The sequence below is a fragment of the Curcuma longa genome, chromosome 16, assembly GCF_044706935.1.
Source record: "Curcuma longa cultivar G26 ecotype Majalengka, Jawa Barat chromosome 16, ITB_CL_G26_1.1, whole genome shotgun sequence".
NCBI lineage: Eukaryota > Viridiplantae > Streptophyta > Magnoliopsida > Zingiberales > Zingiberaceae > Curcuma > Curcuma longa.
Window position 1 is genome coordinate 1787034 of NC_133876.1, and position 70402 is coordinate 1857435.

A 70402-nucleotide genomic window follows, 5' to 3' on the forward strand; every position below is an offset into this window, starting at 1 on the left:
ATAAATATCTCTTTCTCCTTTTTTGTATCTAATTTTCAATATAACCATTCAAAAGTTTTATTTTTAGCTTGATTCACTACTTTCTTAGTCTCTTTCTTGGTTCTTATATATTTTTTTAAGTTTTTCTCGTTCTTACAAATATATAATTCTTTATAGGCGATTCATTTTTTCTTAACTTTTTCTTATACTTTCTCATTCCACTATCAAGATTTCTTATTTGATAGTGCTGCCCATTTGACTCACCGAGTACACTCTTGACTATTATTTTCAACTTTGATACCATCTTATTCCATGTCGTATTAGAATCACCATATATTTCACCTAAATACTCGTGCTCCTACCTTCTCCTTAAATATGTTTTGTTTCACATCCTTGAACTTCCACCATTTAATTCTAGGAGTCGTGTATATTTTTTTCTATTAATATTATACTTGAGGTGCATATTCAACACTACTAACCTATGTTGTGTAGTTAAGCTTTCTCCAAGAATGACCTTGTAATTTTTACAAATCTTTCTATCCCTCTTCCTAGTCATAAGAAAATCAATTTGTAATTTATTATTCTCACTTTTGAATGTGACTAATTAATGTTCTTCTCTTTTCTTAAAAAAATATATTAGCCAATCTAAAGTTATATGTTATCACAAAATCCAATATAGTTTTCTCTTCTTCATTTCTTACTTTAAACTCATTGTTGATTCGCCTTTTGCTGGAGAGAGCTGAGTGGTTGAGTGGCCGAGTGGCCAAGTCGCCGAGTGGCCGAGACGCCAAGTGGTCGAGTCACCGAGTGGCCGAGTCGGGTGGCCGAGACACTAAGTGGTCGAGACGTTGAGTGGCCAAGCCAAATGGCCGACTGCCGAGCTGAGTGGCCGAGACACCGAGCCGAGTTGCTGGGCTGAGTGGGCGACTGCCGAGCCGAGTTGCTGGGCTGAGTGGGCGACTGCCGAGCCGAGCTGAGTGGCCGAGCCAAGTGGCCGAGTGTCGAGGCAAGTTGCTGGGCCGAGTGGGGCCGAGCCGAGTTGCCGAGCTAGGTGGCTGAGTGTCGAGCCGAGACGAGTGGCCGAGCCTAGAGGTCGACTGCCGAACCGAGTGGGCAAGATGCCGAGAGGTCGACTGCCGAGCCGAGTGGGCAAGATGCTGAGCCGAGTGGCGAGACGGATGATGCCGAGGCCTGCGTTCAACGCAGTTTCCTTAAAACAGATTCGTCCTCTCCGACGGTGCTTAGTGGTAAAGATGGACGTCTGTTTCCCAGGATACAACGACAGAATCGGAGAAATGATCAAGCACAGATTGTTCCCGGCGAACTGATTACACCCGTAGGCTATCATAGGGGGAAGCAGAGAAAAGAGAGGTGAGGGATCGAGAATGCTCTGCCTGTGGTCTCCCATCGCTACCTCTTTTATAACCTCGCACCATATCTCCAATTAATTAGAGATTAATGGTGGAATTGATGGCTTGATTCAAAACGTTAGGTAATTAACTCTGGCAGTTTCAATGTTAGGTAATAACTCTTGTTCGACATTCGACGCGCGCAGGTCGTGCTCGCACACACAAGTTGCCTTGCGGGCAGTGCAATCCGGGCCCTGGATTTGCACCCCCCCTGCGCACCCACGCGTGAGAGAGAGCCTCTCCCCTTGCATTTGTTCACAACATCAATGCTTGTGATACAATATAAATCAACCAAGTTGCCCATCAACTACTAATGTGGGACTAAACTCCTCCATATGAGGGTCTTCTCCTCCATCCTTCCATTTCATTGTTTCTATTCATATTTTCAACACTCATAACCCCCATGCACCCTATCATATTTCATATTTTTCAGCCCGACATACCCATTTAGATTGCCTCCTATTAAAATCATTTCATTTGATGCATCTAGATCGTCCCAAAATCTTGATTTGATATCTTTATCTAATCTTGTTTGAAGTGCATATATGCTAATTACATTCATAGTTTTTTTATCCACTACTATCTTAAGAATTATAATTCTATCCCATTTTAAACTACTCCTATAATAATATCCACTTCATTTTTTATTTTCCTCTTTCCTGTGTACCATAACTTAAAATTCAAATTCTTTATTATCTCTGCCTTCTCATAATCATCGTACCAACTACCTCTATTGCTTTATCAGTGAGGGTTCATATATTTCATGTTTCAAATTTTAGACTATTAATTTTTCTATAATATATATTAATTTTTATCCAACCTATGATAATAGAACTTTTATCTATTTAACACTACACTTAAATTCTCATAGAGATGTAGCGGTCATTATCGATACATTACAGTTAGACCCTCTAATGTGAATTCTTATCTATTAATCACTATACCCGACCCGAGTTCTGGAGATGTAGTGGTCATTATCGAGACGTTACAATTGGACCCTGCACATGTTCTTTCTAGGGAACATTCTAGCATTAGTATAATAGTTTAATATAATGGATCTATTCATTGAATATTTATCTTAGTTTAACGCTGGTTGACAACCTAATGTAATAATTCTCCTTTATCCGAGCTTAAGACCAAGCATGATGGATTATTGGTCATGGGTGGAGTTAACTTCAAGCACAACAATTGAATAATAAATAAGGAAACTTAATCCATCTAGTGGTAAGTAGATACAATTAAGTCGTCAATGACATTTAAAATGAATTATATTTAATTAAATTTTATATTGTTCTAAATTAGTTTATAAGATAATTAAGTATGTTTAAAATAAATTAAATTATTGAAATAATTATTAATTTAGATATTATTGAGCTCTTAATTTGAGATTTATTGTTTATTTAAAAATTTTATTTTTTAAATTTTGTTAATATAATAGATATTGTAAGTCTATTTGTTAAACGTTTAAATATATATGAGTTTAAATTTATTCATTTTGTTTAAGGGGCTATTCAAATTTAATCATTTAATTGATTTCGGGTATATTAAATGAATTATATAAATAAATTTTTATCCAACAAAATACTAAATTTGTTCAAAAAATTGATTCATTTATAGTCCTAAAGTTGACTAATTATTCATGATATACTAGCAAATTAGACAGGAAATAAAAGAAAAAAAACCATTGAAATGACCTTGAAATAGTTCATGTAACCGTGCATAGATTGAGTAGGAAACATACTTAAAGATTTATCTTAAAATTTTGATAATTTTAAAGTCATCTAGCAAGTTTTAAATTAAATTACTAGATGAGTTTTTTTAAAAAATAAATAAATAATAAAAGTACTGAATGAATTTAGAGCCTACAAGGAACACAAATACACAATGAGAATTAATCTTGAGAATTTAAGCATATTAGAGTTATTTAACGACTTTATTCAAAATTGTCAAATAATATTTCAAGCAACATCAAAACAATTCCAATACTGAGAGTATAATATTACTCCCAGAGTTCAACCAAATAACAATGACCTCTTAGTTTGATAAGCTCATCGTGGGTTACGACGCAGCAGACTTGCAGAAGAGGGCAAGGGTTCGAATCCTGGCGAAGCCAGGTAATACCCTCCTGCGTCGTAACCAATTGCACTTTCTCGATTTACCTCCTCACAGATGGTCGTGGAGTCGACCGTGTGGGGCCGCTAAGGTGGCGGATCCACCTTTTGCAGAAGATAAGCTCATCGTGCTCTCGGAGTATAGTTGAGTTAATTATGATGAAGCAGAGTTGCTGAAGTGGGCAAGGGTCGAATTTCGACGAAACTGAGACAATGCCCTCCTCCGTCGTGGTCAACTGCAGCTTCCTAGCACGATTTATCTCCTCACAAATGGTCATGGGACCGACCGTGTAGGGCTGCTGGGGTGACGGATTCCACCTTTTGCTGAAAAAGAAGAGAAGTTCATCGCCCCTAGAGCATAGTTGAGTTAGTTACGATGGAATAGAGTTGTTGAAATGAGCAAGGGTCGAATATTGGCGAAACTGAGATAATGCCCTCCTCCGTCGTAGCCAACTGTAGCTTTCCGATTTACCTCCTCACAGATGGCCATGGGATCGACCGTGTGGAACCGTTCGGATAGTAAATTCCACCTTTTATTGAAGAAGAGAAGCTCATCAAAACTATTAGATTTTAAATTTGACTTACTCATTATTTTATCAAACAAACTTAAACACTAAAATTTAACTCGAGTTGACGTTTATGGTCCTAAGAGCAAACACTGGCTTGTTAATGAGATGTAAAATTTGGCTCGCGGGCCCATTGCATTTTTTTTAATTTTTTAATTAGTGTTATAATGGATGAGCCTAATAAAACAGTTTCATGTTGTTTTTTTTTTCTAAGTGTTAATTTGTCTCCTCTGTAGATGTTTTATCACATCATTATCATCTGCCACTATCCAATTACAATTACTCTTGCTCTTCAATTTGAAGGATGCGCAAGCACAACCACAACCACAACCACTGCGTTCATCAGAAATGATCGATGCACCACTCCACTTTCGGTGGAATTTAAAGAAAAATAGAGAAGAAAAAAACTGAGAAAAAAAAAGAGAATGGATAATGTGCTCGATCCCCGACACCAGCAAAAGCAGCAGGTGGAAGAAGCCACTCAGCACTGTCTCAAGTTTTTTGAACCTTTTTGTGGCCCAATGTAGCTCAGATCCTCCCTCAATGGCATCATCATATCTCCTCCAATTCCTGCCCATTTGCTAGTGCAGAAAATAGTGAACTCGATCGAAATATTCCACCATTTATTACATGCACGAACTCGATCCAACTGAAAAAAGAAGAAGCAGTAATGTCAACGCTGCTCTGTGCCATGGAAGAGCTGTGCCAGATGAATCAGGAACAGGAAGGCCCGGGTGCTGCAGCAGAATTGTTCACGAACTCAATAATTCCTGTAAGGCATAGAAGCATGTGCTGGATAACAATAATAAAACTCAACTTGCTCGTAGATGACTATCTGCTTTGCCATTCCACGGCCTTATCTAGAAGAAGATGTTAAGAGAGAGCTAATGATGGGGTTGGATCACTGTTTCTAAAGAGATCAGAATCCTGTTGCTCAGCTCTTTTGCAGTCTTCTCTGGATTTGCTCTGTTCATCTGCCAGCCACCCACTGAGATGCGGACCATCATGTGGAATCTCTGGATGCTCTTGTCGGAAAAAAGCCGCATATCATTGTTGTGTATCATCATCATTCTTCTAACTAGTTGTTATGCAGTTTTTTCTAAAGCAGTTAAATGATAATGAAACTATTATTGTTATTAATAATAGTAAGAGTCGATACCAGTTTACAGTGATGATAATGAGTTTTGCTACCAGAATATTTTTGCTCTTCAGTTTTTGAATACTGATATAGCATATTAAGTTGGAAGCCATGAGAACCCTCTGCCTCGTTTCTCAAACTGCACACAAGTGGGAAGGAAATGGAGCGATCAGTGATCTTGATGATTAGAATAGAGACCACGGGCCAAGCAGATGCAGAAGAAGAAGGAAGGTTGTAAACAAGGCGAGGCACGAACTGAACTGTTAAAATGGTTGTTTAAATTTAGTTTGGGTTTTTTTTATGTTTGAGTTTTGTTCAAGCTAAGTTTGAGCTCTTAATTTGATTGTTTTGAAACGTTTATATTTTTAAATTTATTTGGTTGATATGTGAGTTTGATATTAAAAGTTTAGCTATTTATTTTAAGATTTTTTTATTTATAATTTTAATAAGAGCATTCACAATAACATCCTATTGGTATTAAATACCATTGTGGAGGAGTGTTATAACACTCCTCTAGTTGAACGCATTCAAATAATTGAATGCGTTCAATTAAAAGTGGGGTGGGCCAGTTTGGAGGCTAATCCATCCCATGTGCAAAATTATTATTTTTAAAAATAATAAAATTATTATTTTAAAAGGAAGATTATTATTAAAAAATAATAATAATTTTAATATTTTAAAATATATTTATTTAATATGATATAATTTTAAAATATTAAGTGGACGATGAGACCCATAAATAATGAGTATTAATGTCAAAAAAAAAGTGGATGAAAAAGATATGTTGTTATAACGAGTATGTGGTAGTAGACCCCATACTTTTTAATGAGCTGGAGGGCATTATAATGGGAATGAGTTGTAGATGCTAAGGGGGCGTTTGGTTCAAGTTATAATATATGACCTTGGTTATGTGATTACCTTGTAATCACATAACCAAGGTTATAAGGAATAAAATATAACCAAATGTGTTTGGTTCAAATCTAAGTTATATAATAAAAACTTGTTTGGTAGAAGGTTTTAACATATGCCGTAATTTGAAATTTACAATATTATCCTTCCCTGCTTAACCCATCTCCCCGTCTCTCTTTCTCCAATCCCTTCCCTCCGCCGCTCCAATCGCTCCTCTTTCTCGCCCGCGTTCTTCCGCCGACGGCTTCTCTCTCTTCTCTCCCCACCTACCAAATCCTCTTTCACGGCCGCTTTCTTCCGCTGATGTCTTCGGATCGGGCCCGGAAGCTCCCGCCGCTGCCGTCATCGCCACCAAGCTCTATCATCTCCTAGACTTTGCCACCAAATCTCTCGCCCGCGGATCTTTCCGAGGGCGTGGTCGGCTCGCTTCCTTACGGCGGTGACGTTCCCCACGGTCGGCATCGTCTTCGCGGCCGATGTCTTCGGATATGGCTCGGAAGCCGCCACCCTGAGCGACCTCACCAAGGCCGCCATCGACGAGTCCCTATCCAGCGCGCAGTCGGCGCTCAGCGTCACGCAGAAGGCCCTAGCGGCGCACAGCGGCGACGAGCAGCTGCAGAAGAACCTGGCGGTGTGCGACGAGGCATTCTCGAACGCTGTCGCGAGCCTGCAGGAGGCCCAGCAGAAGCAGGTGGCGATGATCAGCGACGGGAAGGCGCGCACCGAGGTGACCAGCGCCGGGAAGGCGCGCAGGATCAGCGACGGGAAGGGTCGGGGGTTTTGGAATCGGGAGTTGCAAACGACGAGTTAAAATGGATCGATGGTAATTTGATATTTGATTAAAGTTTAAGGATATTTCTGTCTTAAATGTAAATATTGAAGGATATTTTTGTACTAAATTTGTTGTTAACCCCGGATTTGTCAAATACCTTAGTCTGCTTAGGTAATCAGATTACAGGCTTATAACCCCTTTTGCTGACGTGGCGGTCATATTATATTACTCGGGAATTATTGATAACCTAAACCAAACAAGGTTATCATTGATAACCTTGGACAGATAACCAAGGTTATCAAAGATAACCCTGAACCAAACGCCCCCTAAGAGTTTTGTTAATAAAGATGATTTATAAAATAGACAACTCACTAATATTGTTTGTGAATGCTATCTTGCCTTCGGGGCATAGTTAGAGTTGATTACGATGGAACAGAATTGTTGAAGTCGGCAAGAGTTCGAATTCGACGAAGTCGAGATAATGCCCTCCTCCGTCGTAATCAATTGTGGTAACGAATTTTATTGGAGTGAATGCTATATCATTATCCACCGTAGATCCTACTATCAATACCCCATCTCCTATTTGAACGGTTCAAATTAGCTTCTCACCTTTTCATACCCTACTAGGTTTTTCAGTTCGCCTGCCCTCTCGTCGTCGACGATATCACATATCACCTCTCTGCCCTCGGGCCCCTTCCCTGCTGCCTCTGATTACCCCAAGCAGATCAAACCCTAGCTCCGCCTCCGATCGCGAGAATGGCGAGTTCGTATGACTACGATGATGCTTCGCTTGATTCTAGGCACGCCCGGCCTCCGTCCTCAGGCCAGGGAGGCGGGGCCGCTGCCGAGCTCAGCTACGACCCTAACTTCGTGCCGGATTCCGTGAAGACCTTCGTCGTCCACCTATACCGCCACATCCGTGAGAAGAACGTGTACGAGATCCACCAGATGTACGAGGGCAGCTTCCAGCGGCTCAGCGACCGCATGTTCCGCGAGAATCCCTGGCCTTCCGTGGAGGCCATCGCTCACTATGTCGACAACGATCATGTCTTCTGCCTGCTTTACCGTGAGATGTGGTTCCGCCACGTCTACGCTCGGCTCGCACCCACGGGACAGCAGCGAGTGGAATCGTGGGACAACTATTGCAGTCTCTTCGGGGTGGTGCTCCATGGGGTCGTCAACATGCAGCTGCCGAACCAGTGGCTGTGGGATATGGTGGATGAGTTCGTTTATCAATTCCAGTCTTACTGCCAGTACCGAGCAAAACTTAAGAACAAGACCGAGGAGGAGTTGCAGCTTCTTCGGCAGTACGACCAGGTTTGTATCGTGGAGCGACTATATTATCTCTATTTTTGTGTTTTTATTTGCTTACTCTTTGGTGTTAAAACAAGAGAGGAGATTTTGAAACAGATATTGCGGTTAATGCACGATGCTTGCACAGTCAATTGAGATAAATAAAATAAGAAATATACTGTTGGATATAACATAATTCGTCCCAAGATTAAAGCAGACTTAAGCCCGACAAACACTATTAAGCCTTCACATCCTAAAAGTTCTTATAAAGGAATGCTACATTGAATTGTGTTTATCCAAAAAATACTGATCATACAAAAAAAAGGTTGTGTATATCCAATCAATGATCTTTCTTACTCAAATAATCAAGACCTAGCACGCAAGATGGTTGTTGTTAGCTAAACAACGATGATGCGTGCACATTGGCTGGACGTGCTTTAGGCCTCTTGCAACACTATCATCGTGTTTCTCAACACAGATTCCATTGACACATGGCAATATGTGAACCTTGTGTTGCACTTAGATTTTGGTGGTTTGGATCTTTCTTGCTGCTATATGGATCTTCTTTTTTGCCGTCTAAGAGAATTTGATACCATTTGTTGGCAATTTTAGATCTAATCACAAAGAATATAATGTGGTTCAGTTCAATCAAAGCTCGCATCCCCACTAGGATGAATTCCATATCAAGAGAAAATCCTATTTCATTTTTGCCATCCCTCCATTGTCCTTAACCGAAATAAATGAACCATAGAACACTTAGTAAATTTTCTCTCTCAACCATAGTCCTTTTGTTAGCTTCCTCAAGAAAAAAATACAAAGGAATAAAAACTAAAAAGTCCATTGTGAAATTGTCATTGAGATCACCATTAGATAATATCATCCACCAATTGATAAGATCCACATAGCCAGCCCTTATTTGCAACATATGACTTGTAGTTTCTCGTACAACTGTGCATTCTTTCAGTGAACTTTAAATACAATTCTCTTGCTGTTTGATTACATCCATCATACTTCTTGTTAACAGGCATGGAATGTATATGGAGTGTTGAATTACTTGCAAGCGTTGGTTGAGAAATCAGCTATTGTTGATATCTTGGAAAGAGAGAAAGATGGCCTGGAACAATTCACTGCTACTGATGGTTATGATTATGAAGGCGGAACTAGCAACGTCCTGAAAATGCTAGGTTATTACAGCATGATCGGTTTGCTGAGAGTTCATTGCCTTTTGGGAGATTATCATACTGGGTTGAAGTGTTTAGGCCCTATTGACATCAGTCAACAAGGTGTTTACATGATCGTGATTGGAAGCCACATATCTATCATATATCACTATGGGTTTGCAAACCTAATGCTTAGAAGGTTATTTTTTGTATCCATTGTTTCTTTATTATGAGGCAAAATCTTATTGATCGATAATATTCGTTACTTTTGTTTCTTTTTTAGCATAGGCATGACCATAATCTTTCCTGCAGGGAACATAAATTTTCAACTTTCTTGATAGTTAATGTCGTCCTGAGGTCAACAGATGCTTGTAAATAATAGATGTGCAACATATATGTGCCTCTTTATCATTATCTTTTTTCGGCAAAGAGGATGATGACTTTTCCAAAGAAATGGAGGGTTAAACATGCTCATTAGTTATTTCCTTTCTCCATGGTTATAAGAACTAATTGCTAGAATTTAGTACGTCCTTACTGATCTGGGTGCCAACATATACACTTCAGCAACCTTGTGGGTTGCTACACGGATGAGAAATCTGGTCTGATTATCTGCCTGCTATCTAACTCAGAATCATCTTGAACATGCTTCCTTTGTCTATATACCCCTTGACAAATTGAATTTGAATTAAGTTTTTTCCCCATTTTTTTGTGTGATTTCCTTTCCCCAGCATTGTTCTTGTCAGAATCTCTCTAAATTGCTGCTTTCATATTCCTCTTTTGGATGCAAGATAATTAATGAGTGGTCTAATGATAGATCAATTTGTTAAAATTGTTATTCATCTAAATGTTGATGCATTATGGTGTAGAATTAATCGATTTCAGAGGTCAATTAATTGCTTCATGTTTTTCTTTTCTACTTACTTTGAGGAAAGTGTTGATGCTTGTTTCAATTTAGTCAATTGTACTTATGTGTCTTTTACTGCCTTATAAAAGGTATGTTGAAGCAATACGTGAATTCAATAAAATCCTACTATATATTCTGAAGTACAAGCAATATCATCAGAAGTCCCCACAGTATGATCAGATACTTAAGAAAAATGAACAGATGTATGCGCTATTGGCTATTTGTCTGTCACTATGTCCACAAAGCAATATCATTGAAGAGAACGTAAACATACAATTGAGGGATAAATACAATGAGAAGATGACAAAGATGTTAAGGTATGATGATGAAGCATACACTGTGTATGACGAACTCTTCACATATGCCTGCCCAAAATTCATTACCCCATCAGCTCCTGTTCTTGAGGAATCCCTTATAAATTACAACCAGGTAATGCTTTTGCACATCTTCTTATCTACTCCCTTGATGCAGTTTTTTTTTTTTAAATTTGCATTCGGAGCAATGTTGCACTGACATTTTGTTAGTTTGATCTGACAGAACTTCCATTCTATTTATCAAAAAATTTTGTCCATGCTGTCTTAATTGTTCTGGTTTTTAATTCTTGACATAAACTACAACTTTAAATTTCAGAGAGCTCATGACTGCACAACTTTTCTAGTTTATCATTGTTTGCCAATTGTAGATCTGAATAGTATGTGGTGTATGAATGTAGTTGTATGTATTTATCCAGGTAAATTGACTCGCTGTAAGCTTTGCAAGAACTAGTAACTTTCGCTTGACTCTATATGCCAAGGATGCCAGGCTTTATATTCTGATTCATCAATGCAGGATGCATACAGGCTGCAATTGAAATTGTTTCTTTATGAAGTAAAGCAGCAACAATCACTTTCTGGTCTACGCAGTTTCTTGAAGTTATACTCTGCCATATCAATTGGGAAACTTGCTGCATATATGGAAGTGGATGAATCCACTATGAGGTCTGTATACTTGAATTCTATTTATCTTCATTTAAAATCTTTAATTCTGTTCCATTATAAGATTCTTATGCCTAATGACTGGTTTTGCATCTATTTCACTAGCATTAACCATGCTATGGTTTTCTTTTTAACTTTAATTGACTTTCAGTTATGTAGTTAATTATTTCATGATTTTGAATTAGCTTTTCTCTGACAGAACAATCTTGATGGCATACAAACATAAGATGCATTCTGTTGATAGTGATGGAAAGATTATTCCTAATGCAGATATAGACTTCTACATCAGTGAGGTAAGTTTCATCTGATTGACTCAGCATCGGACTTTTTCTGTTTACAAATGGTTGGCAGACATGATTTGTTCTTGGTTTGGTAGGTTACAATATTTTATTTAGTATTTTGAGTTAAGTGATAATTGGAAGCTTAATCATTTATGGTTAAATGTTGCAACAAGTCCTTTTTCCTTATAAAGAGGAAAATTCAGTATATTAAGAAAACATCAGAAGTTAAATACAGAGTTTTTAATTTTAAGCCATAGTTTTTTTGATGCGTTTCTTCCATGCATTTTTTATTGACTTGAATGTTGTTTTACAAGTCAATTTTCTGCAGCATATGGCATTTGATCTATGCTTTGATGTTGTTTCTTATGATTATACATCAAATACAGGACATCATTCATGTGGTGGAGTCTAAACCAACAAAGCACTATGGTGATTACTTTTTGCGTCAGGTCTTGAAGGTTTGTGACATGATTAATTACTTGTACATTGTACCGCATTTAAATTTATCAAAACATGCCTTTTTCTATTTGTTTTTTTAGCAAATCATGCCTCAATAAAGAATATGAACAAAATAGTGCCGTTCTCTATTTTTCTTCCCATTTTACCCTTGTCCTAAACCAAATCAGCTTGAATGGGATAATATACACAATTGGGATGTGTGAGACCCAAAAAATGGCTATTTTAGGGTATTCTAAAGTTAGTGAATGAACATTCATCTATGCTAGTGCACAGAGTGTGAGATTCTAAAATGATAAAATGAATTTGTGAACCATTTTGTCCCAGTAGACTTAAATCAACTTGCACGAACATTTGCCTGTATTTAAGGATTGTTGGGATGTGAGACTTCAAACCAAACATTTCAAGTGTATAGGAACTAAAATATGCCAATTTTGAGTGGAAATGGTAATCAACAGAAATAAATTGTGGAGAGATTTTTTTGAAATTCAAGGTTAAACAGGGGGAACCTATGAAGGGCGCTATTTGGTAATTTTGTATTACTGAGTATGCTTTGGTAAAAATCAATTACAAAGAGTGTGTTTTAGTAAATCACCCCTATTTTCAATGACCTCTGTGATATACCCTGCAGTTTGAGGAGATGATCAGTGAACTGGACAGAGTAAAGTTGGATTGATCTTGATGAGAATGCTTTCTGTTTTGACATTGTCTGCAGGAAATCTTCTATGATCTTTTTTTGGTCTCAGTTAATTCTCCTCTGTGGAACTTACATTCACACTGTAATAGCTATCTTTATTATTCTTTTATATTTATTGCGGTTTTGGATTATAGAGGCTGATGAGCCCATTGCCTCGTTAACTTGTACCTTCAATCTACCAAGTGTCATACAATGTGGTGGTTTACTCATAGAGCATGGATCAGGTTACTGATTACCTGTGGCTGAAGATATTAGAGCTGAATATATCATTGGCCAATGAATGGATATTTGTTGTCATTGTTTTTATTACCTTTTCTATTGATTTTATAAGTTAAAAAAAACAAAAAATTGGTAGGAAAAAAACTAATTATGATCTCACAAGGTTTATGCACACAGAAGATGCTTCAGTTATTTGCCATTAGCTACAAAAGAGGCTGCATGAAGCAAATAAGAAACACCTGGTGGTCCTCTCAACTGCCACTTAAATTCCAAGTTCCTTATCTTTTCTGATGCCGAGCTGTTGGAACTTCTTGGTCACAGTGATAAGAGGCCTCCTTTAACTTATCTTCCGAGCTCAAGTTGTCTTCTGTGGTTCCTATCTTTTTCTTTTCCAATTCTGCCTCCAGTTAACATAATGCCGATCCATGAAGTTAGATAGAGACATCATTGCCGGAGACTCCTTTAACTTCCCTTCTTTCTTCTAACAGTTCTGGAGTTAATTCAATGATAGATATCTTTTGGCTGTTCTTGAGTTAATTGTCCTTTCATGAAGCTCAATTAGTTTCTCTCATAGCTCCTTTGCTCTTTGAAATGGACCAACCTTGTTGTCCAACATCCTCAACAACAACAAAAAAAGTTCATGACAAGTATTTAAGAACACCTTAAATTGTGCCATGGATGAACTTCTATCTCTTACTTTGTTGTATTAGATCTTGCTTATGTCGAGAGCGGACTGAGGAAACTGATTTCCCATCTTTGTTATTGTGCATCTTCCTCTGCCAGATGACAATGGAGGCCTTAATCCTGTTCTTGAGATCAACCACCTTGTGCTCGGTCAAAGTACCCATCGATCTAAAGAACTGTTCAGGTGCGAAAAAATCAACCCTACTGTTCTTGTAAATCCCATCTCCCAGGCTTGCTCTCCCTATTCTGTTGCAATGTTCAGAATCAGCTACTTTTGCCCATCGAATATATATATATATATATCTCCCTCTCTATCTTCTAGATATTTAAAACCTCTTATCCCTCAACTACTATGACTTTTTTTCTTCTCATTCCTAATAAATAAAACACGTGATTTTAAATTTTAATAACTCATGTATAATTTAAAATTAATTATTCAAGCAATTCATGTCACATGAGTATCATATCATTTTCACCTTGCATAATATCCCATAAAAATTTAATAATCATTATTCTAAGGATATCATGCCATTTTGATATAATGCATTTTTTAATGATAAATATGCAAAATAGTATATATTCAAATCATTTATCATTTTAAACTATAGAGAACCATATTTGCTACAAAATACACAAAATTCCATATTGTGCTAAATTTAGTAACTAATATACAAAAATCTGTGACATCCAATATAGGAGGTTATATTTGCAAAGTATTGAAAATATATATACTCTTAGAAAATTTATTTGACAACTTAGAAAGCTTATTTTTATTAACTTACTATTATAGCTAATTTAAAATACTAATTTCCATTACCAAATACCCTTTCCCTAAATTAGGTCCATTTTATTTACCAAATACCTTACTTATCATTTAAGCCATTTATTTATTTATTTTATATCCAGTTGTTTTTTTATAAATCAACATTTATGATAATTAGAAGAGACAAGAGACAAAATGTTCTTAATGTGCTGGGTCCCACTCAGCTGTATCCAATGGCAGTAAAGTTAAAAAAAAACACAGCGTGGATCTGCCCGCCCGAGTTAAACCACTCAGTACTAACCACGTGGCCATGGTTCGGGGGCTGAGTGGTCCCCAGACCCTGCTATAAGATGTCAGGTGGAGTTTGTCTGGGTCCAAGCGCGCTCCGATTTCTCTTCCCGTTGCTCATCGTCCTGCCGCCGGGGGAGGCGCCGGAAGCGAAATCGTAGAACCCTAGATTCCTTGATTGGCATCCGGATCCGATGGAGAATGTTCGTGTCACCATGGAGGTCGGCAGTGACGGGGTGGCGGTCATCACCATCTGCAACCCTCCGGTCAATGCTTTGTCTCCCAAGAGTACATCCCCGTTCTTTTCCTCTTTGTTGGGTTTACATTGGCGTTGCCGGTTTGCATCTTTCGCCACTTTGTTGTGTTTGTATACGATCTTGATTCGAGGGTTTCTTTCCTTTCCCCCCTTTTTTGCGGTATTGATCGCGGATGGGTTATTGCAGTTGTTGCTGGGTTGAAGGAGAAGTACGCGGAAGCGATGAGTAGGAGTGACGTGAAAGCCATTGTGCTAACAGGTGAGCGCTGGTTCTAGATTGTTTTACTTGCTAATCTGGCTGTGTCTTTTTATGCGTGTTTTGTTTTTGGCGGAACGGGCGGTTAGAGTCAAACGGAAGTTTTATAAACTCAATTTATTATTTGTTTTTGTTTTTTGATAAAAAGAAGTAGCCTTGAGGCTGAATTCTAGTTCATAATGAAGATCACGAAAGCTCGTTGAAGATACAACGTTGGACAATCCATGCTGTGATGTCAGGTCCCGTGGGAGCTTTTCATGGAAGTTGAAGTCAAGTATCTTTTTCAAGGTTTCGCTTGCGAGTGCATCGGCGACCAGGTTCCTCCTCCATACGGCAGTGTTTACAGCGGTTTCCTAGTCCCTTGAAGAGTTGTTTCAGGGTATTCAGACTTCCTTAGGAAGATGGGGAGTCCGGCCGATCCCATTAAGCAGATCGCTGGCTATCAAACTGTGTTTCCACACAAAGTGCCTGGAATCCTCTTCCCAGACTATTTTGAGTTCCACCTTGATGACTTGAAGTTCTGCGTCAAGCCCGTTAAGCACGAAGGTAGCCCCGACTACTGCCTGCATGAAGGTAGGACCGACCACTGCTAGGTTCTGGCGTTGTATTCCTCCAGCACCTGCACGTGGATTCATTTTCGAGATACCTGCTTTGCTGCAAGGCAGTCCCTCAGGACATGAAGGGCAGTTCCTGCGGCGGTTGGGCAAGCATAACAGGTAGATAAATGTCTTGCCCCATTCGATGTTGGTTAAAAGTCCACTATTCATCGTCTTCCAGTCAAGATTCTCGCTTGTTGGGGGGCTGCCCTTTTCCAAACAGACTTCCAGACTGGACGGCTCTGAAATGGAGTTGTCAGTTCATCTCTTAGTAGCTTCTCATAGTCCGTTTTAGCACTATAAGTTCCATCGCTAGACCACTATTATATAGCTGAATCCTCTATATCATTCACCAGCTATTGTCTGTGTTCGGCTAGTTCCAGCAGAGTTGAACTCGAGAGAACTTTGAAATTTACCCCACTCCCGGTTTCCCTCCTTTGTGATCTCATTCGCCTTTATCATTCCCAGAAGGTCTTTTGAGATTTCGTGAATGGCCAAGCTGCAGAGCTTCAGGCTCACAGGTTGCTGAGCCTCCTTCTCCCTGGTTGCCATGGGCTGTCAGATCTCTGTGCTTTCAGATTGCTTGGATAGTGGGAAAGCCTCAGCGTTGTGACTGAATATGCTGTAACTGAAACATACTTTGTGTAGGTTTTAATACTCAGGTTGTATAACTCCCAACCCAATTTTCTCAACTTTGAAGCTAGAGATTAAGCTTTCTTGCAGATCCAACTCTATGCAAATTCTAGCGTCTCCTTGATGACATTGAATTTGTTACATGATCGATCTGATCTTGATCACCTTGCCTATGCAATCACCCACTTTCCTCAGGAAGGTTCTGTGGTGGAACTCTGAAGTCAATCCTTCCTTCCCTTGTTCATTATGAAGTTAGGAACCCGTTTTGACATTGAGAGGTAGTGAGCTTGCATCACCTAAGGAGCATTCACTAGGGCATGATTTCTAGCATCAATGCTAGATAGTTTTGCTATGAAACAATCGTGCCAGATGTCTATGAATTCACTGAAAGTATGGATATTTGGCTCTCCTTTAGAGTTCGGATTTGCAGCCTCTACCCTACCACGCATCTTCCTTTTCAACTTATTGACACTCTGATTGAGGAGATCCTCCTCCTTGTACTTGGCTTCTTGGTCTCTTGAGTCTTGCCAATGCTCTAGACTTCATTCTTTTTTATAAAATCAATTATGTAAGTTTTAATTTTTGAAGTCTTTTTCTGTTAATGAAGCATGAAAAATGCAAATCTAAGAGTTTTTTGCAAGTGAATTCCCAATAGTTAATTCTTTCAAAATTCTTGAAGAATCAAAATTGTTAGCTAGAAGTTGTGTTCACTGCCTTGTATATATGCAGTTGAATTGTGCCTAGTCATTTTATGAACTGGTTAATTTTTTGTACATTATGGATATGCACGGACTGGGTACAGGCGGTCAAGTCAAATGGAATTTTTATTAAATTAATTTATTGTAATTTCTAGTTTTCAAAGTTGTTTTCTTTAGGAGGTATGTAAAATGCAAATGAAGTTTTTTTTTCCACAGATGTATTTTCCATTAGTTGCTAATTCGTTGGGAATTCTTGAAGAATCATAGTAGTTTGATTCAACTCGTATTCATGTTCATGTATATATATGTTGCAAAATGGACCTATGTTCATTTTTCTTTTCTAATTTTTTTGTTTAATTATATTTCATAAATATGTTATAAAAATTGGAAATATAAATAAAAGTTAAGTCAAAGAATATAGAAAACAATACAGCTGAATCAATTGACAAATTAAGCAGTAACCAATGCTTAGTCTAAAACAAAAATGAGATCAGCGTATAATATTCTTATTAAAACAAAATATTCTATTATCAAATAGTTATTATATCAAATGTGAAATCTATTTATGTAGGCAATATGCAAAAAAATATATTAAATGGGCTGAACATAGGTTAATTCCTTACTGTTCCATCCAATAAAGATGACTGGTCCTATTTTCATGCTCATTCCATTTATTCTGGAAGACTGAAGCCTCTTTTGTAGAAGGGCACAAGTGTTGAGGAAAAAGCTTCCATTTGTCGTTGACCTATGTATAGATTTTGGAGGAAGGGGCTTAAAACCCCTTTTATGGAGTCAATTTTGTACAAAATGCTTACCTAAAATTTTGAAAAAAATGCGAGTTTTTTTTTGTGGTGAAAGTGAGGTGGAATCTCATCTTTAAGCTAAGAGTGGTGAGGTTAGCAAAGTCAGTTGAGTGACAAGAAAGCACACAACACACAGTGTGCTAAGGTTGATCATGCCCATGACGACGATGAGCAATGTGGCGGAGGTTGATCAGGAACATAGTGAGGTGGTTGATCAGGGCTCCTCGTGAGGTCAATTGGGCACAATTGCAAGGCCAATGAGGTTGATTGTACTGGGAGTGGTGCAAGCACTAGAATAGAGAGCGTGAGATGACACACAGTGAGTGCGAGAATAATGAGTGTGAGAGCAAAGAGCACGAGAATGGTACCATGTAAGAATGGAGAACGGAGAACGAGCATGCAACGAATGTGACAATGGAGAGTGGGCAGTTAATGAGCTGTTGTGGGTGAAGGAATGGCAGCTAGATAAGGTTGACGAAGAGGGTAATTATGGAGTCATCTTTTTCTTATCCTTTCCCTTTGTACTCTTCCTTTGCCTAGGTAACATTTTTTTTCCTTCTGTTTCCCCTTCCTCTCCCTCCTATTTCCCTTCTCCCTTTTCCTTTCTTTCCCTCCTACTTCATGGCATCTTCCTTAATTTTTATATTTCAATCAATGATAGGCCGTCTTCTCTAAAAAGCTAAAACCAAAGTTTTAGATAATAGGTCCTAAACTACAGGTTTTTAAAGAAAAAGTAAGTATCAGTTGAGTTTCCGTTTCCCCATCTATTTCTTTACTAGGACAGTGCAGGAGCATTGATGCAGTTTTACATTTTCAATCAAGGCTGCATCTTAATACCAACCTCATGCAAAAAGCAATCAGCTCCCCACAATGCTGTGGATCAAACAGAAAAAGCAGTTGAAGGAACTTTTTCATTGCCCGACCGCATTGTGTGCGTGTCAGTGCTGGAAGCTGCATTGATCCATTAGAATGTGTGTGTGCTAATTCTGGAATGCTGCCATCAGGATGCCCTTTATCAGTTTTTCAACCTACTCATTTATTTAAGATGATCTGCTTTTATTTTATGGATCGATCAATAGCTAAAATAGAAAGAATAATCTGACCTAATTTAATTTGTGTCAATTGATTAATTCTGCTTCATTTTTTCTGATAGGTCAGGGTGGCAAGTTCTGTGGTGGCTTTGACATCAATGTATTTTCAGAAATTCAAAAAACAGGCATGATGTGAAAAATTACCTTTTGTTGGATATGCTATCAGTAGTGTTGCTGATTCCATGATTGTCTTATCTAACTACTGGTGCAGGGGATCCATCACTCCTACCAGATGTATCTATTGAACTTGTGGTCAATACCGTTGAAGGTTGTTGCAAGTGTTTATCTGTTTAGGTTTAAATGCCCATGCCTATTGTTATCAAGTACTTGGATCTGTGTTTGTTTCTGTATCTGTATATTCAAGGGCTTACTTTTACGTGTTTCCTGGTCTTATAGATGCTCCCAAGCCTACAGTTGCAGCCATCCAAGGGCTTGCATTAGGTGGTGGTCTGGAGCTAGCTATGGTTTGTGTTGTTTTGGTGATCATTAGCCATTGTATCTTTGTTATATTTTTAGAGAGGTTTTCATTGAAATTCTGGTGTAAAATTTAGGGTTGTCATGCCCGAATTTCTACTCCAGAAGCTCAATTTGGATTACCAGAATTGTCTCTTGGTGTTATTCCTGGGATGGGAGGTATCAGCGATCACTGGAACACTTTGTCCTGTCACATATCTAAGTATATTGATATCTCTCTGAAACCTTGTTATTTTCAAGGTACACAACGGCTTCCGAGGCTTGTAGGATTGCAAAAAGCTACAGAAATGCTGCTTGTGAGTATATTCTCTCTGATATAAATAATATTTCGCTAATTTGTGTTGCTGCCTGTACAAATTATCCTTGATTTTGCTGCTTGTAGTGATATTTTCTTACGTTTTCAAAACAGTTAATGGATATACTGAATATAGTATTTTTTTCATATTTGCACTGTCTCACAATCAATGCTTTTATTCCTAAGTTACTGTAGAGAAGTGGTATATGTATGAAAACAATATACTAATGCTTTTATTCTCTCTTAGCTTTAGTATAACATCGAATCTGGTCACAGATAGATAATTCATCAAATAGATTTTTTGCCATGGACTTTTTTTGAAATAGAATTTAATTTTGAGGGATGAAAGACTTAAACGGCCACACCTTATGCAGCACGATGACATTTGTACAAACAAATGTGATATTCCAAAGTAAAGAAAGCTTTCAGATTTAATGTGGCTATGAATAAGACTCTTGTAAGAAAGCTTTCAAATTTAATGTGGCTATGAGTAAGACTCTTGTAAACAAGAATAAGAGAAAATCTTAATTTTTAGGGAGATTCAAAAGGAATACATAAGGCACTTGATCACTTATTACTCCTTGGTCACCTTCCATATGTCAGATTGTTAAAAAAATATGAAGCGGACAAACCCTTTGCCAGATTGGTCATTTTAGGAGATCCTCACTTGTGAAATACTTCTCTGGAGCCAAACCCTCAAAAACTTAAGACAAGCCCACAAGACATCATACACTTTTTAGTCTAGTGTATATATAATAAGAACACTACTGATGCTCATTAATTTGTGCTTATCCAGACAATGCTAGTGAAGCATCTTCATATAATAATGATAGAATGATCTTGTTAATAACTATAACAAACCTTGTGCTTATCTAAATAAAGAATCATTCCTATCTATTGGAAATCTGGCCTTAGAGCCACCACACCTTGATCTTTTCCTCTAGATCATAGACATCACCTCTTCTGATGGCTTTGAGGGCTAGCTAAGTGATCAAATGAAGTGTCAAATCGAGTATGCCTGAATGAGTTTAATTATCTTGTTGACAAAACTTCAAGTTAAATATGCATCTTTAGTTTCAACATGATAAATTCATGGACCGTCTTATGCAGTACCTTGTTGAATAGTGCAAGGCGAACTTTGGCTAACACATTCACATAATTCTGCTTTGGATTCTTGATTAACTCCTTCATTCTATAGAAATCTCTATTTGGATCATTTTGTGCCAATACACATTTAATTTGTACTCAGCAGAGTGAAACTCATGATGTTTTAAATCCTTTTCTTTGCCATATGGATAGTCCTACCAACCAAGGACTCTGCATACCACTTGTTAATTTTGCATACCGCTTGTTAATTTTGGATCCAATCATATGATTAGTAGCCTTCACATGAGAGATTGACAAAGGGCTTGGATATGTAGCTAAAATTACCAATTTCTATAATTAGTTCATCAGATCAAGGACAATTAAAAGAGTGAGAAGAATATTGTAAGCTTTCCTCTTGATACAAAATTCTTTCCCTGTCAATGGATGCAAACTTTGATTAGGTTGAAAAATATTTCCTCTGTCATATGAATATAGTATTCTGAAATTTTTGCTCCAAAAAATATATGTTTTGTTAATTAATTTACCATATTAGTCTGATTGATATATTAGTTGATCTTGAAATAAAGTGAGAAGGATATGTTGTATCCGCGCACTTTAAATTCATAGCGACCTTACAAATTTGTCATCTAAATGTGTTTAATCTGTATGATATCCTACCTATATGAACAATTGTGAGCTAACTGTGAATTGATGAGGTTTTTGTTGCATAAACTGTATAATATAACTAAAGGTATTGTTGAACACATGATATTAGTTCTATCAAGATAATGTACTAGTTCTGTAATTGTGTTGCAGAGCAAACAAGTCTAAAGCATGGGAATGTAAGCCAATTGAAAGGGAATGTGTATGTTGGTGGTTCTAGAGTCAAGTTCTGGGTGGACTAAACAAACATACTAGGAATATTGGAGGATACCATTTGAATCTGCGGGAGCCACTTAATATTCCATTATATATTGGCTATGCTCTCTACTTTATTTTCTCTCAAAAGATTAAAAGGCCACATATCCTGCTCGGCACAAGTACAACCAATATTACTTTATCTGAAATTGATTTGGGAAGAGGATAGGATAGAATAAATGCATATAATTCTTTATAGAACCAATATTATTATTCTTTGATTTATATTTTATTAAATTTTAAAACAAACAGTGGGAAGTTAACAATTATTCATTAATAACGGTTCACTAAATTTTGAACAGGTGACAATCCTTTTTATGCCATTTCTTTTCACATGTGTATCTATATTATTGTAGATATATAAATGCTAAGTTATCTCTATCAAAATAGTTGAAGTACTATATTTCTCTTTTTCTTTCTCTCTTATTATTCTAGAGAAGCCTAGTGAAATTCTTTCTACTTAATTTTCTTTGTTATTTGGGAGCTGAATTTGACCAATATCCAGTAATAATAGGGAAATTAAGTACTGAGGGAACAACCTAACAAAACAGGGAAATTAATTTGAACCCTGATCGTGCCTCATTTGAAAGTGTAAGTGTATAACCATCATCCCAATGATAAATTAAGAAGTATCATTGAGTGATCACAACCAAATAAATGATAATCAATGATATGTTAGCTGTCAAAATTGGGTGATCGCATATTACTAACATTTATAGCATGCAGTTATCAAAAACAATCATCGCAAAAGAAGCAAAAAGTTGTGGTCTTATTGATGATATTGCTTCTTCAAACAATTTGCTCTGCATTTCACGACTTCGGGCTTTGGAAATCAGTGAGCAAAACAGACCAAGGATTAGTTCACTTCATCGGACTGATAGACTTGGTTCCCTTTCTGAAGTTCATAAAATGCTGGAAGCTGCTAGGAAACTGACAAAGACAATAGCTCCTAATATGCCACAACACAAAGCATGCCTTGATGCAATTGAGGAGGGTGTAAACTTTGGAGGATATGCTGGTCTTCTGAAAGTAAGAATTATTCTTTATTTTTTTGCTTTTATTGGTTTGCAATAATCACAAGGTGTTGGTTATCTTAAACAATTTTGCACAAGAAAGCTTTGCTAGTTAGTATTTGCTAATCTGATGCATTATACTACCACTAACATTTGAGAAAGCTTTAAAATCTATTTTTTGAAATGGTTTTAACACAGGAGATGAAAATGATGAATTAGGATATTTGGTATCTTTGTTTCTCCTTTGAGATTCATTCATTGGATCTTAGGCCTTAGGAATAAGCATTTTAATTAGCCAACTTTAACATGGTGTGAGGTCAACTACTACTTATTTGTAGCTTTGAAATAGGGTTGAACCAAGTTTGAAGTCTTGTTTTGTGCCTGGGTGTTGGTCCTTGGCTCAACAAGTTGGTGGTGCCACCAGCATACCTAGGTTGTGCCTGTTGGCATCAACCTGGAGGAAGAACCTGGGAGACACCACGTATAAAAGAGGAAGAAGAAGACAAAGAAGAGGAGGAAGGAACAACGGAAATTTGGAGACTACCAAGTACTTGTCTCACTACTCATTCATAGGCTCATGCTGTCGTATCTCAAGAGGTTAAATTAACAACAGAATTGTGTCCCTATCACTGATCAGAAGAAGAATCATGATCATGTGCTATAGCTGCGCCTAGAGGAAGATGAGGATGTCAGGAGAAACACCATCTCGCCTCCATCTCCAAAGCTAGAGTTGTGCCTCTGAAAAAACTCTCATGTCCGTTTATCTAGGTGGAAGCCACCATGTAATAATGTTTTGGTGTTAGTCGGCTGTGGTTTCGCTGTTTATTTAACACAACATCTCTATCTGTTCTTTGTACCGACCAACACAACAATTTTGAAACCCTGGGATTAATTGCACGGAACCTTCTCATTTACGCAAGCAATAAATTTGAATCATCCTGAAAGCCCCAAATTCGTCATTCAAATTTCAGTAGCTCTTCACATCATGTTATTTACTTTTCGTAAATTTAACTAATAACATGTTAGTCTTGGACAAATACAGGACCTATGCACTATGTTGCAGTAGTGATCTTAAGTCGGGACTTTTCATCCATATAGTTGACAAATTATTTTGTTTGAGTTTTCAGATAACTCATGCATATAAATTGTCTGTGGTTGCTTGTGAGAACTACAGAAATTTAAGTTATTTAATCGCAAGTATCCTTTTCTGAAATGAAAAAAAAAACATCCACAGCATACTAAGACTGAGATATCATTCTTAAACTTGTTTATCTGGCACTGATTTTCACCTTATTGAACTATGATCTAGAGTTGACATTTTGAATTCAGGAAGCAAAGATTTCTAAGGAATTGATCCTTTCAAGCACTACAAAGGGGTTAATTCACAGCTTTTTCTCACAGCGTGCAGTTACAAAGGTAATTCTGATTGAAATTATGGATGCAACTCTCATTCTGTACCATCAGCATGACACATATAATAGTTGATACTTATGTGTTCGTGAAGTCCAGTAACTAGTGCTCAATTCTGCAAGGCAAATGCGATGAGGGTTGTAGATGGAATGCTAATAGGCCTCCACTTAAGCAATTTAACTTGACCTTAATTTTGATTCTAGTTTCATATCCTATTTAAATTTTGTACATTTTCCTCTATCAAAAAAAGTATAAGAAAAAGAAAAAGAAAAGAATTCGAGTTTTGAGTTCTGATTAGGAAGGTGCATTTCAATCATACAGCCTCCAGGATTTCACAACCGTTATTTCCCATATCAATTAAAGTAATTAATTATTTTTGTTCACTTTATCCTTCCCTAAAATTTAAAGATCTTTCAATTTTGTCTCGCTTTTTTATTAATTTCTTATCATCTAAATGTTTTCCCAGGTACCTAATATCACCGATATCGACCTCCAACCTAGAAAAATAAAAAAGGTTGCTGTAATTGGCGGGGGTCTGATGGGTTCTGGAATAGCAACTTGCTTCATCATAAATAACATATCTGTCACTTTGAAAGAACTTAATTCTAGTTTTCTGCAGAAAGGATTGAAAACTATAGAAGGTAAGAAATGTAGATGGTAACCTCCCTTTTAACTCCAAACTTCTTATCTTTTACCATTTAATACCTTATAAGCAATTCTAAAACTTTGCATTTCATTGTCACTGCAGATATGATTTTTTTTCTTTGGAATTTCTTATATATTTTAGTTTAAAATTATCATTTTTAGTTTTATAATTTTAAGAATATTGCTCTTGCATTATTTTTGACAGGCAACCTTGAAGCTTTTGTGAAGAAAGGGTTGCTGACACATGAAAAGATGAAGTCTGCTTTGTCAATTCTCAAGGGGGTGCTTGATTACTCAGAGTTCATCGATGTTGATATGGTTATTGAGGTTATTCTTCAAACTATAATATATATTATAAAATTATATTTCTTTGTTTGCTTTGTAATTGATTTGTCCAAAAACTGAAGAAGCCAATGATGTATATTTGAAAGAAGTGCATGGTAAGATTGATATGTAGTCATTTTCCATGGAACTAAAATATGAAAGCCAAAAGCCTTGAAGAACTCGATACAGTTAGTTAGCATTTGGTAATCTAATTTGTATAAGTTAAACTAAATATGTAAAAGTTGAGAAATGAGCTGTCAACTGTAGAGAAATGTTTTAATAGCAGTAGACCAACCAGTTTTAATCCGAAGAAATACTTTCTTTATCTTTTAGCAAGAAAATTGTAAGCTCCCTTTGAGAATCCAAGGTGAAATTGTGTTCTCTCCTCCAAGGTCAAATCTTGATTTTGGTGTGAATTCTGATACTAAAATTGGAGAAATTAAGTTACTAGATGGATTGCAGCTATCATGAACAAGTTTACCTAACTATTTTGTGTGCTTTAGTCATCACATTTGTACTTTTGGATATTCTGGCTTTGGTTTTTCTTTTCTAAAAATTACTCATACAAGTTTCTTCTTTTTTGTAGTGTGTTGTTGAGGATGTGTCTCTTAAACAGTCAATATTTGTTGATATTGAAAGGATATGCCCTCCACATTGCATTTTTGCAACCAACACATCCACTATTGATCTCAACATTATTGGTCAGAAGACTCTATCTCAGGATCGAATTATCGGGGCACACTTTTTCAGGTCTGTGACGTTTTCTCTGCTTTAGTGCATAGAAAAGTGTAGGATGCTGTCTCAAGAAAGTTAAGGGAATTTTAGTAATCACAACCTCAAAATGACTGATTGGGAGAAGCAACATTTCCTGAAGAAAATTTTACTTAAAACTTTGGGTTGAAAATGTTTCAATAATCGAAAGGCAAGGTGAAAGATATTAATTAATCATCTAACTATATCACTCAAATTCAAATGTGTATAAGATTAATGCACTCTAATACCTTAGTTAACTAGCCATGCAAGAATAATATTTGATACTATAAGTCTGTATCTATGTGCGTAGCTGGTCACACAAAATAGACAGCCTAGTCTAACTAAGTGATATAGTAAAAATATCGACTATATTCTCTTGTGCTGCTCTGACTGGACTTTAACATCTCTGATGTAGTGATAACCAACTTCCTATTTGGTAACTCTGTTCTTGAAAATCAAACTGCTTGAAATATAAAAGTTGTTTCTGAAATCTTTTGAGGTTATTAAATAGAGACTTGATCTCTGTATCAGTTAGCAAACCTTATCATGTCATGGTGGATAATTGTTGTGATGATAATCATCACAGTGTGGAAAGGAACTATGTTTATGGCCACAATTGGACGTGCTATCAAGGGAACCAGAAGCAAGTGAGTTGAGCTTTGGTGATTGATGGTATTGTAGTATCTGCAAGCGAGTTTGAATTTATAACACCATTATTTATACAGACTAGAGAAAAGTTTGGCCACCTAGAATACACTGACATTTCTTAGATTGGTGGATATAAAATGATATATGGAAGTTCATACCACTTTCCTAGGATAGTAACTAAGTATTCTTGAATGGTTGGTGCCCTGCTTTAAATTCTTGCTTCATATACATGATCGATGTGTTATACATTTTGCTCATGAGAGTAAATCTCTTTGGAGGTGGAGAGAAGCATCATGGAAGCAAAAAATATCAGTCCCTTACTCTTGGGAAATTGAGGAAGATGAAATCTCAATTCTATCATGTTGAGTTTGTTGTCTCATTTGTGATATCCAATAACAACATGGATACCCCTCAAAGCGTGAGAATAACGACGTTGATCTTGTTCCCCAAACTAATTTTTATTTATGACCAAGGAAAACTAATTGTTGAACTTAGCAATTTTGCTAACCTCTTATATCGCATTTATGAAATGAAGTCATGGTCATCTTTGGTATTTTAAAATTATTTTTTAAGCCAAACATCCAAGGAATCACGATTTGCTTCTGGCTGAACTGGGTTATCTCATGAATTTATACTTCTAGTTTGAATTTTATTAAGCATATCAATCATAAACCAGATTCTTTCATCTACATATTTAATGTTGCTGAGGTAGTAAATAGGTCCAGGAGTTTGAAATTGTTGTCAAAAGATATAATCTGCAAATTTTGAACTAATAGCCGTACTTCTTTACATCTGCAACTTGGAAGTATATACTCTCCTTATGAGCATGGTGTGTGTGTTTTTCATACTACTATGTTGTACCATTTTATTTTTTAGTGATTGATTAGAAACGTAATGTCTTCTGTCTTTGTATACATTTGACAGTCCTGCACATGTGATGCCTCCGCTTGAAATTGTTCGGACAGTCAAGACATCTCCACAAGTGATCCTTGATCTCATTACTGTTGGAAAGGCCATAAGAAAAGTTCCTGTAGTGGTCAATAATTGCACAGGCTTTGCAGTTAACAGAACTTTCTTCCCGTATTTCCAAGGAGCACAATTCTTAGTTAATCTAGGTGTGGACTTGTTCAGAATTGACAGAGTATTAACCAGTTTTGGCATGCCAATGGGCCCTTTCCAGTAAGTAAATATTGACTCCTATTTTTGCTGCTTGAACATTGATAATGACTAAACACTAACTAGGACTATTTTATTTATTTATTTATTCAATTTTTTGTTTTTATGTTTTACCATTTTATGACTGGGATGCTAACTGACACCAGTATAAATATATTGATTTGAAATTCCCCTTCTTCCCTTAAAAGTTAAATCCCATTTATTGTTTTACCCTTATGAGAAAAAGTACTTAGGATATTAGCAGTACTATATAAATGATGATCGAACCAAAATTCTTTCAGATATGTCATACTAAAATTCAACTCTACAACGACTATTTGTATACATAAGATGTATTATGTATTTATGTAAGTACGCTGTATGCATGCATAAACACAAGTGATATTATTACACACTTGTAACAATTAGACATAAATTTTTCTATGGGATCCTCATGAAGTGATTGGATCTGCTAAGTCATTGAACTTATTGGACTCGTGTGCTTACATATCCTATCCTAATCATAAATACTTAAAAATATTGCAAAAATTTGATTGGTTAGGACAAGATCAGATATTGTCACGCTGAATGCGTTTCTTAAGCATGTCGCATCATTCACATGGTCAAAGAAATAGAAGCCTTGGGGTTGTGGAGGATCTTCCATATTCTTACAGTGACACTTCCATTTCTCACTGCCTTTCTTTACATTTAGTCTAAAATATGCTGTATTAATTGGCAAGTTTAGGTCTCTTGCAGACTAATGTAATACTCACTAAAACATCTTGACTGCACTCTGACCTTATTTGAGTTTTGCTATTTATTAAATTAATAGACTTCAAGATGTTGCTGGATATGGAGTGGCTTTGGCCGTGAAGCATATATTTGCTTCTGCCTTCAAGGGGCGAACGTTTGAGTCTGAATTATATGAATTGATGGTAAAAAATGGAAGACATGGTAATTATTTATCTAACAGCTCTTTCTTGTTGAATTGTTGCCTTCTGTTAATAGACTTCCACTATTTCTCACTTTTTGCCTATCATGAGGCTTGACAGGTAAGAGTAACGGTAAGGGATTTTACATGTATGAGAAGGGACAAAAACCAGTGCCTGATTACAGTGTGCAAGCTATCTTAGAGGAATGTAGAAGGCGGGCCAGCCTAATGCCCAGTGGAAAGGTACTTAACTACTCATCCACAATCTATATAGGTTTTGTTTATATGTATATCCTGTTATGAGTTTCACTATATGGGGGAATCAGGACAAATGTGTTTGCACACAGTTTTAAATGCAACGACTGCAAGTAGAACAGTGTTGATGAGAGAAAACTTGCATAGTCACCTTGTCATATGTTTGGCCTAGATCAAATTCATATGATCTATGAACAAATTCCCTTGACAAACAATTTTTTTCCTCCCTCAACTTCAGTATACCAACAGAAGATAATCATCAAGGCTAGACATTCATCTTGGATTATTGAGCAGCCTTGGAAAAAGTGATCAATGTTCAATGGGTTCCTCCCCAGACAAGCAGAACATTAGGAGATGCCAATGGAGTTGGGATAATCGAGTGAGTAGAATGGAGTGTTTGGGGCAAGTGAGTTTCTCAGAGTTGATAGAATTACTGGGAGTTATGCAATACAAATTTAGTACTCCTTTCCATTTGATTTTGAAATATAGGTCAGACAGGAACAATGTCTTTTTAATAGGAAATTTAGCTGCCCAAGATACTATCTTTTCCGTTATATCTATCAGTATATGTTGTCAGTATTTGCTAGCAGTTGTTAATGACTGGCAATCATGAACCTTTATCTTTGTAGGTGATTGATATCAGTGACCAAGCAGTCCTGGAAATGATTTTATTTCCAGTAGTGAACGAGGCATGCCGCGTGTTGGATGAAGGTGTTGTGATTCGAGCTTCTGATCTTGATATTGCATCTGTTCTTGGAATGAGTTTCCCCAAGTACAGGTGAATATGTTCAATTGTAAATATACAGCTAGCTTAGTTTTTGAACATTGACCATAAACCAGTATCTCTTAGGTTGCTCAGAAATATTTTTCTATACATCTTAAGAAATCTTCTTGTGCGACATCTCTTGTGATTTTACAGATTCTAAGGGTGCCTTTTCTACTGTTTCATTGAGGCACTTATTCTACAATTTCTATCATGATATTGCCTTTAGATTTCCATGGTCGAAACTGCTATATCATTTTCTTAATTCAGTTTTGTTTTGTCTGAAGGGGTGGCATTGTGTTTTGGGCTGACAGTGTCGGTTCTCGTAACATATACACGAAACTGAACAAATGGGCTGATACATACGGTGACTTTTTCCGACCATCGACATACTTGGAAGAAAGGGCCATCAAAGGCTTGCCTCTGGTAATAAACCTTTCAATTTTAATTTTCCACTTGTCTTCCTCAGTACTAGGATTGCGTGAAAAAAAATTGTTCCAAAAATGTAGTGATATATGCTAACGGAAAAGAACAAATATGACCTACAATCAAAATTTCTTCCCTCATGTGTGATCAAGTGTTGTATGAGTTTGGTAGAACAGATAGAAATGAATTTGACTCAAAGAAAGAAAAAGATGAGACATTGGAACTTATACGACTTACTATGTTTTGGTCAACTGTAACTGCATCACATATTGCCAGATAAAAAAAAGAAACAAACAGCTCGGCATTCTTCCTACTTATAGATTTTCCTCTGCATTTATTATCATACTGTAAATCCATTACCTACAGCACAAACACGAGCAAAAGTTCCATCTGATGATACTTCTTTGTCTGCAGAGCATGCAGAATGTGGCCGAAGCAGAGCAGTTGAGATGCCGTATTTGATAACTCCCCCCGCCGTAGATCGCCTATCGTCTTCATCTCCATTTTCAAAGTCATTGAATAAACAGCACAATAATGATACTTGTTGGTTGTTACCAAAACTGGTGCAATAAGACAAGAGTACAACATATTTATGTGCCAAACTGATGCTTCCCTGAATCATCTGTCGGTTTGGAAAATTTTGTGTTCTTAGAAAAGGTTTATATTTTTTTCAACAGTATATATATAATGTGTTATTTGCCCGGTACTTTCTATAATAAAAGTTTAGATTTTCTTTAACACTAGAAGATGTAACAGGTAGTGTTACTGCCCAATCCTAGACTAGTCAAACATGAGCCATTTCCATATAAAGTTGGACTGCAGCTATAAAATTTCTCTTGAGAATTAGAAAAAAGTTTTTGTTATTGTTTTTGTTTTTGCTTTTGCTTTTGGATTGAAATCATTAATATATCATGATCATGTGCATGTGTACATATACATACATATTAGATTGGATTGATTGGTTACAGCTGAAGCAATTTAAACTTTGACTTTGTTCTTGGAAGTGCTCTGATTATTCTCATGCATCAGTTCCATTTTTTTCAACAATAACAGGTAAACTGATTCCCACAGATCGAGGCTGGCACCACCCATTCTGTTCTGTTCTTCCATCATGTCTCTCTTTTCTCAACTTGTCCAGCTCAAAGCATGTGCCTTGTTTCGTATCCTCCACTGGCTGTCCAGTAGGCATGCAAGTTCTTAATAGTGTTCCTTTTTAGCCTTCCGTGTAGGGCTGGCCTGTCTTCTTATCCCTGCTAGCAAAGCTTATCGCCAGGCGAAAATGTGTATCATCAGTGTTCATCTTCACCAACTCACAAAGAGTTTTGTGCTTGTGTTTGTCTTGACTTGTTATTTGAGTAAGATCCACTCATGAAACCTGAAACTTTTTAGGAATGAGAGGCTTCGTTGTTTTCTTCCTTCCCGCAGGGGAATGAATAAAATTGATTGATATCTTTCTTAATCTGATAGTGGCAGATTTTGATTAGTTTTACGTGGCAGAAATGGTCAAGAGGCAAGCTGATGTGTCAAGTCAGAAAGTCAATAGTCAACCTTGAGTAGACTAACGCTCTCATCCCGATTTGAACCGTCTCAGTCTCTCGACTCTCTTGGCCACGTGACCATCTCGACTTGGACTGTTCCAACCACTCGGCCATCTTGGGCTCGACCGCCTCGGCCACTAGGTCTCGGTCACTGAGTCTCGGCTACTCCATCCCATCCCTTTTCAGCTACTAAGCCATCTCGATCTCTCAATTCTCTTGACCGCCCGGTCATACGGTCACTCAGCCTTTCGACCATTAGGTCTTGGTTACTCTATCTCATCCCATCTCGGTCACTTAGTCTCTTAGTCACAAGGTCTTGGCCACTCGGTCATCCTGACCTCAACCGTCTCGGTGTCTCGACCCCTCGGCCGCTCAACCAATCCATCTCTTGATCACTCGGCCACTCAATTGCTCAACAACTTGGCAGTCCGACTCTCGGATGGCTCAGTTCCTTCACCGTTCATCCTCTCCAAATCCCTCGGTTGAGCGGTTCCTCGGCCCACTTGGTCTTTCTATGCCTCATCTCGGCGACTGCCCCCGCCTCACACAGAAACTGCCAAAATCTCCCAAGCATGCGAGGTCTGCCAAGGGGTCAGGGCGGTTACGAAGTTGTCAGGTTCGGTTCTCCGTTTCTTCTCATGCCTGCGCATACAACTAAAAGGTAAGAATAATCAGCAATGCCAAATCACAGGGCGGTTATGAGATTGGCAGACTTGGTCTCTGAAACGCCTCATATGGAGATCCCATGTCAACAACATGCAGAATTGGTCTCCTCGGCCCCGATAAAGGTCTTTCCTTAGGTCGACGTGGAGATTCCTTTCTCATAAGTATATAAACTCTCCTACAGATATGAAAACTCTCTATCGACAACTTCATATACTTTTTCTTCTTCTTCTCTCAATATTAACGTGAGCATCAGAGTGCCCTGTCAGAAATCTCTGACACCCAGTTAATCCATTCGTTCAGTTTCTTTTCAAAGATCCCTTCATCTGCGGGAGCAACTGTGCGTGAGTTAGAGTTTTATTAACTGATGACTGGATTGTCGATGGCATCCTGCCGGAATATTACCTTTAAAATAAAGATTTATTCTAGAGCAGTAGGAGAAGCAAAATCCTTTGTATCTGTATATTTCATTTATGATTATGATGCCGATGGGTGGGCAATCCATGAGGTGGTGGGTCGTTCACCTACATCGTTATCCTTTTGGAATTTATTGTTTTTTTTCTCTTCTCCATGAGACCTTCAGATAATTATCACAATAATTGAACTCTTTGATGAGTTGGAATCCATGTGAACAAGTAGAACATTTGTTTGGAGAGTTTCTCTATTAAATTTGTTTTTCTTTTCATTTCGAAGTAATCACAAAGTTGATCGAACAAGTCATGCAAAAAGTGATATAGTAAAGTGAATGACATCGTAACACATTACTCCGAGTGAGCTCAAATCTTAAAATTATGTTGTTACCATATGAACAAGACGGTGATATCTTCTTTGATTTTTTCACTCAATATAGTATTTTATACTTTGGAATATACATTAAAATATGGTTGCCAATCTTTTTCCTTTAAAAAAAAAAAAGTTATGAGAACTCTCAAACACTCACATTTAGAAAGGATAAGTTTCTAATTTAAAATTTTTATAATAATTTTTTTACCTCTTAACAACTGTACTAACTTAAGTTTGTTATTTGCCACTCTCTTAGAACGACCTATTATATTATTAATATCTTACAACCTCTCCTCTCCTCTCCTCCCTCCTTCTCTTAGACATTTTACTTTGGGCAAAAATTAAAAGAGCGCCTTGTGTTGAAATCATCACATGAGTGCTCCTCTTTCATTTTTATCAAAAGAGTGCCCACTCGATCAATCCTCTTGTAAAATAATATAGTGGCCCTCAAATATATTATTTATTATTATTATCGCTTATCACAAGCATTAAATCTTGAATCGATCAGCAATGGTGGAGTCAATCTTAGTGATTTACCCTAGCTGATTTCGAATTGTGGGCTATGTTGATGTAATACTCGGGCTATCTTCTTTATTCTTTTAAATTTTTTTTACTTTCACCTTTAAATTTAAGATTTTTTTCTTTCTCCGATGTTGTTGGACTCCGAGCTATAGCCTGGGTTGTTCAAAAGCTGGTTCCGCCCTTGCCGATCAGCTAGTGTGAACGTTATAAGTCCGCGTTGTAACAACTATAAAACTGTAGTTGTTATAACATTTATAGCAACTATAATTTTGTAAATACTACTTAATTATAGTAGTTACAATTTTATAGATGCTACAACGTGAATGTTGTTAAACAAGATAAGTCCGTATTGTAACAACTATGAAACTGTAGTTACAACACAATAAATATTAGGTAAACAGATTGAATTTGCATTGTAGCAGCTACAACATGAACTATAACAGTTATAAAATTATAGTTGCTACAATGTGAATGTTGTTGAACAAGCAAGTTCATCCGACCGACTAAGAATTTAAACAACCTATATACTGAGATCAAAGGAGAGGAGGATATCAATAATTTAGCTATAAGTGGATAAATCACATCTCTAACCTAACAGTACTTATTGCCACCCTCTCCATTAATCTTCCCTTTTGTCCACGCACAACAATTTCACCTGCACGAAATTAAATCTAAGCCAATGCCTCCTCTCAAGTCTCACCTCGACTCAATATCCTACCATTCCCCTCACTCTCGTAGGCCCCACCCCACCCTCCTCTTCCTCCTCCTATACGACTCAAACTTGGCTGTCAACTTTCCTGAAGCGTGTGGGATACCTCGATGTGTCTGGATCAACCTCACGTCCTTTTCCTCCTTCCTTCTTTACCCACAGTTGACGGCTGCGTGTGTATATATATATATATATATAGAAATTTGATCTCCTGCGCTCCGCTATCCTGCGCTCCCCGTGCGCGAAGCATCCTGCGCTCCCCGTGCGCGAAGCAATCGAGACCGTCCGTTTCTCCGATCGACGCACAGTATTTCTCCTCGGACGTTTGCTCCTTCACCGCAGCTGTTCACCGGCGTCTGGCCATCTCCGGCCACCGGACCGGCGCCGATGGATGCGCAACTCACCGGCGCGGGGTCCGGTGGTCGGATTCCGGCCAAATTCGGCCTGAATCCGGCCGAATTTCGGCCGGAATCGGCCAACAGCTACTGTTGGCCGATTCCGGCGGAAATCGGCCGGATTCCGACCGAATCACGGCCGGAGACCGGCCGCGGTCGACGCGCCCGACGCCGGCGCGTCGACCGCGGCCGGTCTCCGGCCATGATTCGGCCGGAATCCGGCCGATTTCCGCTGAAATCGGCCAACAGCCGTTCTGTCGCGTTTCTGGCCGGATTCCGGCCACAATCCGACCGGAATCCGGCCCCGGCCGGAGCGCCAGTGAGCTGGCTTTCCAACGCATCCGGTCCGGTGGCCGTCGGTGACCGGACGGCGGCGCGACGGCGGTGGAAACGGCGGTGGGTTGGAGCGGTGCGCAGGTGTCGCGTACAGTGGGTCGCGCAGGAGATCAGGACTATATATATATATATATATATATATATATATATATATATAAAACTTAATTAACATTAGTCAAGTTAACAAGCAAAGCCAAATTAAATTATACGATATTCAAACTTATTTCATAAGATAATCAAGTCAAATTAGTTGAGTCTAAAATGAATTAACCGTTAAAATAATTATCAAGTTTGATTTAGTTCCTTTTTTATGAATCTAAAATTGATTAATTTAAATGTTATTAAACTCTCAATTAAATTTTTTTATTTTAAATATATTTAATTGATTATTAAATTTGACAATACAAATTTATTTATTTATTTTAAAATTTTATTTAATATATTAATAAAAATTTTATTGATGAATATATTTCAACAATATTATTCACAAATATTATTTATAAATATTAACAAACTTAAAATGCTTTAATAAAAGATGAAATTCGTTACTTCAACAGTATCACACGATCGGTATCATGACTATCTATGAGAAGATAAATCGAGAAGTTATAATTGACCACTATGAAAAAAGACATTATCAACAAACTTAAAACACATATATATTTAAATTTATTCATTTAATTAATTTTATATGTATTTAATAAATATAAATAAATTTTTATCAAATTTAACATCAAATTTATTTATGGATGTTCGGGAAGCCAGCCAACTGAATATGTAATATCGAAGGAAGGAGAGTATCGCATTCGCACAGCTCGATGAACATTTATAAGAAATCACCACACCAGTAGAATTATATTGTTCATAATCCATCAATACAGTTTTAATACAGAAGGAATCGAGAAAAGAATTTATAACAATTCGATCGCGTACGATCCGTGAAATTAATTAAGCAGAGTGTACTTAGCACCTCATGCTTTGGCGGGCTCCGGCGCCGGCGCCGGCGCGTCCTCCGCCGGGGGCGGTGGAGGTTCGGTGGTCGTCGACTCGGACGGAGCAGGAGTTTCTGTGGCGGATGCAGGCGGCGTAGTCTCCTCCCCCTTCACAGCCTCCTCCTCCTCCTCCTTCTCTTCCTCCTTCTTGGTCTCCTCGATGACCTCGGCGGTTACCTCTTTGCTGGCGAGCTCTTCTTCCGCCGGGAGAAGGCTGGAGACCTCCTCGAAGATGAAGGTGATCGGTCCGGCGATGTACGCTGAACCGAACTTGACGGCGGCCTCGCTCACCGGCTTGGAGCCGGGAAACTCTGCAGCACGTAGTTAAATTAATCAATTAACATCCTGAGCTTTTATTGTACACATAAATGATACAAATTGGTAGTAATCAATCAATCACCAATCTTCACTAGTTCTTCAAGGAATTTCTTGACTCCTGATGAGTTCTTCTTCAGACCAGATTCTGTGGGTTTCTTCACCAAAGCCTGCGAGTAATTAATCAAATATTATTATTATTGTTCTTTTTGGGATTAATTAGAAAAACTATCATATATATGGACCTTAATTGGTGCCGGAGAAGCTTCATAAATCTCTGCAACTTTAGGTTGCAGTTCAGTCTTCTTCTCTTCAAACTCTCTGCCATACTCCTCCTGGATACATGCATGTGGAGCGAGAGATCAAGAACAAAAAACAAAAAACAGACAGACAGAAAGATGAAAAAGAAGAAGAAGAAACCTTGGATTCATCAAAGGACTTGACAGCCTCAGCTGCAGCAGTTTTCTTCTTGCTACTACCAAAAACACTCGCAAACCTTGGAAGAACTTTAGATTTCCATATGCTACCCATCTCAGTATCTGTAAATAATTCTTTCTGAGTTCATGCATAAAAGATAAAAATCAATTCTTTCTGAGATCATAAGTAACAAGACATACTCTTAATAGATCTTCTTCTTCTTTCGTCTTCTGCTACCTCTTCCTCCTCCTGCTCCTCTGATCTGCAGCACTATATATATTCTGTACAAATAAAGGCCAAATATTGTGGAACCCCATTTACTATAATACCCCTACACTTCCTCAAAACCACGCAAGAACCCGCTTCCTTGGCCCGCGGCGGGGATGGCTGTCTGTCCCCGAGGATGGCAGACTTGTAGATATTGTAGCGATGGAGGGGTAGATGTGGAACGACAATAAATTGACAGCTGTCGATGGGGTCCGCGCCGGGGAAGCGGCTTCGGTGGCTTTGGGCTGTAGCTGGCATGGCAGCTTATTGGGCTCGACCCGTCACCACGTGGCTTCGCTGATTGATTGGAAGCAAACGTCATGTGACATCCACGTGACACCTAAGCACCTGATGAAATTTAATTCTGTCGTTATAAAGGTAATTTAAAGGATTATTGCTTAAGTACAGACCCATTAAGTTCTTCTTCGTGCATTCCACGTCAATTCGTCGAGGGCATAATCCATCGTGATTAGTTGGCATTAATGATGTATGTTAGATAATTAGTGCGGGCTAAATCAATCCCAATCACGATGCTTAATCATTTGGGTTGAAAGAGGGAATCCAGATAGGCACAGTGGGGAAATAGCACATAGACCAAACTTTGGGGGTGAGCCCGATTGTTCTCGTAGCATAATTAAGTTGGTTATGATGAATCAGAGTGACTGAAGTGAATAAAGATCGAATCTCAATGAAATCAAGACAATATTCTCCTTCGTCATGATCAACTGCAGCTTTCCGATTTATCTCTTTATAGATAATCATAAGACTGATCGTATAGAATCACTAGAATGATGAATTTCACTTTTTATTGAAGGGGATAAGCCTGACTAACAAAGCTACTAGAAGCCTCTTGTTATTTATATTCTTTTAATTTCATAATAACTTTTTTAAATTAAATTAATACATTAAAGATAATATTAAAAATTAAATAATAGATAATAGTCAAAATATTTCTATATAATCGAATAATAAAATAAGATAAACATATTCAAAATGATCACTTAAAAAAATCTATCTTTAAAAAAAAATCCATCTTACAATTTAGAGTTAAAAATACTAATCAAGTATGTATAATCAAGTTGATAACTTTTTTATTAATTGATAAGAAGATCAATAGTAAATCCATTCAAATTTTCTTGTAACATGCTTAATTAGAGAAAAGTTTTGATGAACTTTAATTTTGAGAATTTTAGTCCTCAACTTATTATTATAATTGGGATAGTCAATTAAATTTTATAAGCAATGTGAGCATTTGAGAAACATCTCTATTTTCTTCAAGTAATTTACTATATCAATTATCTATTTTACTTTTTTTTTGGTAATGAGCACTTCAAGAATATCAACTCGAAAAATAAATTATCTTTAATATTAGAACAATCTTTTTGAGTCAGAGAATTTTCAAGATTCTTACAAAACGGACTCAAACTAAAGCTCATTTTATTTTTTTTAGATTAGGTTTTGGTCTACAAAATTAATGGAGTCATAAATATTTTTTCGTTCAATTCAAGGTCTCAAAGAACATATACAAATCTCATTTCATCTATTAAGCAAGTCAAGGAATTTGCTCATATTTTGAAAGAAAAATACTCTTAAGTTAATAATCGAAAAAAATAACGATTTGAAAAGGAAAAGAAGAGAATATAAGTTCTTCAATCGGTTTGTGAGAAGGATTAAAGTGCAAGAGATTATATTAGGCTAATTTATACTACTATACAATAGTTTTTTTTAAAATTATGGGCCCCTTAAGAAAATGGACTTGAATGAGGTGACTCTTTTATTTTTTTAGTAAGCACGACCCTACTTTATATATTTTACTTTCAAAATTATCTTTATCTTTAATATTATTGTAATAATTACAAAATCATAATTGATACGTAATTATAGTTGTTACGGTCATATAACTGCTATATAATTGTATCAACTATGATTCCGTAGCTGTTACAGTTATATAATTATAGTAACTATGATTTAATAATTACTACAGTTAACTATTATAATATAATATTGATTAACACTAATTAGAAATAAATAATCTATATTATAACAGTTATGTTTCATAACTGTTATCAAGAGCTCTTGACTATTGCATGGGAACATATTCATTTTAGAAGTATTCTTCCCTTTGCCACAATATTTTTTATTGGAGCTTTTCTAAGTGCTAATATGAGCATAATGTTGACTAAAGAATGAAATGTTCATATTATAACAAGTAGTCGTAGTTGCTATAACATAATTTATTTGGTCAGTCCGAAAAGGTGCATTCTCGGAATTGGACTGGAACGTCAGGGACGATTCTAGATTCGATTTAGGATTTATCATTTTTATAAAATAATTTATTAATATTGATCAGAATTGAAGTGCTTGTGTTAAAAAAAATATCCGAATTCATAATTACTATAATAATATAAAAAAATAAAGATAATTTTGAAAAGTAAAATGTAGATAGGCGAAGTAGAGTGGGATGAGATATCCTTTTAACAAAAAAAAATTAACATAGGACTTAATTTGTAACATTTTTAGCCATACTACACTATAATAATTTCTATCAAAACCATTATAATAATATTAAATTATTTTAATTAAATTAAAGTAATTCTGATTAATTTAAAAAGTATTTGAAAAAAATAAAGCTTAATTTATAGAAATTTTAGCAAAATCAATACAACATTATTAAAATAAAACTATAAAATCTTGTTTTAAAAAATAATAGTTAGCAAGTTGAGATCGGATCGGCACGAGGTTTGTTAAAATTAGCAATGGCCGGCAGAACAAAACACTCACCGACGAAGACAAATTTGTATTCAATCCTCACTCCGCGCCGGCGTGGCTTGGCCGTCGCTGTCTCATCCTCTGTCCTCCAAACATGAAACGAGGGCTTGCGAAAATGACGGAAGCAAGGCAAGCGAGCGAGAGGAAAACGACGAGAAAGCGGACGAGACGCATCAGCACACCAGGATTTCCACCTCGCCCAGTCTTTGTTTATCAGCCGCTACTCGACAAGCCAAAGCGTCGGCTTTTCGCCTTCTTAAACTCTCTTCCCTGCGCGCTGTCGTCTCACACGCCATTTTCCGGTCTCGCCCCTTCTGCCGCCATCTCGTCACACTTCCTTCTTCTCCATGGGGGACGAGGTTTCAGGTCCGTTCGCAGTTCCGATTTACTCGTCGGCCACCGAGGTAGATGAAATGATCGCCTTTTCCCGTTAAAATTTTTATTTTTGTTATTGTTTCTTCCCCCACTTCCGAACTCTTTTGTGGATCCGTTTATTTTGTGCTGGCAAAAGATCCTTTTTTTTTTTTTACTTGAGGGAAAAATAAATCTTTTGTTGATTGATTTTTTAATTAGGTTTTGGACAAGCTGAAGGAGAAGTGGAGCGCTGTGAAAAAGCAACCTTACCCAGCAATGTATTCCAGCGTGGTCGGTGGGATTATTCTTGATCCAGCGATGATGGTTATCCCCATGGACGATCACATGGTACACAGAGGGCATGGTGTCTTCGATACAGCCATGCTTATGGACGGGTGGGTTTCACTATTTAAGTTGCTTGTTTCAATCTTTTTTGTTAGCTGATTTGCCAATGGTTTCACCATTATGAACCCTAGCTGATAATCTATAATCATTTCTTTGATCAGCTGCTTCTTGTGAGTTTGCAGCACAGACTGAGAACAAAAAATTGCGGTTTCATCCTCTTTGCATAATATATATATATGTATATATAGCTTGAATGCTTTCACAGACTGCGAACACAAAATTGCATTTTTATCCTCTTTATATGAAGATGAAATTTATGGGGAAAATGGTTGTGGAGGCAAGGTTTTAAAATGTGAATCATATTCGCAGATTCAATTGGTTAGCAGGGAAATCAGAAGCAGGTTTGTGCAGTTGCATCAATGAAATTGGCTTTTTTTTTTTTCTAGTTCAACAGGAACAAGTTTTGAATTGCAATTCCTATGGATTCACCTGCCGGTTTATGGTCCATCTATGTTGTGAATTGGAAATCATGAAAGGATTAAGTCCCCATTAGGGGATTAATCTTCATTTGATGGGCTTATATTTGAATTAACACCAACAACAATTACCATTAAGGTATTAAACCTCATTAAGTGATCTAATGCTTGTAACATGAAGAGGGGTTTATATACATGGATATGGATTAAATATGTAGATCCAATAACCTGATTCGTTAACATTAATGGGTTGTTAATGGGTTATGGGTTTTATGGTGGATGGTCCCTGCAGGATGAGCTTGGTATAAAAAGAGAAGAGTTCATTCAATTTGAGTATTTTGACTTTGGTCTTCTTCTTCTTCCTTGGACTCTTTCCCATTGAGACCAAGATAAGGATTGTTGCTCGATCCCTGCAGAAGACATCCATTGCATTGCAATAATCCTTCCGGCGACAAGTAAGAATCAATGACTCTTGCGTTGGATTTAGGTTAGTCTTCACTGGCCATTGTCATTCAATTTTAGTTTTGTAGCCTTATTAAAGATGAGAAGCATGATCCTTATTTTCGACGATTTAGTACATATACATCAATTTCACATTCGATTCCATTTGGATGAGCGAAATTGATACATATCCATCGAATGTAGCATGGATAGGTTAGGATTTAACTTATAGATCGAGTTTTTCACATTATTCGCGATAAATGCGATTGACAACGTAATTTTAAGGTTTTTTGAGCTGAAAAATCACGTTCAGAAACACGGTTTTCGGTTACCAATCGATTGGTAAGCACGAATTTGGGAACAGTAAGCTTTGGAATCGATTGGGTGATCAATTGGTTATCACCAATCGATTACCATTAGAACCAATCGATTGATAAATCTGAAATCGCGCACAGAGAGCTCTGGAATCGATTAGGTGATCGATTGGTTAGCACTAATCGATTACCATTAAGACCAATCGATTGCTGAACCTAAGATCATGCACAGAACCATCTGGGATCGATTGGGTGATTGATTGGTTATTGCCAATCGATTGCCATGAGTTGCCAATCGATTGTTGAGTTTAGGATCGGATACAACAGGGTTTGGAATCGATTGGGATGATCGATTGGTTCACACCAATCGATTATCGTGAGGAGCCAATCGATTGTTGTTTATTGGATTGTCCACATAAGGTTTCCGAATCGATCAGTGGGATCTATTGGTGTTCATCAATCGATTATTATAATCGATTGGATGGATGAATTCACGAATAGTAGCCTTCTAAATCAATCAACAGTAGGGAGTTTGATGTATGCTCGGGTATGCACGCGTCTAGATCTTGGGTGCATTATGGGGATGTTGAGCAGATATTTGAGTAACTCTGGACCAGAGCATTGGAAAGTTGTAAAGAGGGTTATGTGGTATTTGCAAAGAACGAAGGATTACATGCTCACCTATCGGAGATCAGGTCATCTGGAGATCATTGGATATTCATACTCCGATTTTGCTAGATGCTTAGATAGCAGGAGGTCCACCTCAAATTATATCTTCATGTTGGCGGGAGGGGTTATATCATGGAAAAATGGCAAACAGAAGCTAATAGTCACTTCCACTATGAAGATAGAATTTATAGCCTGTTACGAAGAGATATGGATGCGGAACCTTATCACAGGGTTACAGATCATTCGGGCATTGACAAGCCATTGAGGATCAACTGTGATAATAAAGCTACAGAATTATATTCCAAGAATAATCGCAGTTCGTCGAAGTCTAAACACATCGACATGAAGTTTCTGACGGTTAAAGAAAGGGTTCAGAATGGTCAAATTATGATAAAGCATATAAGGACAGATTCCATATTAGCGAATCCGCGCATCAAGGGATTGTCACCTAAGGTGTTTTATCAATATGTGCTGAACATGGGGACTCTTCATTTTGACGAAGTATCCATTTGGTAGGAATCTGTATTTTAGTACAATACTCTATATTAATGAACACATGTATGTTGGTTTATTGTACGTATTAAAGTTTTTACATGTGTATATGGTTTTGACTCTTTGAACATAGAGACATCATGATTTACTATTACGGTTTTGCATACGGTTTTGTAAATATGATATGAGACTCTATTTATTATTGCAATTTTGCATATGATTTTGTAAATATAAGTTATAAGATTGAATCATGGTTTACTACTACGGTTTTGTATAAGGTTAAGTAAACATGATTCAGACCCATTTTGGGTCATAAGGAGGACTTTTGAAAATTGGTATGTATAGATCACATTTCATATTGTTTTCATATTACACATCCAGATTTGATATATGTCATTAATTAAATTAGAATTGTGATTATTGTTGGGTCTTATTATAGTTATAGTAACTCTGACTTCTTTAGTCCTGTGCTAATTGAATTAATAGATTAGATTGTTTAAGGGGTTATTTAACCCAAGTTTGGCATGTTGAGCTCAATTAAGGTGTTGTGTGGTGTATAAAGTATTAAGTATATCCCAAGTAAAAGATTGAAAGGAATAAGCCCTCATTAGGGGATTAATCTCTATTTGGTAGGCTTATACTTGAATTAACACCAACAACAATTGCCATTAAAGTATTAAACCCCATTAAGTGATTTAATGCTCGTATCATGAAGGAGAGTTTATATAAATGGATGTGGATTAAATGTGTAGATCTAATAACTCGGTTCGTTAACATTAATGGGCTAATGTTAACGAGTTATGAACGTTATGGTGGATGGTCCCTGCAAGATGGGCTTGATATAAGAAGAGAATAATTCATTTAATTTGGACATCTTGACTCTTCTCCATTGAGACCAAGATACAGATTGTTGTTTGATCCCTGCAGAAAAGTTCTGCTACATTGTAGGAATCCTTCCGGTGACAAGTAAGAATCAATGACTCTTGCGTTGGATTCAAGTTAACCTTCGCTTGCCATTGACATTCAATTTCAGTTTGGTAGCCTTATTAAAGATGATAAGCATGATCCTTAATTAGGTGCATCATTGATTTAGTTTCTATACATCATATTGCTATTGCTTTCAAATCAAACTAAGATCTCTCTCTTTAGTAGATTGCCATATGCTCGGAAAAGAACCAGGTTAACTGGATTCCAGAGACAAGTGCCTTTATAAAGTAAATGTATGGTCAAAGTAAAGAGTCTTAGTTTGTATGACTTTCGATTAGACATATCGGCTAAAGAATTGCATCAGATGGTTGACTTAAACGTTGCTTGATTTGAATTTTTTTGTTCGAGAAAGTTTAGAAGACAAATAGTTTCATAGTAAATAGGCTTGGATGCATTGAACTTTTCTTCTTGAAACTCAATGTCTTATGTGACCTTGTATGCAAATTTGCAGGTACCTGTACGAGCTCGACACTCATTTGGACAGATTCTTAAGGTCAGCATCAAATGCAAAGATCAAATCACCCTTTCCTCGAGAAATTTTGCATAATATTCTTATCCAAATGACGGTAGCATCAAAATGCAAAAAGGGATCACTTCGATACTGGCTCAGTGCTGGTCCTGGTAATTTCTTGTTATCACCAGCCGGCTGTCCAGAAGCTGCCTTCTATGCAGTAGTAATTGACGATGACTATTCTCAGTGCAAGGAAGGTGTCAAAGTCATCACATCCACCGTGCCAATGAAACCTCCTCTATTTGCTACCGTGAAGAACGTGAATTATCTCCCAAACGTTCTCTCAGCAATGGAGGCAGAGGAGAAGGGTGCCTGGGCTGCAATTTGGGTCGATGAGCAAGGCTATGTAGCAGAGGGCCCTAATGTTAATGTTGCATTCATAACCAAAAACAAGGAACTACTGCTTCCATCGTTCGACAAGATTCTTAGTGGCTGCACTGCTAAGAGGCTTCTGGCACTAGCTCCCCAATTGGTAGAGAAAGGTCTTCTAATAGGCGTTAGCACTGCTGATATAACAGTTGATAATGCGAAAGATTCAGCTGAGATGATGTTTGTTGGAAGTGGCTTGCCTATATTACCTATTATCCAATGGGATGATCGTCCAATTGGAGATGGTATTGCTTATTCCCTTATGCAGATAAACTTCATTTGTTTTTTTTGTTCTTCTTATTCTTTCTTGTCTGTGTCAGGAAAAGTCGGGGAACTCACGCTTGCTCTCTCTAATCTGCTCTGGGAGGATATGCTTGGTGGTCCAGAACGGATTCAAGTTCCTTATTAGTAAAAGGTGTTTGCATAGCCGATGTGCATGTCCTGGTAGTTGGAATAATTGGTTTTATGATCTGGCTTCATATCGCCCGAATAGTTCTCTTTGATTTCTATGAAACTTTGTGCAGTATCTTCTCGTGTTTGTTTATCTCCATCCAATGCAAGTGTTTGCTCAACTACTCCTAAAACGTCCTTGCTGAATTTTCTTGTCTTCTACTTGTCTTGCACATCACTTGTCTTGCATACGTATCTGATCAAAGAGAACAAATTAACAGTCGTAACTGATGTGGCGGATTTTGAGTGGTCTTATGTGGCAGTAAAGTGGCAAAGACATCAGTCAATAATCAGCCTTAGGGAGGATTAGTTCGACCGGCTCGACCAACTTGATATCTTCATCCCAACCTTTTTGGCTCTCTCGATCTTGTCTCGGCCCATCCGATCTCAATCAACTCGGTCACTCGGCCCTCGTCTCGGCTCGTCTGATCTCAATCGTCTCTGTCACTTGGCCCTCGACCTCATCCATCTAGGTCATTCAGTTCTCATCTCGGCCATTCGGACCTCAACTGTCTCAAATCTTCGAGTCTCTCTTGTAGCTGTTCTCAACTCAGAAAGCGACGAAAGCTTCCAAACGTGTGAATTCTGCCAAAGGACCAAGATGGTTATTAGGTTATCAGGCTTGGTCCTCTAAATCCCTTCATGTCTGAGCCCGTGGCCAAAATGTAAAGAATAATCAGAACCGTTGAGCCATAGGGCGATTACAAGGTTTGCAGACTTGGTCTCCTAGATGCTGCACTGCAGGTTCACTTGTCAGCAATTTGTAGGACCCATCTCCTCAAGCACAACTGGAGTTTGCCCTCATGCTAGCGTGGAGATTCCTTCTTGTGAGTATATAACCTCTCTCGTAGGTATAAATACTCTTTCGATTCCAGCTACTTCATACATTTCTTTTCCTTTACTGACTTGAGCGTCGGAGTGATCTGTCGGGAATCCTCGACACCCTGCTAATCTATTCGTTTAGCTTCCTTCTTCAAGTTCTTTCATCGACGGGATCAACATCGAGTGAGATGATAAATTCTTGACTGATGACTTGACCGTCTACAACATCCTGCCAGAACAATAATAACTAAACAAGAACATGTTTTGCAAGCAAAAAAGAATCCTTCGAGGAACAAAAACAAGAAAGCCACTTAATTTTACATTTCTGCAAGAACTCGCACAAATTAACACATGTATGGCTGGCTAGCTAGCTAGCTAGTTAATTAACTCGAGCAACACCCGGATTTGTTAACTGGTGATGGCTTCTCCTCCTCCGCTGAGTTCAAATCGATGGTGTGGCCTTTGGGCAAAGCCGCAGGGTCCGCGCCGATGTCGAGCACCTTCCTGCTCACCACGCGGTACACCTGCGTGAGCACCTCGGTGAAGGCAGCGTCCACGTTGGTGGACTCCAGGGCGGAGGTCTCCACGAAGAAGGCCTGCTGCCTCCGGGCCAGCGCCGCCGCTTCCTCCACGGACACCGCCCTTATGTGGCGCAGGTCCGCCTTGTTGCCGACGAGCATGACGATGATGTTGGAGTCCGTGTGGTTGCGCAGCTCCTGCATCCACTTCTCGACGTTCTCGAAGGTGGCGCGGCGGCTCACGTCGTAGACGACGAGGGCGCCGGCGGAGCCTCGGTAGTAGGCGCTGGTGATGGCTCGGTATCTGTTTCTCAAGTCGATCGATCAACGCAATAGATTGGCACCAAGTCAACGAGTTGGAATACCAGAATCGATAGGTTAAAGGGGATATCGTTCGATCGGGTACCTTTCTTGTCCGGCGGTGTCCCAGATTTGAGCCTTGACGAGCTTGTCGTCGACGTGGACGGTGCGGGTGGCGAACTCGACGCCGACGGTGGACTTAGACTCGAGGCTGAACTCATTGCGGGCGAAGCGGGAGAGCAGGTTGGTCTTCCCCACGCCGGAGTCGCCTATCAGCACCACCTTGAACAGGTAGTCGTACTCGTCGTCCGACCTGTACGCCATGTTTACTTCGATGTATTCCTCTATCTAATTTCTTCTCGATCTCGTGCTCCCTTCTCCGATCTCTCTCCCTTGTTCTTATCGACGAACACGAACGAGAGATGGATTGAGAGCTCGAAGACGAAGGCACGAAATGAAGACGACGAGTTCTCGCGGACTTGGTCTCGCAGCGCGCTCGCGTGGCACGGTGGGTGAGACTCTACTACCCGCAAGCTAATTCTTTTTTCAACCCATTTCTTCACCCGCATCATGATTGGCTAACAACAAGGACCCCACTCGTTTTTTTTTTTGCCGGTCTAACGGCAGACCTCGTGAAAAATGCGATGGGTTGCGCTACGCATAACAACTGCTCCGCGCTGACCCAGTTTACATCCGCAGAGGCTGACATGTACTCACCCCGCTGTATAAATTAGAACGGCGACGATTTATGCGGGAGATGAGTAGCCTTTTCCCTTGTTTATGCGAAAGCACGAGTGTTTCCGGAAAATATCATATAATATATTATAATTAAAATTTGGACAAAAAATTTTAGACTAAAAAAATTTAGATATGTCATCCAAAAATAGGAAAAAAGAATTGATTAAGCAAAGGCAATAATACATAGAAGAATCGTATCGTGCCTGTAATGAATTCCCCGAATCATGTTAATGCATAGGATAATAGGATTTTTGTATATGCCACCAGATCAAACAGAACCACTAAGCATCATGTCTTATTTGATTCCCACAACCACAATAAACATGTTCTGTTAGACATACACTCGTCCCCGGAGCAATGGTGCAACGGTAAGACATCCGAATTGTGATCCAGGAATATGTGATTTGATCCCCAGCTATGGCGTATTTGCAAGATTTTTCTTTCAAACGAGGAACACAATCAAAGGATGTTCGGCATTTGGTCGGTTAGTAGGATTAGCCGATCCCGTATATACTTCCCGATTTATCTGATGGTCGATGAAAAATTTCTATGAGATCAAACCGACCACTCCCAGGAAATGATTCTGCATTGCTACACAACACATATATGCCAAATAGTAGTGTTTGTTTATATAGATATATGTCAGTTTCTCTATTCAATGTTAATCGAAAGTTCTGGAAACCTTCCAACCTATAGCCAAGCCGAGGGGCGAGGGCAGAACCGATCCCAGTGAGGCTGTGAAGTAAGCATGGAAGGGAACGAGATGAGCGCCGCGTTTGAGAATCGGGTGTTCAACCGGAGGTCGGGCCTTGCCGGCGGCCGCATGGGCTGCACCCTCGTCACCGGCTTTCTTGGCAGCGGCAAAACTACGCTTCTCAAGCACCTACTCGACAACCGCGGCGACCTCCGACTCGCTGTCCTCGTCAACGAGTTCGCCGATTCCGACGTTGATTCCCTTCTCCTTGACGCCGCCCGCCTCAACCAGGCCTTTAACCTATCCACCGTCTCCCTCACCCACGGTTCCCCCTTCTTTTCTATCCTCGCTTGGCCGATCTAGTTCCTCCTTTGTTGGTTAAACTGATACCGTGTTGATTTCAGGCTGCGCTTGCTGTGATGTCAGTGGGCCGTTCCGGGAGTCCCTTCAGCGGATTGTCGATAGTAGGCACAACTTCGACTGTCTTCTCGTTGAGGTTTTATTCTACTGGCTTTTATGGGGTTTTCTTCTTGTTGATTGACTATGCTAAAACGAGATTATGTTTGTTGTATAAATTGTTTCTGTAGACGTCTGGGCTAGCAAGACCTGATAAGTTTGTTGCCGATCTGAAGGAAGTAGGCATTCATCTGGATCTTACAGTTGCTGTGGTTGATGCAGAATCTCTCGATAAGATCATTAATATTGACATTGTCAGGAGGCAGTTACAGCATGTCGATATCGTTTTATTAAACAAGTATGCTTATCAACATTATATCTTTCAGTCCCTGGATTTAAGCGCGAGCATGCAGGCTGCCCCTTTTTTCCGTTTGTGTGTTTACGCGCGCCAAACATGTTATCATTGACATTAAAAATAGATTGGTAGTGATGAAAATGTGATGATTGCATTAATTCTGATAGTGCCTCTGAAATTTGAGTGCTCTCTGACTAGTCCAATTGAGATGCTAACTTTCATCAACATAAACAAAGTTTCCAGTACCCAGCTATCAGTATTATTTTTCTGTTTCACTACTTCATGCTTTTGAACTCTGCCAATACAGAAATTTCAGTTGACTTGATTAGTAACACCTCTTATCTCCTTATAGAACCATTCCTTACTTTTCTTGCTTCTCCATTAGCACCTGATTTCCCTTGGATCCTCAACATGTTCTTTTCTTGCCACATGAATCCTTTTCTTCCATTGTGACTGGTGTTTTTGAAACATGAAGTAAGATATCTTCTCCTATTGGTTCATTTTATTGTCTTCTTACATGGTTGAAACATTTGATCTCATTTGAATCAATATTGTCTCTCATTTTCTTTGAACAAAATTGAAGTTTCTTTGAAGTGTGGAGTTACTAGAAAGGATAAAGTTAAAAAATAGTAATACCCAAGAGCAATTAAATGTAATTTTAAAAATGATAAATTGTGAAAAAATAGGTTGAGATGGTTTAGACATATTGATAGGTAGCCTACAATTCTAATCCATAGATTGAGCATTAACCATTCTAATTATGGAATCATGGTTTAAAGTATTGAGCTTTGATGGCCGACACAGTCAAAAATTTTGTTCTACGAGAGATCGAGACACTGTTAATCACAATGCTAGTTGTGTTGGAACAATGCTGCCTACGCCAAAGTAGGGCCCAGCAGTATATTCTTTTGCCTCAACCATCATCTTGCTGATGGATACCTAGATGTTTCAAAGTGTTCAAAAATTCTTTTAAGATTTTCATTGTGTAACAGAGGAACTTGATGAAAACAAAATGTCAAATATAAACAACAACAATGTGAAGGGTTTGATAGGCAAACTTCTGGAAAATCTACGATGAATTTAAAGGACATAGCGATGATATCCCAATAACTAAGAATTTCTAGTCACTCTTTATGCTTCCCAAGCTAATATGAGTATGAACAACAAATGCCATATAGTTGTGACACAACTGGTTCTTGTGGAAGTGGCTCAACTAGCATTAGTGGTTTAGCCTCTACACCAACATTGGGGAAAAATGCAAGTGTTTGTGTTACCTTACTATAAGTTGATATTAGTTGTTTCTTTCCTTCTGCAAGATGAAGGTTGCAATTGATATTTGTCGACATTAACCTAATGGCCTTTCTGGACTAAGCTAGCAAGCATAATGCAATCGATGATGCTCACACAAAGGAGAAAAAGAAATCAATTGTCCAATGATTGCCAAAAATTTCATTTTAATCAGATATTGCTAACTCAACAAACTATAGGTATTATCGTGGCATGGTGCCTAATATCTAAAATTTTCAGCCTTGCATGCATCCTCTGACTGTGTATGTAACTGTAAGTTCATACCTAGCCGAACAAGGAAAGGATCCTATCATGCAAGGAGTAATAGAGCCTATATTGAGTTATGTTGATCTGCAATACCTGGACAAGACCTTTGCGTATAAGCATTATCAACTTTCTATTGTATCGCAATAGAAATATGATATTTTTTCCGGCAATAGAAATATGATATTTCATAAATTTGTTGTTAATGTAACTGTATAATATCATTGTGCAACTGCAAAAAACCATGGTGTGATCTTACATATCTTGAATAGTGTAGATTGAGAGATAGATGTGGAATATAAAGTACTAGTGGTCATAGACAGTGGTGCTAACTTCAAGAGAGATAGTGTTGTTAGAGCAAGCATATCTAATATTGTTTTGGGCCAACCATAACACATTGCATTGCTTTGATGATGGGCATTAGTAAACTCAATTTATCAAAAAAGTTAATAAAAATGGGCAATATTTAATAAAATTCCTTTATAATCTTCACTCATTTTATAGATTAATGAGGAAATTTATTGCCAGAGAGATTCTATGATCGACAACGACTAGGTTTGTAATTCACTTTCTCTTGTCAAAATTGTTATCCTAGAAAAAAAATCATTGAATGACATGTCCACTTTTGTCCATTGGAAAATCTCTTTGTACTCTAGCACTACCAAGGGTAGGTAGACAGCAAATTTACATATTTGTTATATTTTGTGATTATATTGCAAAGTTTCTTATGACAATAAAGCCCTTGCATGAAAGAATAGAGTAAATCAAGAGGTGCCTGTTGTCGCCAACTATGCATCATTTTTTTTTATAATAAGGAAATTTTGTTTGAGTATTTTTGGTTAGTATTTTAACCTGACATATCAATATCACTAGTGTTTAATCAAATGATGATCTCCTAGTGCTCCTCTGAAGTGTAATAACAGAACTACAACCAAATAGAGAATTAGTTGTTGAGTTTATTACCTAGAATCAAAATAGGCATATGACTATTAACGAGGAATATTTTGAGAAGCTTCTGTGATCCTTTGTATTGTCATTCAGATATAAATTGGATATTGATAATATAAAATAATCAATTATTAATTATCAACACATATAGAGGACTATTTAAATTATACCACGTAATTATCTTACATTTGAGTGATAGTTACAATATGGAAGATCAACTCCTAATTTGAAAAAAAAAAAGTTACAAGACACATTCTCACTGAGATGACGTCTTAAGAGGTTTCAAATGAAATTAGTCAAATTTCTCCCTCATTGCTTGAAGTGTGAAAGTGCAAAATTGCATCCTTCATGGTTGCTCAAAGAAGATGGTCTATCTTTAGTATAATATGCATTTCAGTTAAAGGTTAGAAGAGAAGGAAGAAGAGTCTAGTGATATAAATCTGATTTGTCAAGAATGATGATATCCAATGATACATTAATGAAGTGTTGTTGAGGTTGAGAATCCATTAGTTGATTAAGTAGGAGATTGACCATGCCCATTTCAATTCCTTACCTACCAGATTGAAAAAAATGTAAGTTAGAGGAGATTCTGGTGAGGAAGACACTGATGATGAAGCTTCTAATTGACAATTTCAATTGTTTGGATCTTAACCTAAACGTTCTAAAACATTCCAACCAACACTACCAAAGGTCATAAATAAAGGGTATGACAAAACTTCCACAATCTCGTATAAAGAGAAATGGAATTCTAATCTAGCACAAGGGAAAGGGAACTAAATGCAATCGATGAACAAGAACACGATGAGATGATGAGAGTGTCAAAACATTGTCACACTCTGACATTGTAATCCTAGGAGAAGTCTGAAATAATGATAGCGATGTTGACAATATTGCAACTACTAATCGAGGTGATGGTAATGGAAATATATTAGGTGGTGGTGAAACTTATAATCTCTCAACTTTATTGAGCCTTGAATATGTGAGCAAAGTTTCACACATGCAACCCAGGATGATATAAGCTAGATTTATTAAGAGTCAGTATCAATATATATATAAGAGTTGTAATCAAATGAAGCTTGTAATTATTAAGATATAGAAGAGCTTAACTAAAATTGTTCAGATCGAGGATCATTATATTCTCAACTTTCTTATTATAACTCTAATGCATCATATGGTGATCCATTAAGTCATAATTCAGGGATATATGTGCATCTTTATCATGTGGTTGTACAATTTCGATTCTAGTACTGTCAGCTTAAGACCAAAACAATATCAATATCACAAATTCTGGGATAATTATTTAATTTGGGTCTTAAAAAACTATGGGTTGATCTAACAAGAATGTTGTAAAATTTGATGTGCGAAACACATTTTGGTATTAACATGGTATTGTTGATGGACATATGGAGAAATCAATATCATATACAAGTTTTGAATAATTATTTAATTTGGGTTTTAAAAAATTATGAGGTTGATCTAAGATTTGACGTACAACATTCCTTTTGGTATTAGCATAGTAGTGCTGATACAATACCATTAATATTTGAGAATGATAAATTATAGATTATCATAAGAAAGAAAATAAGTATGATATAATATCATACCGAAATCGTATTATTCCAGTTAAAGATTCAAACTCCGTCAACATTTTAAACTTGCATGGAACTACTCTAAGTAATTGTGTGCAACTATTGCTATCAATTACTCTTGAATAATGTGGGTCTCTTATGGCCATTACAAAATTGGTGATGAAATATTTAGACAGACATTTCATGTTCTAGAATGAAGACCGTAAGAAGAAATAACTGAACGACATAGCACCTTCACCTTCAGTTGTTGTGATTCAGTTTTTGTGAATTTGGCCTTGAATCAAACTTTAGTCAAGCTTTAGAATGACTAAAATTTATGATGAACCTTAAATGGGAGCAAAGAAGGTGTCGGGCTGAGAGAAGTCAGCTTGCAATTAGGTTTTTTAGTTTCTATAGGTCACTTAAACTCGTAAAAATAAACAAGTGCAAGATAGGTATCTGTGGATAAATAAGTCTAATTGAACTAGTATCAGAGGCATTCAATTCAATTTAGTTTGTTACATGGTTTGGTTTAATAGAATAACATGAACCTAAGTGTTGAACTCACTTCAATTTGTGGAAATATATTTAAAACAATTTCTGTCAAAGAAATAAGACTTTTCTGGAGAAGATTTTACATGCATTCCAATTTGGAATGGATACTTGATGATAAAATATAAACACAATGTTCTGTGGCAGTATCGTGCAGTTTGTTTTGTTCAGACTAGTTTCTGATTTATCTTACATACCACACAAAGGGATACAAACTTCAAGCTTGTGCCCTGCTAACAAGATGTTTGCCAACAGCAAAACATTTATTGTACTGAATCTGAATTTATTACTTTATTAAATCATACCTTGCAACATATATAACCATTTATTTCTTTCATTCATCTTACAATAAGACAATTTCAATTCATATTTTTATGCTAAAAGTGATCAACTCTGAAAATTTTAGAAGGATTTGAGAATGCAGATTAAACCATGTTTGGAACATTAGATTGTATAACTATATAGAATTAGGTTTCATGCTGTCCTCAACTTGGCAATGCCACAATATTTGTCAGTCCACCTCAAATATTGTTTTATCAACCTATTTGCAATTTGGCTGAATGTGACAATATATTGATGGCTGTGATCAGTTATCTCTTGCAGATGTGATTTGGCTACTCTCAGTCAGATATCTAATGCTGAAGATATTTTGGAAGGGTTAACAGGTGGTGCAAGGGTTGTCCGCTCCCAATTTTGTAGAGTTCCTTTGGATCTTGTGATTGATTGCACCAAACTTCAAGCACTAGATGTTGAAACAAACTTTGATAGTATGCCAGGGATTCTTTCTCATGAATCATTGCCCAAGATGGCATTTAGGCATAATAATGCTCAAATGCAAATTTCTTCTATTGGTGATACTGGCAGCCAGCCTTTTGATAATTTTGATGCTGGTAACTGATCTTTATCTTGATTTTAATGAGATTTTTTTTGTTAGTTTAGTTTCCCTTAATCAGAACATATTGGCACTTTTTACTTCGAATTGTAGTTGCTTCTCTGATCAAGCCCAAATTCGGGATTGAAGGAAGAGTTTAACCATCAAAGTTTCTCCCATGTTAATGTTACATAATTGCTGCTGAAATAGGCCTTCTTGATGTAGTTGTGTTGATCCCTTAATTCAGATTTTGTCACTTTATCTATCCATATCAGTAACTTTGGGAGAAACATATGTACTTGGACTAACTTTGAAGAACAAGTAAATAATTCATGCTGTAAATTGTGAAATCTGTAGCAGGAAATGTAAGACAACTGAAACAATGTTGATTTAACAATATATATTCTGTTTTTGTGGCAGATTGTCTTTCCTATCTCATTTTAAAATGAAGACTTACTGGATGGTTTTCACTTCTGGTTACCAAAAAACTCTGGCTGTTATGACATTGTTTTCATCATCTTCATTGAGTGGCTTACGAGTCATATTTTTAGTTGTCACTTCTTTTGTTTCGTGTAACAAGCTAGATATATGACTGTGAGGTACAGTTTAGACTGACATTGATTTTAATGGCTATTCCAATTCATTGCATACTGCAGTTGCTTTAACCCAAACTTGAACCTGTACATTAGAATGTGAGAGTGACAAAAGGATGTTTAGTTGGCTAAAGCTAATATATCATGAAACATGCTTTTTTTTTATGTTTTTAAATAATTATTTAGATTGAGCTCAATGGAGGGATAAAATCCATGTAGTTGAACCCAAGCGAGAAAGATGGCTTGATTATGATAATGATTTAGATATCATTCTTTTGCTTTTATATTGTCAGTCTTCACTCTTTTTCTCCCTTTTTTATTAGGCTTTCCTCATGGAGCATCATTCTCATCAGCTTCATTTGAAACTGAAGTTCCATTGTCTTTGGCGTTGTTTCAGTCAAAAGTTCTTAAAATCATGAGATGCTCAAGAAGCCTAATTAGAGCTAAAGGCATCATATGGTTTGCTGAGGATAGGTATGAAAGTTCAGTAGGAACTATAATGTGAACCTTTAAGTATCCATTGTTCTCCATGCTATATAAGCAGCATTGTTCTACCAGCTACTACTCTCATAATCTCCTGATCCATCTTATTAAAATAAGTGAAAACTGCTGACCTATGCACACTTTGCATGACTATCAACAACTAATTCCGAGTGGCATACTGGTTTTCATCACAGAGAAAATCGCTTCGTCTTCCAATGGAGTGGTCTCAAAAGAGTAGAAGCTGTCAGTGGTCAACCTTGGGAAAGTTCTCCAAAATCACGTGTTGTACTAATAGGCACAGATAACTCTGAATTGCAATCAATCGTTTTACAGCTTTCTGCATCTGCAAATTGTCAGAGAGGTGTCCCATCAGAACCTGGCACAGTGAGAGAACATGCTAGAACCTTTTCTATGATGGTTGCAAGTGATAGCAGATTTAAGGTATTTGAATAGGTTTCTTATCTTCTAAATCTGCTTATGAACCTTGTCATAACATGTTTCTCAATGCTAGTAAAAAAACGCCAAATTACTATTGGATTTTTTGAATTTGCTTAAAACTTGTAGTAAATCAATGTAATGCTCAAACAATCAGCATCTTAACAGTTTACATTGATGGAAAACCTACCTTCAGCTTACCACATGAACAAACTTAGCCTAATAAACCAATTTATTTTTTTCCCATCATGAAAAAAGGAACATACAAAATTCCTTAATGTTTAATTATAGTATTTCTCCATATTTAAAGAAAAAAATAAAAGTTTGATTTCTGATATTGAAGATTCTTAGCATGGTCTTAGTTTCCTTTTTGACTACAGAAACCTTCTAGTAAGGAGCCCCTTGTGGTATTCGGTCTGAAAGGTTCACCATTACGTGGTGTAAAGGAGGTAACTTATGTGTTTCGAATAACCATTTTGCATTAAGATAACTCTCATATTGCTTTTTTTTAGATAGTTTTGGAACTTTTTTTATAACCATTATCCATTTAATTTTACTTTAAGAAAGTTCTCAGATTGCTTTCTTTACTTCATTTTTACTTATAATTATGATCTTCCTATTTCAATTCTTTGACTGATCTATTTTTCTATTGAGGATAGTCTCATCTTAGTGGAGCTTTGATGCGTTTAGTTAATGGCAGAGGAAAGATTTTTTTAACAGCAACAACATCTGGTGAAGGTGATTCCAATCAAACATATTTGTGCTTGAGTTTTGTGCAAGATCTTAGTTATTCCATTCCATACATGTTCTCTGAACAAGATCTTTGTTGGATAAGGATTACATATTATGCAAGTTAGATTCTTCTAAAAAGAAAAGATTGCTTTATGCAACCTATTGAGATACATCATTCTACTGATAGCCTATTAGTAAGTGTAGAATTGATGAATAATAGTTCACATTTATTGCTCCCTGTATATACAAATATGCCTTTAGCTATTTACAGTTAGATTTCTAATGCTTGGTTCAAACTTATTATAAAACTACAACTTATGATTAATACTATATCTTTTTAGGACTTATCAAAGATTTAGTCAAAAAATTTGCTAACTAACCATTAGAGCTAACAAATAAAATGGTATTTCCTTGGATTGCACTTTTTCCTTTGACAAAGTGAAAACCATTCGCTGTATATTTTGTCCTCTTAGGGAAAACTAGATTGAAAACAATGTCTCCTCAACAAATACAACAATTTGAAGTGAATCACTTATTTGTAGAACTTAATATGCATTTATATAGCTTACAATCTGTAAATAGCCATAGTCACAATATAGGAGATCCGTTCCACAAGCATTCTTGAGATATCACAAAATGCTTAAATTTCCTTCCTATGATCATGACATGGAGCCTTGAGAAATTTACCAAACCAGAGAAGGGCATACTGAATTTACCAAACCATGCTCTAAGAGAATGCTTCGCCCATACAAAAGATTTTCAATTTACACAGTCGAACTCTCCCTGGCAGCAAACTAAAGCAGTTAAATCATGCATACTTCAATAGTAAGATCTCTTACAAATTAGACGTTCTTGATATCCAATTAATAAAGTGGTAATTGAAATGATATTTCCAAAGTGACAAGGGGTTGAACTGAAGAAATCTTGGCCACATCAAAATTAAATGACAATATCAACACCATATATTTGAATGCATCCCTTGACCACCAATTGAGCTTTTTAACTTGTCGAAGATACTATCAAGTGATATTTTCATAGTAAACATTCACTTACAACCGACTTTGGATTTTCCATAGGAAAGAGGAACTAACTTTCAATTATCATAATAATGTAAATTGTCATGTCATACATGATAGTCTATCTCATTCATGGTCTAACATGGCTAAAGAAGAAATAACAAGCAAAATAATGGGCCATAAAGCAATATAAGATATGTGATGAGAAAGAAAGTGTGAGGTAGTGCATTAATGAGTACAGGAATGGGAAGATCCAAATACGAGGCAAGATCTGGGTCTGTGGAATTGGGGAGCAGCAGTCTCAGAAACTTTTGTCATATAATCAACTCTTGGCCTTCTGCTATAGGTCGGTAGTGGTTGAGGTTCTCATGGTGGTGCCTTTGCAGGGAAGATGGGAAAGGGACAATACAATATAAATAGCAAGGATCCGATGCTAGACTCAGAAATTTGGTGAGATGCAAAAGAAAGGAGTGACCTGTATGAAGGTCATATCTGCATGGATAAAAACATGTTTGTTGTAACAGTGTGGCAAGATATTCCTTTTGCTGTTTTACATGCTAGAGTAACCAAGAAACACTTATGCGAGACATTTTGTTTTTGCCTAGGGATAAGAGATGGACAAAATTAGTTGTGACATTGCAAGTAAGCTTTTCTCTGGTACACAATTATATTGGCACCTGCTTGTGTCGCTTATTGATAATATTGTGAAGACAATATCATTGACAGTAAAGGTGATTATCACACTAGTATATTAGTTTTAATAACATAATATTTATCTCATATAGGCAGAAGTTGTAAGAAGTCTACAACAAGAATTCTTTTATAAATATAACAACAGCCAAGCCTTATCCCATTAGGTGGGATCGGCTAAGAATTCTTTTATAGATACAAGCACAAAATAATAAATATAGAGCAAATCAAAAGATAAAAAATGTCATGCAAAACTCCAACTACATTAGTAATAGTGTCTCAGAGTAATAATAGTAGTAATACATCTATGGTTTGGCTCAGACTAATTTGGGTTTGTGTACAAAAAACAAATTGCACTGGTGGAGAGCCTCCTGTAGAAAAATAAGAATTAAAATAGACAAGGATAAAAGTAGTAGTCAATCCAATAATTATAGATCTCTGTGATGAATGGATATAGACTATGCTCAAAATATGCAGGTGGATCACCAAAATAGATCCAAGAGAACACATAGGCATAAAGCCAATTTTTTATGGTCTTTTGGTCTCTTGCTAAAGCTGGTGTCGATGATAAATCTCAAATCCACATTCTATTGTCACAAGTCTTATGATCTCCATATATGAATTCACAAAACTGGCTGTCACAGGCATACAGTATTTTCAAATGTATAGTCTTCAGTTAGGTAGTACTTAACCATTGTAGACCCACAGTATCACTAAGGTTACATGGTCTCAAGGTAGGTAGGTAATACTATTGCTCCCAAATGTCAGAATATTCCATAATGGCTCTCATCTTATCATCTCCAATTAGGCACCAAATTACTTAGCGGTAATAAGCTTGCAATGTTTTGGACCTGACCTGAAATTGTGATCTCAATTAGGTAATAGCAATCATGTCATGTGCGTAGTTATTAATGTCTGTATGTTTCTCTGTAATTGCATGCTACAAGCCAGTTAATCAGTGCTTAGATGTATGCTATCACACTATATTGTAATTCACAACTTTCACCATTATGATAATTGAAATGGTGCTGCTATATAGATTACTAAAATGCAGAATGCTGAAATGGAGAAAGTAGGAATCATTTGAACTTGTTGACAAAGAAATTAACTAAATAGTCACGAGGATCAGCTTACCTAACAAATTGATTAATTTTGATTTCCAGATTAGAGAAAACCCAAAGCTGATTAAGAATGAAATCAACTAAAGCAGAGATCACTTAACTGCAAATATCCTAAAGAATTATCAACTGTTGTGATGCTAATTTCCATTACTTTCCTTATGCTCTTGCTGCCAATAATGCTCTTTAACATACATTTTCTTTCTAGTGTACTATTTGATTTACAGCTATTAATTTGATACGTGGAAATCTTAAGTAAATCATGTACAACAAACATTTGATAACCTTTTGTTAACATTTACTTCCTCTGTTGTTAATGAATTGCATTAGAGCTTTTAATAAATTCATGTTGCTCTAGCGTATGGGCATAGTAGCATGACACCAACTTTCTGTCAAGCCCTGGACAGTTACGCAAACCAGAAATTTATCTATTAAGACAGTTGTTCAGGGAACTAATTATGCCTAATTTCTTTCAGAGTATAATCTTCAGCTATTATTAGATGAAGGTACAGATGGAAATACCGTATGGGATGAAATTCGTTCTGCTACCAGCATAGTTATCTCCAAGATATGCAAAAACTTCTGCCCTTGCAGGTAATTATATGGAAATTATGATTGCTTTCAGTACAGGAAACACAAATATTGTCATTGTTGAAAGTAGACATGTTAAAGGGAGTAAGAAGTGACAATGAGAGGATAGAATAGATGTCTTAGTTTATATTGCTAAGTGAGGCTTAGTATGCATAAATATCAAGAGGTTCCCCTAATGCATTATGTTATTATCATGGTATCTTGATTAATCCATTTGTTGAGTAGAGCCCATCAAGTGATGTATTCTCACCACCTACACATTACAAAGGGGTATAAGGATGTAAATATATAAATTTGTCTCTTTTCTAACAACTTAAACTTTGGGATAAGTGGTTAATCAAATTTAGCAGTCATAATACGTCTTATATTTATGTTTTTCATCTATCCCTCGTAACTCAGTGGATACAGACACATGGACATCTGACAGTCCAAGCAGACACTTATGCTTCTATTGGCTGTGTATAAAAAATATTAATAATAATTGTATTCGACTCTTGGATAGACACCAATAAAGATATCCATACTTGAGTTTGAGTAGTATAGATATACATGGTATTAGTGATAAAGAATTGACTTCACCTGCCTTAAATTCTCAACCTAAGGGGATGTTATCAGATTTTGCCAACCTACAATAGGGGTGACAAAAGTTGGTACAATCGGTTCACCCGACGGCATGACCTGACCTATAATTTTTCAGGTTTGGGACTGAGTTAAAATTATTTATCTTATAAGATAAGTTGACCTGGTTATGTTTAACAAATAAATGAATGGACAAGGTTGGGACATAATCTGACCAAGCCGTTTGTGAATATACAGATATTTAATTGATTATATTTGTTAATTTAGACGCCCAACCTACACCTTATTCACCGTAGTCTTTGGCCTAATATTTTGCGGGCATGCTCCAGGTCAGATCTTACAGCTCATGTCCATTGATCTGCTTTGAAGCTTACTGTAAAGATCTGTATCATGAACTTTGGAGGTAATTTCCAGTTCATTCTCTCTTGTACCGCTTGTTAAGATTCTGCTAACACTCTTAACTTCTTATCTAATCATGTTTAATAATGCAGCCGGCTGCCTACTAATAGAAAGTCTTGAGCTGAAAAGCAAAGGATCTGGTTCACAACCAGAATTGATGGCAGCTTACGTTTCAGTTGCTTTAAACCAACGTTTCAGATGCTTGCCTACTAATAAAAAATTTAAAAAGGTGAATTGCATAATTATGCGTTTGGTTTCTTATTAATTTCTTGAAATAAATAATGTATATACTTTCTTTTTTTCCGGAAAAGGTATTTGAAATATGGATATGTTTGAATCAAAAGGAATTAGAAGTATCAATTTAAATTAAATTGATATATGTTAATCATTTTTCTTATAATTTCTTATTTCATTTGAAGGAATACAAATTCTTATTTTATTTCTATTTGATTAAATTTTTTAAAATAAAATATGCATTTTGAATGGGTATGGCAAGCATGTTGAATTGATCGAGTCATTAGATCGGCCCAAAATGTTTAGTATTTACGAGTTTAACAAATAATTGTTTATTCCTTGTAAGGTTGTTTTAACAATATTTTAACTTATGATCATTGTACCTGCATTAAATATTATAAATATCATGAAATCAAATCGTATTCAACATGATTTATAAACAACGTTATGATCAAAAGTAGAGTACTTGGTTCAACTCCTCTTAGCTCATTTATCCTATTAAATTTCTCATAATGACATCTTATTACTTACTGTACACACAAGCATATATCATAATCGTACTCCATGGCTTAAGGACCACTAAACCCTGACCTGCTGCATTTCAATTTAATCTAATTTAAATTGTTTGTTTTTCAAATTCAAAAAAAAAGGATTGAATTTGGATTCAGTCTTACCTATAAATTGAGTGGTTATTACAGTTGTATATATCTCTTTTAATACGAGGGATTTCTACAAGTTACTGAACAGTTTGTGATAACAACTTATTGGCAAAGTCTAAAGAATGACAGAGTTCTATTTCTTCTGCAATAAAGGTGGAATCTGTCACTTTAGCGGTTTTACACGGTCGATCTAATGATTAATTGTGAGGAGGTAAATTGAGAAATTGCAGTTGGTCACGACGTAGGAGTGTGTTGTTTGATTTCGTCAGGATTTGAATCCTTATCCTCTTTTACAACTCTGTTGCGTCGTAATCAACTCAGTTATGTTTCAGAGGCAATAGAGCTTTATTTCAATGCCATTGTAGCTTGTGATAATTCCAATGTAATAGCGGAAGCTATTACAATTATGTGATCTTGTACTACTTTGCAACAGGATTCTTCTATTGCCACTGAATTCTCACAAATTGAGACATCTTCAGTAAAATGTCATGGTCTAGGCTACATGAATGCTCTATATCCTCAGCTTAACTTAAACACTAAGCGCATTTAGTTTTGCATAGACCTAGATTTAGATACGAGGGCTTGAGAAGGTTCGCGGAAGTCACAAGGATGATAACTTATATAAGTTTTTGCACTTGCATTTAGTTAAATGTATCGAGTTGAAATGATCATGTTATCTTAATGCACATTAGCATATTAAAATAGAAGCTTAAGCCACAATTTGCTCTCAACGACTCATCCATGCTCTTGCACTTGAATACCTATCAAAGTAAAATGATAATTTCACCTTAATAGATATTCAAAGTTTTTGTGTGATTGATTTAAGGATTTGATTTCTCCAAGTAAATTTGTTGTTTTTCCATGCATCACCATCCAACTGAGTTGACCAGCCACTGCGCAAGTGCTGTTGACGGTGGATAAAACGTTGCGTCATGAGATGCTCGACATGAATAAACCTTGCCGATAATATTTTAATTATATCGCCACTAATTAACTCACACGTCCAAAGCATGGTGATGCAGTACAGCCCAACGATAACGATAACGATGCGATTTTCACTCATAGAAAAAAAATTATAAATTATATTAACTCAAATTTTGATTAATATGTAAATTCTAATCTTTTTTATAGTCTAAGGACACCCCTATTCTTTATAAAATAATTAAAATTTAACAAATTTTTTAAAAAATAAATAAATATTTTAAAAAAAATCTCTAACTAATTATAAAAATTAAAAACAACTTTTAATAACATTACCAATGTTACATCACCAAATTTAATTAGAGCCCACTTAACCATTCAATAGTCTTTTCGGAATGGGCATCATTATCAACAACAGCAACGCAGCATCCGAACGCTAATAATGGACTTAAGTAGTAGCACGTGTAATATAGTATGAAAGAATTTCATTTTGCACCAACATTCTATTTTCTTTTTAATTCGTAAAATTCCTCCAATTATTTTAGTTATTAACAAAATGAGCATCCAAATGAGTTTTTTTTTAATAAAAAATTTTAACTAAATTGTGAGGTCTATTTCAAGCTCATATGCAATTTGGAATTCGATAATGAGAAGATTGAACAAAAGTACCCTTTTATTTTCAAACCGGGCATCCCATTTTAATTTTTTTTTCAAAAGGGCATCCTACTGTTCTATAATATATATTTACGCAAATGCCCTCTAATATTATTCTATACTGATATCTCTTGTCTAAATCTTAAATTTTGAATCGGTCGAACGTGATGTAGCAGTTAGGTTTTGTAATTATTATAAATGTTATAGCAGCTACAGTTTCATAGCTGATACAATACGTCTAACATACTTAACATTCAAAAATATACATGATATAGTAACTATGATTTTGTAACTGCTATAGTACATACTTAACCTGTTCATTGCTACAACGTGAATTCAACTTTGTTCATCTACCATTCACGTTATAGCAGCTATGTAATCATAACTGCTACAACATGAATTTTTTTGAACGTTAAGTATGTCAAACATGTTGTAGCAACTATAAAATTGTAACTGCTACAATATTTGTAACAATTACGATTTCATAGCTACTACAACACGTCCGATTGATTTAGAATTTAGACGAGATAATAATACCAAACAATATAAAATAATACTAGAGGACATTTAAGTAAATATACATAATAGAACAGCGAGATGAGATGTCCTTTTCATAAAAAATTATAATGGGGCGTCCTTGATGATTTGAAAATAAAAGGGCCCTTTTTTATTTGTACCCGAGAAGAATTCAAATGCTCCTCCTTTGATATTATTATTATTATTATTATTATTATTAACCTCTTCTTGCTTTACGCTTTGTTTTTCTATGCCCCCCCCTTTTTTTTTTCCCTTTTGTTTGGCAAAAAAATAATAATAATAATAACTTAACGCCTTGTTGTATTTGTATAGATATGTGATTCCTCTTCTCATCATGATCAATATCACAAAAAAGGCAAAACACATGGAATACTTGTTGGAAAAGGAATACTTCAAGTCCACTCAATATCTTTATGGAACAACATCCCAAAATATGCCTTTAGTATTTTTTTTTAAATACATTTTATAGTCGTTTTTTTTTTGCTCCAAAGGAACCCCAAATGTAGTATATATTTTAGTAATACCCTTGCTTTAGCAAATTAACTTACAAAAAATCTAAGTAAAAATTATGAGATAATTTTATAATTAAATTATGGTGAGATTTAAAATTAAAATTTTATATATAATTTTTATAACTTTTACTTTACGAATAGATTACAAATTAGCTTACACTTTTAAAAAAAATGATATGCATATCTGATAAATTAGCTTATATGGACTAAATTTTTTAACATTCAAAAATCTAAAAATTTATAATTTTTATAGTGTGAACTTATTTAGAAATTAATTTAAAGGAAATTCTGTTAAAAAAAAAGGAGGGGGGATCAATTTGGAGAATATTCTGATAATATTAAAATCTATGAATAGATAAACTCTAAGGGGGTAAACTAAATTTTCCCGACAAAAAGACTTAAATAACAAGAATATCACTTTAGTTTTCACAAAATAATTTTTATTCCATGTGAGTTGGGAGTTGGGACAAGAAATAATAATAAAATAATAAAATAAAAAATAAATAATAAATAAAGATGCCTCCTTTATTTACTTATATCTTTATTTCCGTTACCAATCCTTCTCCTTTGTCCTCTTCTTTCTCTTCTCTCCTCTTCTCTTCGTTCTCCCTGCAACATGATAACTTCTTCTTCTCCTTCGCCGGCGTCTCGGAAGAAAACGGAGTCGTCCGGCGGAAAAGCCCAGCCGCCTACGAAGTGGGGCACCGCGGGGCAGCAACGCGCCTACGGTCGCCGCCTCCTCGACGCGCTCCGCGCCACCGCCGCCGGCGGGCCTCTCGCCGTCAAGGCCTCTGCGGACACCGCCCTCGCGCTCACCGCCAGGGGACAGTCCCGATGGAGCCGGGCCATCCTCCTCGGCCGCTGCAGATCCCGCTCCCGCCGCAAGCTCCTCCGCGTCACGGGCAAGATCGGCCGCGCGCGGGCGCCGCCGGCGGCGGCGGCGCCGAGAGTGAGGCCGGACAGGATGCGGGTGCTCCGGAGACTTGTGCCCGGGTGCCGGAAGCTGTCGGAGCAGAGTGTGCTGAAGGAAGCCGCCGACTACGTGGCGGCGCTGGAGATGCAAGTGAAGGCCATGAAGGCGCTGGCGGAGGCGTTCTCGGCGGCGAGAGCGGCCGAGGCGGAGGCGCGGAGAGGGGTATGATTGGGATTGCCTGTACTTTGTTGAATTCCTCATCTGAACTCGAGCTCAAGATTGTAAAAGCATGAGAATTGGTCTGATAGCAGAGATGGCACCAAGAAACTGAATGATTTTCTTGCAAGTCTTTTGATCAAGATTCTTTCATCCTCCTTAAAAAAAACAAATCAAAATGTTATTTCCACTTGACAGGGACTTGATTTGAAATCAAAATTGACGACCAATTAATTCAGCTTCACAAGACGATCGGAGTTCCTTTGTTCTTGGCAGATTTCTGAAACAACTCTTCCGAGTTGTTTTCCTCCGAGATCGCGCAGCTTATTATTCTCTCTCCACGTAGCAGAAAACTGCATGCAAAAATCTCTCTTTTTTAATAATTATTCTGACGATCAAGACTTAATTAGTTATTTTGCGAAATATACCAGTAAATTTGTTATTGATCATTTGAAAGGAAACATTTTGTTTTAGCTAGGAGTTTCAAATGGATTGTTTAGGTATTTTGCAATTGAAATAGATCTCATCGAGATACAATAAACTTCTTGACGATATTAATTAAAAGAATCATATCAGCAATTCCTAAGAGTTTTAAGTGGATTAATTGATCATGTGTTTTTAAATTCTATGATGATTCAGCTAGCTAGCTCATGTAGATTGTTCAAAGCTTAATTCCTTAACTTTGATTAATTTGACACCTAATTTCTTTACTTTGGTTGCTTTCAGAGCTTCCAGACATATTCTTTTCTACATTGATCAGCTTTACCTCCAACCTCTCAGTTTGAAACAGTTGACTTTTTATGAGATTGATCATCTTCTTTTTTTTCTCTATCAAAAGACGAATATTATAAGAAATCTTTAAGTATTTACAATTATAATTAAGAACTTTTAAGACACATATCAACTACTGAGCTAAACAAATGTAGGAGTTGTTGCTTCAGCGTAGGAAGACTTTTCTTCATTTATATGATGATCCATGTTTGCCTTAGTCAATGCCGTGCTCTGTCCGAGAGGTTCGCAGTTGACTAGGTTGGAACTTCATCAAATGTCAACATTGCCAAAGGTTGAACTTTTCTACACGACGCATGGAGGTTTAGAAGTCAAAAACTGTTATTTTCTCCTCTTTGGGAGGGTGAGGGTTGACCTCAGATTGGTGTAGAAGATCACCATCACTGGTACGAATGGCTAGAGCAAACATTAATAATCTTGCTGTTGGATCTGGCTCTTGATAGAGCAACAAGTAAAAACACTAGTACCCTTTTACATCTCAAATAAAAATGTCTGACGATAAAAATCTTGAATTATCATCCACGTTTACAAGTTTGAAATCACCTATACTATATATAACAAGCCATGTTATGTATATTATTAACAGGGTATGGCCCAGACTCATCCCATCACGTATAGCATTAGAACGCCAACTTCTTAGCAATCATCAACTCCAGTAGGAAAAACTACCAAAATATACAAAAGACTAATGATCTGCGTATCGTGTGAGTATTAGACGATTTGGACAGCCTCATCAGATGGCCACCCACTGGTCCTGCTAGTCAAAGCAGGCCTCATCATAACAATGGCGGATTCGTTTGCTCCGGCTCTCAGCGCAGCCCTGCCGGCTTCGAGAAACCTTGCGACTGCATCCTCTGCGTACTTGTTCGCTTCGCCGACAGTCATGCCCTTGCCAATGTCTGGATAGGTATTGAGCACATGGTCTCCATTGAGCTGAGAGGCAAGTTGGATCAACTCCACCTGGAATTCTGAGAGAACTTTATCCTCCCTAGCTCCAAATGGCCTGAGTAGCTCTACTTCAGGGAGTTTCTCTAAAAAAACAACTGGAGATTAGCCGGAATCTGAAACACGATAATAATAAATCCAATGCATTTAGTTTTTAGCACCGAGAGGAAGCTTTTTTAGCTTGGATTCCAACTAAATTTATCCATAGTGTGTTTCGCGTTAGGCATTTGCTCCCCCTAGTTAATAGTTAGTACTAAATTATTATTCAAATTCAAACTGGTAAAAAGAACCCTCATTTATCTGCTAGTGATAACGCAACAAGCAGAATAAGACATTCTACAATTGAGAACTAGATCTCCGTTTATTGTTCTTACCAAGTGACACCTAAGGTTTGCTATATCATTATTAATATTCAATTTAATTTGATTAATTATTTCTTTTGTCTTCCTCTGTCTCTTATGCCTTAATAGATTCAACCCTTTCTAATTATAGATTTCATATTGTTAAATATGTCCTTACCATCCTCGTTCTATCACCTTTTAGTACTACACCTGATTAGAATAGCATTATTTTTGACAAATGATCTGATCCAAGAGTATCAAAGTTTAAAAATTAATAAATATCACGTTTACTTCTCACACAATTGTAGGTGCTTGTAATTTTTAAGCATATAAGGAGATGCATACCTGGACAATCAGTTCGTGGTGTCTTCCGGAGATTGAAGTAGCTCTCAAAACTCCCCGCCCAAGCATCCCTCTTTGTGAGGTAATTGGAGTTCAAATTGAATAATTTCTTTACAGTTGCAGGGATGGAAGAATGCTCAAACTGTGAATCTGGGTAAGGCCCTTTAGGTTCGTGGATCACTGCATGTTAAAAAAAAAAAATTGAATACTTTGTAAAGACACTACATGCAACACAAGTAGACGGGATAAATTATAAACAGGTGTACTTCTCATGACAGTTAGCATCATGGATATTTACAGGATAAGCACAAAATAACTAAATTAAATCAAATAAAGAAATGGAACAAAATGTTCTTATACTCTTGTGAAACATGATAAAGATGAAAACATGTAAACTAAAAATGTGGGGATTAGAAAGACCAGCTTAGCAAACACAAAAAATTTCTAAACACTCAAAAAATTACTTCTCCTTTACACTATCATTGCAAAATGAAAGAAAGTCTTATTGCATCACCACCACAAAGGCAGAATTCATCTGTTTTGTTTACTTCTAGAGAAAGAATTAGGAGGAAAAAGCATTCACTTAATTTTCTCACCTTTTTAAGTATGATGGAACAAATGATAAAAGAAAACCAAATAATTGTTATTGGGAGATAGTGTAGATGAATAGAAAGCAATTCTCATAGACAGGAAAACAAGAAATAAATGCTTCCTTCTTTCCTTTCATTTCCCTCAAATTGGCTGGAAATATGAATTGGCCATCATCATCCTCATGCATCATCAAGCCGTGTTTGTTCCTGGCTATATGCTACTGAACTTATCCCTTGTAATAGCAGAATCAATTAAATTATCCTTTATTTCATTGACTAATGTTTTCTTTACTTTGCACCACCCCACTCTATTTATTGAACTGATCTAACTTATAAAATTGTAATATTCATTCTCTATTTTCTTCCCTCCTCTCATTTGTGTCAGGACAGAGCCAAGAAAATCACATTGGGAGGGGCAAAAAATTTTTATTAGTATTTACAAAATTTCGTCCTTCATTTCTATACCCTACACTTCTTGCACTAAAAAATTGCTCCATCCTTGTTTGTGTCCAAGTAAATAATAGAAGTATCCTATCTATTTTTTTCTTTCCCTTATATTTCGGCTCAACGAAGGAATGATTATCAATTAGGGTGCACTGCACGAGATTGGAAACCTAAAAGCAACTCCAAATCAAACCAAACCAAATAATAATAATAAAAAATCAATTCATCCACCATAAAGGTGGACCATTTGTTGAATCTTTACTATGGAAAAGTCTTTTTTTTTTATTCTTCGGTTATCCAACTCAAATCAGTCAGTTCATTGAGTTTGGAAACTTGCTGGTTCCCCTAGGTCTAACACACACTCTTTTGGAAAGAAGGGAAAAGATAAAAAGAAATTTTTAAATTTTTTTCTCTTTTAATACGTGATTTGTATCTCCTTTGTAAAGATAAACTAACCCTGTTTTTCATTACAAACTACATAATTTTAATTTTATGATGCAGTAGCAAAGCCCAAAAAAAATCCTTATGTGGGTACATTGAAATATTATAAAACTCAAGGAACCTATATAAAGCAAGAGGGTGTGGATGGTATTTCCTTCAATTGGATGGTTACATGTATGATATCAGATTCATGACCTTTAGGAATTGTGCATGATAGAGTGGGAGAATTCAAACTTTTTATTTCAATCATTTCCTTAATATACTTTTCATGAAAAAAGAATATTTACCGCCCACAACTTATTATAATGACATACAGCATGAGTATTATCACTCTAAATAAATAAAAAAATGAGTCTGCTTAAAATACTACATGTTTTACTTTGGTGGTTCCCTGTCGAACTGCCATACACATTGGTAATTAAGCTATTTCAAAATTATCATCCCCAAGTATCAAACAGTATTAAAAAAAAGTTTTTCAACGATGTTCATTATCCAAAAGAAACATCTCTATTCCTTATCTATTGGATATCTAAATGGCATTAATAATACGTTAATGAAGGCATCTATAAGAAATAAATGATATGTTGGGAAGTCAAATTCAAGAGTGCTAGCAAATCAAACAATATTTCTACCAAATGTCACGTGTCATATTTGCTAGGATCACAAATGCCTTCGATACCACTTAATAAAGTTAAAAATCACTCCAATACCGCTTGCTAGATTCCTTTGTCTCAAACTACACATGCAGATCCAAATTCAGCACATCTAA

General features: G+C 36.7%; 8 protein-coding genes across 9 annotated transcripts in view; 5 read left to right on the forward strand and 3 right to left on the reverse strand.

The window, feature by feature from the left end:
• Positions 1 to 7525: 7525 nt before the first annotated feature.
• On the forward strand, positions 7526 to 12782 carry LOC141847468 (uncharacterized). Its single transcript, XM_074735519.1, has 7 exons — positions 7526 to 8201; positions 9202 to 9536; positions 10331 to 10670; positions 11070 to 11218; positions 11415 to 11508; positions 11883 to 11954; positions 12584 to 12782. Exons 1-7 carry the CDS (start codon positions 7641 to 7643, stop codon positions 12626 to 12628), a joined length of 1596 nt encoding a protein of 531 aa, XP_074591620.1. The 5' UTR covers positions 7526 to 7640; the 3' UTR covers positions 12629 to 12782.
• A 1993-nt stretch (positions 12783 to 14775) lies between these two features.
• Positions 14776 to 30657, forward strand: LOC141847344 (peroxisomal fatty acid beta-oxidation multifunctional protein-like). The gene is made up of 18 exons (XM_074735372.1): positions 14776 to 14891; positions 15047 to 15118; positions 18999 to 19061; positions 19148 to 19204; positions 19333 to 19400; positions 19488 to 19569; positions 19651 to 19706; positions 22436 to 22738; positions 24052 to 24138; positions 24599 to 24773; positions 24983 to 25104; positions 25688 to 25851; positions 27427 to 27681; positions 28490 to 28611; positions 28710 to 28831; positions 29473 to 29621; positions 29894 to 30032; positions 30447 to 30657. The coding sequence occupies exons 1-18, from the start codon at positions 14798 to 14800 to the stop codon at positions 30492 to 30494; spliced, it is 2178 nt and encodes a 725-aa protein (XP_074591473.1). The 5' UTR covers positions 14776 to 14797; the 3' UTR covers positions 30495 to 30657.
• Positions 30658 to 35803: 5146 nt separating this feature from the next.
• LOC141847614 (plasma membrane-associated cation-binding protein 1-like) lies at positions 35804 to 36946 on the reverse strand. The gene is made up of 5 exons (XM_074735669.1): positions 36903 to 36946; positions 36706 to 36824; positions 36531 to 36620; positions 36371 to 36455; positions 35804 to 36281 (listed from the first exon to the last, which is right to left on the reverse strand). Exons 2-5 carry the CDS (start codon positions 36814 to 36816, stop codon positions 35950 to 35952), a joined length of 618 nt encoding a protein of 205 aa, XP_074591770.1. The 5' UTR covers positions 36817 to 36824; positions 36903 to 36946; the 3' UTR covers positions 35804 to 35949.
• Positions 36947 to 39907: 2961 nt separating this feature from the next.
• LOC141847684 (D-amino-acid transaminase, chloroplastic-like) lies at positions 39908 to 45308 on the forward strand. The gene is made up of 4 exons (XM_074735747.1): positions 39908 to 40142; positions 40312 to 40487; positions 44268 to 44941; positions 45017 to 45308. Exons 1-4 carry the CDS (start codon positions 40086 to 40088, stop codon positions 45103 to 45105), a joined length of 996 nt encoding a protein of 331 aa, XP_074591848.1. The 5' UTR covers positions 39908 to 40085; the 3' UTR covers positions 45106 to 45308.
• A 949-nt stretch (positions 45309 to 46257) lies between these two features.
• On the reverse strand, positions 46258 to 47218 carry LOC141847306 (ras-related protein RABA1f-like). The gene is made up of 2 exons (XM_074735320.1): positions 46893 to 47218; positions 46258 to 46790 (listed from the first exon to the last, which is right to left on the reverse strand). The coding sequence occupies exons 1-2, from the start codon at positions 47108 to 47110 to the stop codon at positions 46352 to 46354; spliced, it is 657 nt and encodes a 218-aa protein (XP_074591421.1). The 5' UTR covers positions 47111 to 47218; the 3' UTR covers positions 46258 to 46351.
• A 1004-nt stretch (positions 47219 to 48222) lies between these two features.
• Positions 48223 to 61421, forward strand: LOC141847789 (uncharacterized). 2 transcript variants are annotated; one of them, XM_074735873.1, is made up of 11 exons: positions 48223 to 48543; positions 48623 to 48714; positions 48806 to 48972; positions 54192 to 54478; positions 55376 to 55526; positions 55730 to 55976; positions 56351 to 56419; positions 56630 to 56708; positions 60003 to 60120; positions 61026 to 61099; positions 61188 to 61421. In XM_074735873.1, the coding sequence occupies exons 1-10, from the start codon at positions 48273 to 48275 to the stop codon at positions 61051 to 61053; spliced, it is 1509 nt and encodes a 502-aa protein (XP_074591974.1). In that variant the 5' UTR covers positions 48223 to 48272; the 3' UTR covers positions 61054 to 61099; positions 61188 to 61421. The 2 variants fall into 2 exon arrangements, with proteins under 2 accessions (XP_074591974.1, XP_074591975.1); XM_074735874.1 differs by lacking the exon at positions 56351 to 56419.
• A 3769-nt stretch (positions 61422 to 65190) lies between these two features.
• On the forward strand, positions 65191 to 65839 carry LOC141848065 (transcription factor bHLH149-like). Its single transcript, XM_074736178.1, has one exon. The coding sequence runs from the start codon at positions 65229 to 65231 to the stop codon at positions 65751 to 65753; it is 525 nt and encodes a 174-aa protein (XP_074592279.1). The 5' UTR covers positions 65191 to 65228; the 3' UTR covers positions 65754 to 65839.
• A 1127-nt stretch (positions 65840 to 66966) lies between these two features.
• Positions 66967 to 70402, reverse strand: part of LOC141847309 (non-specific phospholipase C1-like) — a 5852-nt gene continuing 2416 nt past the window's right edge. The window contains exons 2-3 of the mRNA XM_074735322.1: positions 68162 to 68338; positions 66967 to 67561 (exon numbers count right to left, since the gene is read on the reverse strand). Coding sequence (XP_074591423.1) covers positions 67242 to 67561; positions 68162 to 68338 — 497 coding nt within the window. The 3' untranslated portion in view covers positions 66967 to 67241. The remainder of the gene's footprint in view (positions 67562 to 68161; positions 68339 to 70402) is intronic.

Bases quoted from the DNA above. Each gene is read 5' to 3' on its own strand.
- LOC141847344 (XM_074735372.1), top strand. From the start codon at position 14,798: ATGGAGAATGTTCGTGTCACCATGGAGGTCGGCAGTGACGGGGTGGCG. The intron at 19,205-19,332 runs GTTGTTGCAAGT...CTGGTCTTATAG, and splicing joins TGTGGTCAATACCGTTGAAG to ATGCTCCCAAGCCTACAGTT. The intron at 24,139-24,598 runs GTAATTCTGATT...ATGTTTTCCCAG, and splicing joins CACAGCGTGCAGTTACAAAG to GTACCTAATATCACCGATAT.
- LOC141847614 (XM_074735669.1), bottom strand. From the start codon at position 36,816: ATGGGTAGCATATGGAAATCTAAAGTTCTTCCAAGGTTTGCGAGTGTT. The intron at 36,456-36,530 runs GTCCATATATAT...AATTACTCGCAG, and splicing joins CTTCTCCGGCACCAATTAAG to GCTTTGGTGAAGAAACCCAC. The intron at 36,282-36,370 runs GTGATTGATTGA...TACGTGCTGCAG, and splicing joins TGAAGAACTAGTGAAGATTG to AGTTTCCCGGCTCCAAGCCG.
- LOC141847468 (XM_074735519.1), top strand. From the start codon at position 7,641: ATGGCGAGTTCGTATGACTACGATGATGCTTCGCTTGATTCTAGGCAC. The intron at 8,202-9,201 runs GTTTGTATCGTG...TCTTGTTAACAG, and splicing joins TTCTTCGGCAGTACGACCAG to GCATGGAATGTATATGGAGT. The intron at 9,537-10,330 runs GTTATTTTTTGT...GCCTTATAAAAG, and splicing joins GCAAACCTAATGCTTAGAAG to GTATGTTGAAGCAATACGTG.
- LOC141847789 (XM_074735873.1), top strand. From the start codon at position 48,273: ATGGAAGGGAACGAGATGAGCGCCGCGTTTGAGAATCGGGTGTTCAAC. The intron at 48,973-54,191 runs GTATGCTTATCA...TATCTCTTGCAG, and splicing joins GATATCGTTTTATTAAACAA to ATGTGATTTGGCTACTCTCA. The intron at 55,527-55,729 runs GTATGAAAGTTC...TTTTCATCACAG, and splicing joins ATATGGTTTGCTGAGGATAG to AGAAAATCGCTTCGTCTTCC.
- LOC141848065 (XM_074736178.1), top strand. From the start codon at position 65,229: ATGATAACTTCTTCTTCTCCTTCGCCGGCGTCTCGGAAGAAAACGGAG.
- LOC141847306 (XM_074735320.1), bottom strand. From the start codon at position 47,110: ATGGCGTACAGGTCGGACGACGAGTACGACTACCTGTTCAAGGTGGTG. The intron at 46,791-46,892 runs GTACCCGATCGA...CTTGAGAAACAG, and splicing joins GACACCGCCGGACAAGAAAG to ATACCGAGCCATCACCAGCG.
- LOC141847684 (XM_074735747.1), top strand. From the start codon at position 40,086: ATGGGGGACGAGGTTTCAGGTCCGTTCGCAGTTCCGATTTACTCGTCG. The intron at 40,143-40,311 runs GTAGATGAAATG...TTTTTTAATTAG, and splicing joins TTTACTCGTCGGCCACCGAG to GTTTTGGACAAGCTGAAGGA. The intron at 40,488-44,267 runs GTGGGTTTCACT...GCAAATTTGCAG, and splicing joins ACAGCCATGCTTATGGACGG to GTACCTGTACGAGCTCGACA.